The sequence below is a fragment of the Cervus canadensis genome, chromosome 16 (assembly GCF_019320065.1).
Source record: "Cervus canadensis isolate Bull #8, Minnesota chromosome 16, ASM1932006v1, whole genome shotgun sequence".
In the NCBI taxonomy this organism is placed as follows: Eukaryota; Metazoa; Chordata; class Mammalia; order Artiodactyla; family Cervidae; genus Cervus; species Cervus canadensis.
This window is the reverse complement of record NC_057401.1, coordinates 56181896-56238513: the sequence shown is the minus strand read 5'-3', so window position 1 is coordinate 56238513 and position 56618 is coordinate 56181896. Positions and strand designations below refer to the sequence as shown.

At 49.5% G+C, this 56618-nt stretch overlaps 3 protein-coding genes and 1 non-coding gene across 4 annotated transcripts; 1 reads left to right on the top strand and 3 right to left on the bottom strand.

Moving 5' to 3' along the window:
- Positions 1-4149: 4149 nt before the first annotated feature.
- SDHA (succinate dehydrogenase complex flavoprotein subunit A) lies at positions 4150-26543 on the bottom strand. The gene is made up of 15 exons (XM_043489136.1): positions 26389-26543; positions 18645-18734; positions 17517-17678; positions 15495-15638; positions 15113-15277; positions 14036-14184; positions 13326-13450; positions 11665-11833; positions 10483-10678; positions 9613-9784; positions 7885-8003; positions 6950-7061; positions 6731-6861; positions 5144-5257; positions 4150-4559 (listed from the first exon to the last, which is right to left on the bottom strand). The coding sequence occupies exons 1-15, from the start codon at positions 26449-26451 to the stop codon at positions 4473-4475; spliced, it is 1998 nt and encodes a 665-aa protein (XP_043345071.1). The 5' UTR covers positions 26452-26543; the 3' UTR covers positions 4150-4472.
- Positions 26544-26597: 54 nt separating this feature from the next.
- CCDC127 (coiled-coil domain containing 127) lies at positions 26598-41482 on the top strand. Its single transcript, XM_043489138.1, has 3 exons — positions 26598-26708; positions 27823-27953; positions 40164-41482. Exons 2-3 carry the CDS (start codon positions 27833-27835, stop codon positions 40817-40819), a joined length of 777 nt encoding a protein of 258 aa, XP_043345073.1. The 5' UTR covers positions 26598-26708; positions 27823-27832; the 3' UTR covers positions 40820-41482.
- LOC122454706 lies at positions 34556-34658 on the bottom strand. Its single transcript, XR_006273510.1, has one exon. It is a non-coding gene; the product is annotated as a U6 spliceosomal RNA (small nuclear RNA).
- A 5094-nt stretch (positions 41483-46576) lies between the features above and the next one.
- LOC122454571 (leucine-rich repeat-containing protein 14B-like) lies at positions 46577-52663 on the bottom strand. Its single transcript, XM_043489137.1, has 2 exons — positions 51514-52663; positions 46577-48027 (listed from the first exon to the last, which is right to left on the bottom strand). Exons 1-2 carry the CDS (start codon positions 52401-52403, stop codon positions 47382-47384), a joined length of 1536 nt encoding a protein of 511 aa, XP_043345072.1. The 5' UTR covers positions 52404-52663; the 3' UTR covers positions 46577-47381.
- Between the last annotated feature and the right edge of the window lie 3955 nt (positions 52664-56618).

The window sequence follows — 56618 nt, the reverse complement described above, 5'->3', positions numbered from 1 at the left end:
AATCCTAAAGGAAATAAGTCCTGAATATTCATTGGAAGGACTGATGCTGAAGCTGAAGCTCCAATAGTTTGGCCACATGATGCGAAGAGCCGACTCACTGAAAAAGACCCTGTTGCTGTGAAGACTGAAGGCAAAAGAAGAGGGTGGCAGAAGATGAGATGGTCAGGTAGCATTACCAACTTAATGGTAATGAATTTGAGCAAACTCCAAAAGAGTGAAAGATAGGGAAGCCTGGCGTGCTGTAGCCCAGGGGGCGGCAGAGTTGGACATGAATTAGCGACTGAACAACCAGATTGTCATAGCTTTCCTTCCAAGGAGCAAGCGTCTTTTAACTTCATGGCTGCAGGCACTGACTGCAGTGATTATGGAGCCCAAGAAGATAAAATCCGCCATTGTTTTCACTTTTTTCCCATCTATTTGCCATGAAGGGATGGGACCAGATGCCAAGATCTTAAGTCTTTGAATACTGAGTTTTAAGCCAGCTTTTTCACTCTCCTGTTACACCATCATTAAGAGGCTTTTTAGTTCCTCTTCACTTTTGGTCATTGGAGTGGTACCACCTGCACATCTGAGGTTGATATTTATCCTGGCAGTCTTGATTTCAGCTTGTGAATTATCCACATTTCACACAGTGTACTCTGCATATAAGTTAAATAAGTAGGGTGACAATAATATAGCCTCGGTGTACTTCTTTCCCGATCTTGAACCAGTCCATTCCATGTCCAGTTCTGACAGTTGCTTCTTGACCTGCATACAGGTTTCTCAGGAGGCAGGTCAGGTGGTCTGGTGTTCTCATCTCGTTAAGTTTTCCTGGATGGTGAAGGACAGGGAGGCCTGGTGGGCTACAGGCCATGGTCACAAAGAGTCAGACATGACTGAGCGACTGAACTGACACAAAGGCTTTTGTGTAGTCAATGATGAAGAGTTTTTTTTTTAAAATTCCCTTGCTTTTTCTATGATCCAACTGATGTTGGCAATTTGATCTCTGGTTCCTCTGCCTTTGCTAAATCCAGCTCGTATATCTGGAATTTCTCAATTCATGTACTGTTGAAGCCTGGCTTGAAGAATTTTGAGTATTACTGTACTAACATGTGAAATGAGTGCAATTGTATGGTAGTCTGAATATTCTTTGGCAATGCCTTTCTTTGGAACTGGAGTGAAAACCTTTTCCAGTCCCATGGCCAGTCTTAAAGGGGAGATTAATTTAGGAATTGAAGATTTAAATACCACTCCCTGCCCACCCAATGTATACCCCTTCATTAGTTAGTTCAGTCGCTCAGTCATGTCTGACTCTTTGTGACCCCATGAATCGCAGCACGCCCGGCCTCCCTGTCCATCACCAACTCCCGGAGTTTACTCAAACTCACGTCCATTGAGTCGGTGATGCCATCCAGCCATCTCATCCTCTGTTGCCCCCTTCTCCTCCTGCCCTCAATCCCTCCCGGCATCAGGGTCTTTTCCAATGAGTCAACTCTTCGCATGAGGTGGCCAAAGTATTGGAGTTTCAGCTTCAGCATCAGTCCTTCCAATGAACACCCAGGACTGATCTCCTTGCAGTCCAAGGGACTCTCAAGAGTCTTCTCCAACACCATAGTTCAAAAGCATCAATTTTTCGGTGCTCAGCTTTCCTCACAGTCCAACTCTCACATCCATACATGACCACTGGAAAAACCACAGCTTGACTAGACGGACCTTTGTTGGCAAAGTAATGTCTCTGCTTTTTAATATGCTATCTAGGTTGGTCATAACTTTCCGTATGTACAAATGAGTCTAGGATTCATCAGAGACTAGCCTGGCACTTTCACCTCAGCCCTGATGGCTAAGACTGCAGCTCTAGAGATAATGGGAGTGGTCCCTGGGCTGGGTTCCAGGGCAGGACTCAGCCTGCAAGTCCTAGCCAGATGGCTGCCATCCATTTGGTGGGGTGTGGGGTGGTGTCTTGTTGCCTGGAGTCCGACACCACCTTACACAGATGAACAGCAACAGTGACGACCACCCTCTGCTAACAGAAAGAGGCTGACCATCTACCCCTGGCTCTGCTGAAGAAGTACAAGTCGCTCAGTCGTATCTGACTCTTTGTGACCCCATGGACTACAAAGTCCATGGAATTCTCTGGGCCAGAAGTCATTAAAGTATTGATATGCTTGCCACTATCTCCTTGCCCATCTTGGGATTCAATTCCCTCCTAACTAGGTCTGTTCTAAGCTTTCCATTTAGATGGTGATTCTGGGTGGCGCAGAGAGATGAACTGAAAGACAACACCCCCCTAATTATTGGGCCAGTCTTTCCTTTGGTCTGATTTCTCTAATTGGAAAATGCCTGTTATCCCTATAATTTTTCTGAACATTGGTTCTAAACAGAGTGCAAGCACTAACACTTTTAAACCCAGGCCTTGTTCATCTTTGGGCACAGGAAGCCCTCAATAAACATGAAACATGTTTCACGGGCAACCAAGGCTATGCACCCTTGTCCTGTCCTTGTACACATGTGTGTGCACACCTAAGATCTTGTATCATCTACCTTACCAACTTCCCCTGGAAGCCACTCTGGCTCATTCAGTTCAGTAGCTGTCGTGTCTGACTCTCTGTGACCCTATGCATGCCAGGTTCCCCTGTCCATCATCAACTCTCGGAGTTTACTCAAACTAGTGTCCACTGAGCTGGTGGTGCCATCTATCTCGTCCTCTGTCGTCCCCTTCTCCTCCTGCCTTCTGGCTCATTACTTGTCTTTATTTGCTTATCAGGACCACTATGGCTCCTGCACACTGGAGACCCTTCCTTCTCTCTGCCTTTCCCAGCCTGGCATGGAATTCCAGGACACAGGCTTACTGTGCCTGCCCTACCCCCTTCCTTTCCAACCAGTATTCTTGCCAGAATCCAGTATGAAAGTCAGTGACCTTCCAGTTTTGTTTTTAACTCTGGCTTTTTACTGAGTAGCAGTCAATGTATTGAACAGAGGTTTAGTATAGGTTTAGATCTACACTGGTGTTGGCCCGCAGAATTTCCTGCAGTGATGGAACTGCTTTTATCTGCCATCCAGCGTGGCAGCAACTAGGCACATGTGGTCCTGGAGCACTCGAAACACACCAAGATGACTGGGGAATAAAATCTTAATTTTAGTGACCTTAAACATAAACAGTGATGTGGCTACAGCTATTGCAGGTCTGAATCTTTTATGGTATATCTTTTTTTGATCCATATTAGAAATTATCTACACCTCTCTGGGCAGTATTCTATTTTCTTGTTATCTTGACTCTTCTTTTTTCTTTTACTTCTCTGGTTTGTCAATTCGCTTAACATTTTCAGTATGAAATATTCTGTCCTGTATTTCCTTAACTAAAGGAATTTCACAGAGACTTACATTTCCAGATTACCCACTCCCCAGTGGTTTTCTTGGTCTCAGAATACTCATGAAGACAGGTTTGTTTTTGGTTCAGAATTAGTGGCAGTGACATCAAGAAACCACCCTCATCCTTTGCAACCATCAGCCTTCCTGTTACCCTCTCATGCCTCAGGGGTACCCATGCCAGCTTTAAATTCCTTGTCCTAACACTTCAATGTTACTTGATGCCCATGTTAACACTTTCACCCAGCTTACAAAATGCCCTGGCACATACTTCTTCATAGTACCCACTGGCTTGGGCAAAGTAGTCTGAGGTTGTCATGCAGTCTTTCCACACGTTCTTTCCTCCTCAAAATTAACTCCTTCATATTTGTTGGACCACATCATTCAACACAGGCGGTTTTTGAAGTGTGGTCCTTGGTCATATTAGGAATACAAATTCTCAGGCCCAATCCCAGGACCTACTGAGCCAGAAGTTCTGAGCAATCTCTAACCTAGAAGAACAATCTGAAATGAAGGAACCCGATTGCCTCGGACTGGATTCTACAGAACCCAACCCTGAGACAAGACCTTGTGGGGCGGCTCCAAGCAGCACCTGCACGGGGGGAGGAAGATCCATTTATGCCCATGTCACCTTCATGCAGTGTTTGGTCATTTAAATTATTCAGGACACATGTTCAGGTATTAAACCATTAGCCTGCTGAGATCTAGCAGGTAATGTCTGTTGTCTTCATTTGCTGTCAAGCACCAAAACTCATGCCTTACACACACACCACAGCAAAATCTCTGGACTTTGATGCAACAGAATAGAAAGGTAGTTATGTTTTATATTTCAGGTCAATAAGTATGCCTCAAGTCAAACAGTACAATATTGTGGGTGAACCTGGACATAAACACAAGTCTGTAACTTGTGTCATCTAGTTTTATTATTTCAGGAGGAGGAGGCAGGGATGAAGGCAGGCTGAACACTTCCTGGCTGGTGATCACTGGCAAGTTACTGGTCTCTGGTAGGAATTTCTATCAGATGGCCTCCTCAGTCCGTCAAGGACACAATCAAGAAGGTGGTTATGACCTGAACCCAGGCGTGAGCTATTATACATAATTACAGGAGAGGGGATGCCTCAGTCTCCTCAGTAGGAGCGGATGGCTGGGGGAACAGTAGCGCAGTCAGTCTCGTTCAAAGTTCTGTCGATTACAGGTCTGTATTCCAGGGAAACCTTAAAAAAAGAAGAGCCAGTGATGAGCAGAGAAATGTACACACGACACTCTTGTGCTTTTGAAAAATCATAAAAGCAGGTGTGCAGACACATTCAGGAACTTAAAAACAAAGGTATTTACTGGAATATTCTTCAGTAACAAACTTGAGATTATGTAAGTTCACATATGGAATACAACAATTAAAATAACACTGTATCAAATTCTCAACGCTTCAAATTCAAACTTAAACTGAAAACGCTCCAAAAGCAGGTAAAACTTTGTATACACTGTCATCACTTAATTATGTGTAAATCATGTATTTGCAGTTTTTCCTACTTTTAAGTGAAAGTTCATATGCACACGATACTTGAGGTAACTACTTCAAAATGGTAAGCAGGAGGTGGCCCTCTGAACCATCTGCCCCTGCTGGGTTCCTTTCCAGGCAGAAGCCTGACTGACAGTGTGTTTTCAGTGATGTCTCTCATCTGGCAGTAGTCAACTGAAATCCACACTGTTCCTCACAGTTCAGCGAACGCTGACCTGGCGTCACCCGAGGGCCAGGCCATGTGCCCGTGTGGACAGGTGGAACCCGTTCCCCACGCACCTTCCCAGTCTTGATGTCAACGTAGGAGAGCGTGTGCTTCCTCCAGTGCTGCTCAAACGGCTTCTTCTGCTGCCCCTGGATGGGCTTGGAGTAATCGTACTCATCAACCCTCTCCTAAGGCCACAGAAAGTAAGTTTATTTCAGAAAATGCCATCAACAAATACCCTATACAGCCCGACAACCAGAAAGCACGGCAAACTCGTCATTCCCACTGAAACTAAGTGTGCAGACCTGACCCAGAAGAGCACAGGGCAAGAACTCGCACCACACGCAGATAAAATGAACAAGATCTGGGATCCCTTGGCCAGTGGCCAGTCCTCTAGACACATCCGTGGGCCTTTACTGATAAACTGCCAACCCCTCACCTTGGGCTGGCCTGGTCAAGGACCCCTACCCGCCCCTGTCCATCCCATCCCCCCACAGCGCTGATGAGGTCAGGCCCTTGAGCCACAGGGCTGGGAGCAGGCCTGCAGCACAGCACAGCTCAGAACTCCACTTCTCCATTTTCTCTCCACAATCAGTGGATAGGTACTGGAATTTAACTGGTCTTTTATGCACTTGAGTTTATCAAATACCTTCCCTGTCTTTCTGCTCTGTACTCTTTCAGACTTCAACTTTCTCTTTCAGCCTTTTTAATTTAATGTTCTAATCTTAGCCATTTAAGTTTTCCAAAACTTTTAAAGAGAAGCTGAATGCAATTAAGGAATACCCTGCATGTGGTAACAGATAAGACGCACAAAACCTCTTCAAATAAAACCCCACACATCCACCCACTTGCAGCTTCTGCTGAGCAAGGCCAGACCTCTTGCCTGGGGCAATGGACACCTCCCTGACTGCTGCACCTGTACCCCAAGGAGGGGCGAGCCCCGCCAACCTCAACCCACTCCAGGTGAGGGGGTTCTGCCTGTCTTCGGCGACATCTCAGCCATAGGAACCAACCAGCTTCCGGGAAAGGTTTCTGTCCCAGGCACACAGGACGAGCGTGCTCACAAATGTCCTCTTCTAAGTACCTGGCAAATCTAACGCAGCTCCAACCAGTGTCTAGTGGATCAAAATAAAGTTCTTCCTGCTCAGCCTCTAGCTGAGCCATCCAAACACAAAAGACTGCCTGTCTGTCGCTCAGGTCCAGTAAATGTGCCCAATCCTAACCTGACTGCCGCCCCAAAAACCTCCTTCCAGGAAAATCTAACTACTACGTGCTGGATGCACTTTTCTGCAGAATCTGGCAGGTGAGCCTGGCGTAAAAATCAGTTCATTCAAAGAACAGTGAGCTGAGATGAGGCTCCACAGCTCTTTCCAGACCAGGGGCAGGCCGGTCACTGAGTCAGTCAGTGAGCAGCGCCGGCTGCACTCGCCTCCGCCTCGTCCAGGCCTAGAGGCAGCAGCAGACACTGAGCGGAAGGCGGAAAGCACTGGAGTACCAAAAACACGAAGACACAGGTGTGGAGGCGATCAGGAGAGTAAGGCGCCCTCCTCACAGCTTTGCGGGAAACACATGGAGACTGCCCTGGAGGGAGTGCGGGCCGCAGGGGGCTGACGGGTCACGGGGAGCCCAGCGGGCCGCGGGAGCCCGGGGAGAAGGCACACCTTGAAGTCCTCCCTGGCGTGGGCGCCACGTGACTCCTTCCGGGCCTCTGCTCCGTAGATGGTCTGCAGAGCACAAAGCATCAGGTTCTGCAGCTCCAGGGTCTCCACCAGGTCAGTGTTCCAGACCATTCCTGGGCACACAAAGCAGCCCTCAGGCAACAGGGCCCACTGAGCAAGAACTGTGCACCCTGTGACAGCGGGCGGGCGCGGCGCACTCACCCCTGTCGAACGTCTTCAGATGCTGCAGGTCTCCGTAGAGGCCGCTGATCTTCTCGCAGCCTTCCTGCAGCACACTTCCCACGCGGAACACCGCGGCATGGCTCTGCATCGACTGGGACGTGAGATACCTGTAAGCTCTTAATTCACGCGGAGAAGCCACGCCAAGAACTGTTAAACCTTCAGGTTTTCTCTTGGGCATTTTTTTTTTTAAATAAAATATTCAACAGAAAAACTAAAAAATTCAGATTGAGTTTATTACTCTGACTTTTAAAATGAAGTCTGTGAGAACTTAAAAAACCTGCTCTCTAAGCAACTCCCATGTGTACAAGAATACCAGCTAGTCAGGATGCTGCTGTACATGCCAGGGCTTACTGATTTTCATCCTGAAACTTGTACCCTGGACTTTCTCCACGCTTCTGTTCCCTCCTACCTTCCCACTCCACGAGGCCTCCCCGAAGCCCAGACTCGCGAAGAGAGAACCACAGTCCTCTGAGAATGGCCACATGCACCTCTTCCCTTTTGCTGGTGTCTGTGTGTATGGCCACAGGAACCATTCGGGCTTCTTTCCAGAAAACGCTCCCACACAGAAATTTCAAGTGGACAGAGCAAAGTCTCCTTCATGGAGCAAGATTCCCCATGTTAAAATAATTGGATTCCTAGCTGTTTTGTTTTTAATTGACCTAAATCTGTGTTACCTGAGGGATAAGCCACCAACCACAGGTACCTACATTTTAAAGTGAAATTAAAGAGAAAGCCACGTCCCAGTGCCGGGGAGCTGCTGTTTCTGCCCTGGGCTCCCCCTTCCAGCCTTCGGTATGGAAAGCACACACTTGAATCTTACGCAGACCCGAACATGCCTCTGGGAAACAGCAACCCCACGGCAGGGCTGTCGACGCAGCTGGCCTGCTCACTCCAAAGCTTTTCCAGGTTCCTACCTTCTGCATGTTGAGTCGCAGTTCCGATGTTCTTATGCTTCCATTGGCAAATCTCAATTTGTCAAGATTCATGACAGATTCTTCCCCAGCATTTGGTTTAATCGAGGGAACTTTATCTCCTTAAAAAAACAAAACAAAAACCACCCCACCAAATGTGTTATACTCTTTTCAGGGAGTTTGGAAAATGCACACATAATATTCTACCTGAACTACCCTGTCCCCGAGGAAGCATCTATTGACTTGGGGTCAAAGAGTAAACAAAAAGACTAAATTTCTGGCAAAAAGTCTGTGTCCAATAAGTAATCTTTGCACGAACAGAACAGAAACCATATCTTAAGATCAAAAATTAGATGTATGCAAATCAATCTTGCATTACTAATCTGCGAAGGAGAAACACCGCACCCTGCAGGAGAGCTGTTCTCACTCTGCCCAATTCTTCTGATTTTCAGACTTAGGGGGTGGGGGGTGGATGGGAGGACCTGGCCGGGGGTGTCTAACAGCCTCCTGCTGATCCTGGCTCTTTACCCTCTTATGTAAACCTCAAGATTTGCTGTTCTTGCCTTTCTAAAAAGATAAACACTTTTGAGGTTTTTAAGCTGTTTGAGGATGACAAATATATTTTCTGCAAAAGGTATCGCACATAGGTGTGATGTGCAGGAGACAAAGGCCTGCAGTCACTCTCTCTCCAAGGCTGAGCGCTGCCCGAGCTCCTCCAGGCGGGCGGCTTTGCTCCCTTTTGTTTCGAATGCTTTAAAAAAGTTGTTCTGTAAAACTGAGTTTTTCTCTTAGGTGCACACATCTACAGATTTCAGTAACACATACAGACTGCTGAAACTGCCATGATTTTAACATTTAGCCTAACTTAGTGTGGTTGCTGGTTCTGCGTGACCCTCGCCACAAGTAGAACCAGGCCCTTAATGACCACCCCACCATCTCCTGCCCCAGTCTCCCTACTCCAGAACCCCACACACAAAATCACATTCATGTGGCCTCTTGGGTCTGGACTGCACCACCTGACATAGACTCATCCATGTTGCTACATGTGTGGGTAGTTTGTTCCTTTTATTGCTGATTTCCAAAAGTTTTAATAGTGTAATCCTTCAGGTACAAAAGTAAATGGTATTCTTATAAAACTTCCTTCTTCTCAGGTCAAAAGAAAGGGAACCTCGAATTTTCTCCTTTGCTGAGAGACTGCTATCGGGCTCCAGCTTCAGCAAAGTGGGCACCAGAGTTGTTGTCAGACTAGCACGTGGTTATCTCTTCCTCAGCAAATTAAGTTACTTTATGTCCACAGGGGAAATCACAGGTAGAAACCCAGCCTCTCTGGAGGGGAGAGCTGTGACCCAGGCTTCTCTTGTTTGCGTCAACTCATCCTTTTCTCCCTTAAGAGATGTAGTTGTATTTTGCTCATTTATACCTACTATTTAAAACATTTCTTTGGAGATAATTCACACCAGGCAAGTAATATCTGATAAACCCCTTCAAACTAACAATTTCCCAGGAGTGACTTCTGAGCAGAACAACTGCAGAAACACCTGACTCAAGTTACTCTTCTAACTCCACCCAGCCTGTGTCTAGTCTCGGGTCTATCACCATAAAAATCTCTGAATTTCTGTTTCTTCACTTCTCTGGGATAAAACCAGGACTCCCCCCCTCCGCCCCCTCCCCACTATATGACCAAAAAGCAAAGCCTCTGCAAATAGCTAGGCTCCTGGAAGAAGCACGTACCGGGTCTGCAGGACTCCGCGATGCTCAGAGCGCACGCCCGGCCGAAGACCACCAGGTCCAGGAGTGAGTTTGCACCCAGACGGTTGGCACCATGCACTGAGGCGCAGGCGGCCTCCCCGCAAGCATACAGGCCGGGCACAACCTTGTCCTGGCCATTCACGTGCCTCAGAACCTGGGGAAAGAGACCAAGATTAGCAAGCACGGTCTGCCCAGCTCCCTTTCCCCTCAGCAAGGATAGAGAATGGAGAAGAGACTGGACAGCCCCTCCCCCCGCCCCCGAGACACTGCCCCACCCCCTCCCCGGCCACCTTTGCTGAGGTCTAAGGACGGCAATCTGATGCCCAGGAGACCCTCCCCGCACCTGACGTGCCCCCGCAGCCCCACTCCAGCTGTGGGTGTGGCACAGGGAGGGCAGCAGGCGGGAGGGCACTCAACAGGGAGGTGGAGGGCCGGAGGCGTCAGCGCAGGCCACCTCACCGGACGAGGGGCTGACAGTGACTAAAAGGCTCTCTGTGAGCTGCAAACCATCCACGAGTTAACTGTGAAGAGCTCACAAATTACTGTTGAAAGCACGCACTCATGTAGGAAAAACTGCAAACGATCTAATATATGACTAAGGAAGAATTAATCAAATGCTAACAGTTGATTAAGGCGTGAATGCAAACATTGGAGGAGCACCAAGGCCTCCCGCCCTCCAGCAGAAGCACCCGTCACACCGCACAGCACTTCTGGGAGGGGAGTCCCCTCAGCCTATCACCGGCCCAGCACCCGGAGCTCACAGCACTTCTCGGGGCGGGGGTCCCCCAGCCAATCACCTGCTCAGCACCCATCACACCACACAGCACTTCTGGGGGGTCCCCAGCTGATCACCTGCCCCTTGTAGTTGGTGGGGATGCCGCCCATGTTGTAGTGCACGGTGGGAAGCACAGGGATGGGTTCCTTGGTGACGTCCACGCCTGCAAAGATCATGGCCGTCTCTGAGATGCCGGGCAGGCGCATAGCCAGCTGCTCCGGGGGCAGGTGGTGCAGCTGCAGGTACACGTGGTCCTTCTCGGGGCCACAGCCTCTGGGGGAAGAGAACAGCAAGGCAACAGGTCAAGAACGACATCCAGAAAATGTGAGGTCACAGCATCTTCGTGGTGCGTGAGGCAACACCTGCTTTGATCCAGGAGAAAGCGCCCCCTTCACTAAGGCCACCTTTCTGGGGCATCTCTTCTCGGCAGCCAAGCACCAAAGTGGGCCCCAGGTGCTGGGATGCAGCTGTTAACACGGCGGACACCCCACCCTCACCAGGCTCACACCTGAGTGTCGGGAGGTCACAATCTGCCGTGTTCTGCTGGGTGAATGCATTAGTCCTTTCACGCCAAAGAACAACCAGCCTTCTTTCTTGTGCACACACGATGCCTCCAGAGGCCACAACCCAGGCATTTAACCAGCATCACCACGGCTGGCACGGTGTCAGGGAGACTTGGCACCTCACACCTGACACCTGAGGTCTCACCTCAGCTAAGACCTCACACTGCTTCACAAAGAACAAATCCTACTCACCTTGAGAGCCCCCAACCACCCAGGGTTAAGCAACAGGCACTGGAAGCTCACCGTTAAATTCCCCTGGTGGCTCAGACAGTAAAGAATCTGCCTGCCATGCGGGAGACCTGGGTTCAATCCCTGGGTTGGGACCATCTCCTGGAGGAGGGCATGGCAACCCACTCCAGTATTCTTGCCTGGAGAACCCCCATGGACAAAGGAGACTGGCGGGATACAGTCCATGGGGTTGCATCTGACACAACTGAGTGACTAAGCACACAAAGCCACCACACTCACACACACATGAACTGGTCCACAGATCTGAGAAGGAGTCACAGCTAACTGCTAAACTTCTCAAACTACAGGTCTCTGGAGACCATAAACTAGCAGACAACTGTCAGAGGCAACTGCATGCGGTCTCCAGGGTGAGCAGCAAGCTGACAGACACAGGAGCCCCCCAGCCCTTGCTGAAATGCAGACACGAACCGCAGCCACCAGAGGATGGGGGCGCATGACCACACAGACCTTCCCTCGCGGATTTCCAGGGTCATGGACCGGGACACGACATCCCTGGACGCCAGGTCCTTAGCGACGGGGGCATAGCGCTCCATGAACCTCTCACCCTGGCTGTTGATGAGGATGCCCCCCTCTCCGCGGCAGCCTTCCGTGATGAGACAGCCAGCGCCGTATATGCCTGCAAAGAACCAATCGACGAGACAGTTACAACCTAACAATCGCTGGGTCTATACTTCAGATGCAAATGCTTTTCCCAGGATACTCTGGGAGAAGGAAAGGGTGTGCAAACAGCACACCTCCCAGGAGAGCAGAAGATAGAGAAAAAGCCAAGGCAGGTGGCGATGCCACAGCATAAAAGTGGCACAGCCCAGCTGCACAGAAGGCCTGGCTGCAGCATCCACGCAGTTCTGCTCAATGCCCCGACCGTGACTGTGCTGCACCCTCTCAACATGGCAAAGTGTACATTTAACAGCTCAGGTTTTAACTGTTCAACACCACGGAGTTGTGTTGACTGATGAAGGTTAGGAAGCCTGGCTGGAAAGCTGGTGTCGGCAGCAACTAGATGACGGACGAGCCTGCAGATCGTGGCAGCCCTCACGGAGGCTGTGCCCACCACGGACACTCCAAGTCTCCCCGGCTTCACAGACTAGCCCGCCAACATGATGCTGGGAGGTGCAGAGCCCAGACCCAAGTCTGGCAGCAGGAGGGGGAGCTGCGCCGTATCTCGATTGTCCCTCGACTTCCCTCAAGGTGATGAGGACAAGGACGCCTGGAGCTGGATGCAGTTTGTAGTTTGAAGCCTAACACTTCGATTAGTGCTCTAAAGGGTTACCTTGCTTTTAGAACTAGATGCAAATTCCTGTCTGTCATTTTCAGACTTCCTAGTTTCAATGGCCATTTCTTCCAGTAGTTTATTTCTCATATATTGAAAAGGAAGCAAAAAAAAAGAGAAAAACCTCTAACTACAGAGGAAATCAGAAGTCTCAGATATCTTACTGGTTAAAAATAGCAATAAAACTACCACCTAATACACTGCTTTTTCTCATTCACGCCAGGGTCGGAAAGAACACACTGACAGAGTGTGTCTGGTTCTTCAGCACGGGGTGGCTCCGCGGCTGACAGGTCGTCCCTGGCCCCCTCCCCGGCCCCTCCCACGCCCATGCCCGAGTCGCCTCCCTCGGGGTGGCTCTGGCCCGCCTGCCACTCAGTCACTGCGGCAGCCCGAAGTTCATGTGTGCTGCTTCTCCACTCAAACGCCTTCCCTCCGGCCCTACCGCGTGCTGGGCGCTGTGAATGTCAGTGTTAGTTGCTCAGATGTGGCCAACTCTTTGTGACCCCGTGGACTGTAGCCTGCCATGCTCCTCTGTCCGTGGAATTCTCCAGGCAATACTAGACAGTGGTAAAGCAGCAGACCTGCTCTGGCCTCCCAGGGGAGCTAACAGCCTCGTCGAGGAGAGGGGCAGCCAACAGTCACTGCGTCGCATCGCGAGCGCGCTAAGATGAGGTGAAGCTAAGATGCTGGCTTCACCGCCCTGAGGACCCTGGGAAGAAGCTCCTCGGGGAGGCCATGATTCAGGACTGAGATCCGAGAAAGCAAGCACCTGTAACTGCAGAGAGGCCTTCCCATAGTTCCTGATCACCTGAAAGACGAGGAGCCCGACGCGTCCTACCTGTGGGGTGGAACTGCACGAACTCCAGGTCCTGGCAGGGCAGGCCAGCCCTGGTCACCATGGCGGTGCCATCGCCGGTGCTGGTGTGGGCGGACGTGCAGCTGAAGTAGGTGCGCCCATAGCCGCTGGAAAACACAGGTCGGCAGAGAGGCTACAGCACACGTGTTCCCTCGGGGCCGCGCGCTGGGCAGCACCTCTGGTGCGTCTGCACGAGCTGCCCTGGCCACAGCAACGGAGCCTAGGGACGCCTGTGCTTTAGGGCATGTCTGCGCTGTGTGATTCTCTGAAAGAATGCTCCTTTTACAGTAAAACATAAAAATGTTTATGGATTCACTTCCTGACAGTATATAAGATGGAATTTTACTCGTTTTCTTCATGTGAATAAACAGCACTTATCTATCCCAGAAACCAGTATAAACACAGCACCCACCAAAGCAGAAGAGATGTTACTCCAGAAAGCATCACATGACCCTCCAGGCCTCGGTCTCATCGAGGGTCCTCCCAGCTGGGAACTGCTGACTCTTTCTGACCATGCCTGAGGTAGGTGCTGGGGCCGCCCCTCAGGCCTGCAGCAGTACAAGCCCAGCAGGTGACCCAAAGCCTGGGCCGCACCCACCGCCCCGCGATGCCTCCATTCTCACTAGAAACAGGAAGTTCCGAAATGCAGCTCGCCTGCAGAGAAGTTGAACATGACAAAGGCAGGCTCTCACCCTGTGGCGATGACGGTGTTTCTGGCCCTGATGCGGTGGATGGACCCGTCTTCTATGCACAGAGCAATCACACCGCGGCACTCCCCGCTCTCCATCAGGAGGTCCAGGGCGAAGTACTCCACAAAGTAGCTGGTGTCATAGCGGAGAGACTGAAAGGGGGAGAAAACGGAAAAAAAAGGGATCCTGCATTTGTAGTGGCACTGTAAACCTGACCAGTTAGAGACCGCGATCTGAGGGGAGAGGGATCAGGCAGACCCGGGGGGAACAATGGATTCAAAAAGAAGCCGCAGACTTCAAGCCACAAATGCCAGCTCATTGGTACAAAGAACACAGCCCAGGAGAGGGGGCTGCACGTAGGGCTCATCTCAGCTCCAGGCAGCCCTGAGAGGCGCCAGAGGCAGCACCAAGCTCCCCCCGGCCGCCGCCAGGGCTGAGCCATGGACCATGGGGGTCCAACTTGGACCAGGCTGTGCTATGTGGGGCCTGCTGCCACGTGGCCGAGTCCAAGTAAAACGAGACGCTCAGCACATTTCCACCACAGCAGAGGGTTTATCTTGGACTGTGCAGCCCGGACTTGGGATCTGACAGCCCTGGAAAAGGATGGGGCACTTGTCAAACCACCAGCCCCCTGCGTGACACACAATTCTGACTTGAAAATCAATGATCTGTGCCCCTCTGCAAATCAAGAGTTCAAAAGCAGCACTGTTCAGAATACTGACTACTGGGCCAAAGTTGGCCCTGATTATCCAGTGACCACTGTCCCTCAAGTCATAGGTCAGACTGAACAGTTAAGTATTAAATCAATCAATTTAGGAACTCAGAGGTGGGGAAAAAGCCTCAAAATGCTTGTTCTGTTCTTGTACTTTCATGACAGAGGCCAGGGTCAAACCTGGCATGTAATGACCACCACTTACGTTTCCAAAAACAGACACTTTCAAATTAACAACTAACCAAGTAACTCTGCTGCTTAGAAAGCGACCCCTGGGCTGACAGTGACCTGGCCCAGAGCGGCCTGCTTCCCACCCTGCACACGCCTGGCCAGGCTGCCCCTCACCGCCTGTGGGCCCAGCACCTCACCCTTCCGTACAACGTGTGCAGCAGCGAGTGGCCGGTGCGGTCAGCTACGCAGCAGCAGCGGTGGGCCTGCCCACCCTTCCCGAACTTGAGGCTCTGTCCACCAAAGGCACGCTGGTAGATCTTCCCATCTTCAGTTCTGCTGAAGGGCATGCCGTAATTCTCCAGCTGAGGAACATAAAAGGAGACACCTAGAACCTTACAGGACCTGGACACTCACGGCTAACCGACACCAGAACTTCAACACCAATCTGCAGACCAGGACGAACACCCTCTATGAGAACGTCAGCCCCGGGGAGCAGCCCTCCCGTGTTGGCAGCTCACTGCCGCCCGGCCAGTTGGCCTCCGGCTGCCGCCGCCGTGCCCGCAGCCAGCAAGGACGCACCTCCACCACGGAGGCGGGGGCCTGCTCTGTCATGTAGTGGATAGCGTCCTGGTCCCCCAGCCAGTCAGAGCCCTTCACGGTGTCGTAGAAGTGCCACCGCCAGTTGTCCTCCTCCATGTTTCCCAGGGCGGCGTTGATCCCTCCCTGAAACACAGCAGCCCATGAACCACAGTAGGAGCCCAGCTGCACCGTCAGCCTACCTCCCCACCGCCCCTGACAGAACAGATGCGGATAGAGCCAGCTCCTCGAGTGCCAGTGTCTGTGAGGGATCACACCGCCTGGCAGACTCCGAAGCAGGTCTCCCCCCCCTGCAGAGACAGGGTCCGGTTTTAGAGCCCCCTAGCCTCAGGCGCCTCACCCTGGAGAAGGGCATGGGGCCTGAGCCCTCGGGGAGTTGTCTGGAGTGTCGGCTGAGGTCCCCCCGGCTGAGGCTTCTTTCCTACCAAGCCTGGCACATAAAGGGGACTCAGAGCTGTCTACTGTTTTATGACAGTGTCCCCAGAAGTGCTTGTGCGCATGGGTTAAAGGCAGGAAGTGCCCATTGCTGAGGCTCAGAGCCACACTCTCCACCCCTGCTGCCCCCTGCCCCCGCCCCCCCCACCCCACCGCCAGCCCGTCAGTCACCGAGGAGATCGCAGCACAGAGCAAACTTTAGCAGCTGGCCACCACCCCACCCCCAAACTTCAATCTGCTATCTCCTCTTCAGGTAGCGTCTTTCACACACGACACTTTCTCTAACCGTCCTCTCCCCAACTGTTACTCAAGCGTAACTTCTTCAGGAAGACTCTCCTAAGCTCCTTCCTCAGCTGGTGCTGCTCTCCCTCATCCTCCTGTGTGTTTTGCTACCAAACCGATGCTAGCATAGAGCAAGGAGCCTCGGCCAGACACACACGAGTTAATTCATTCCTTCCTCCCTCCTCCGACTCCAAACCCAAACACATTCCTGATAGAAAAAAGAAATCTTAAGTACCAGGGTAGCAGAATATAGAAAGCTGGTTTAAAAATGAAATGAAAATCAAACTGTCTTCCAAAGGGATTATATAAATTTATATTTTCCTCAGCGATGTAAAAAAATTCCTGTTTCCCCACAGACTTGCCAACAGTTTTGTCAAACTTGGAGTTTTGCTTATCTATTAAGTAAAAATTCTCAATAAATAGTGCAAAAATACATAGCCTAGTGCACACACAAATGTTATCCTTCCCCAATTAAACGTTCTTTTCTTGAGAACCAGCATTCAAGTCATGCTACCCTTTTTTCATTCCGTTTTATTAATATTGCACTCTACCTGAAAACTGTATTATTTTTGTAATACTACTTAAAATAATCTGTTTATATCTATTCTTCCTTTTAGATGATGAATTAGCCACAGAAGTTTATTACTTATTCTTCAGTTTAAAAAGCACAGTTTTTGAACAAAGTATCTGGACAGCTCGGTGGCTGAAGAACGCTGCTGCTCCAGGTGTGATGGTGACAGGAGCTTCTACTGGTTCCAGAGAGTCACCACATCCTCTGCTGTGCCAACGAGGAAATGTGCCCAAATACTAGAAAAGAGCCACGTGTGACCCTAGGATACTCACTGCATGTCAGCCGGGCACTACCTACAGTGTGCCTAGGGTGAAAAACCACAACCATAAAGTCACCTAAGTTCCCACCTCACTCACCCCCTTCCCTAAATCCAGAGCAGTACAGGTCACTGCTCTCTGCTGCACATTCGTGCCATCATCAGAGCCCGTCCCCAGCGCTGGAGGCTGGCCCTGCGTCTCCGGCAGACACAGGGCAAGCACACAGCCTGCTCGTTCACGTGGGGCGAGTGCAGGGGAGGTGGTCACACCATGATGGGGGCAGGTACGGGGGCGTGACTGGAGTGGAAACAGGAGGGACGCGTCCCCAGGGGGTGGGCAGTGACAGTGGGCAGAGAGCCCTGGGAACCGAGTGCCAGGAGCAGAGGGGGCGCGGTGCAGGGCAGGGCTCCTTGAGCGGCACCTCACAGGCACTGTGAGCACGGGAGCGCCTTCTCATACCTGGGCCGCAACAGTGTGGGACCTGGTGGGGAACAGCTTTGTGACGCAGGCTGTGTTGAAACCTGCTTCGGAGAGGCCGAACGCAGCCCGCAGGCCTGCCCCCCCTGCACCGACCACCACGGCATCAAACTCATGGTCCACGACTGGGTACTGCGCAGAAATCTGGAAAAGAAAAGTCCCCGTTAATCACTAGTTCAACTAGGCTGGACACTGAGGCTGTGGTCACGGTGAAGGACTTCAACACACAGGAGTTGCTGCCACCGCCGGAGGGCCTCCATCGTGCCGGGCTGCACACCAGCCGCGGCGACAATGGCAGACTCGGTGGGCACATCCTCAAGTCAAAAGGGTGCTCCCATCACGGCAGAGCACCGATCCACGGAGCCGGGACACCCACCATCAGCTGAAAGGCTGGAAACTCACAGCATGGGACCATAGACGGAGAGTAGGGCAACGCCACAGATCAAAACACCGGTTCCAACTATGGTTTCTCTTTACAGTTACCATTTTGTACCTTTTCTTTTTATGCTTACTCCGTATATACATGGTTAGACAAAGCTAAGCTTATAAAGTAGTATGGACCATGCTTTGCAAGTTTCTCATGAAAAGAGTGAAATGTTCATTTAGATAAGCAGAGTCCATTCACCTGGGAGACCACCGAGAACCCAAGTATGTTCCAGGTCCATACTGTATTTATGACTGAGAAGGTGCCAACTAGCACTCAGTCACCACTGTGAGCCCATGAAAAGGGCCTCAAAAGCAAATTCCGGTTTCTTCAACAGAGTGAGGAAGGGCCTTGTAGACACAGAGGAGCCCACGTTCAGCTGAGAAGGTGTCTGTCACCTCGCATTCCAGTAAACATTGTTCACCTGACATCTGTATTTTGTTATTTTGTTTACTTCACTTGACGTTTCATTTGCTTATACATACCCAAGAGCTACAAGCAAAAACATCAGTATCTATATTCATGTCTGTACTATAATTACTAACATATCAAAAATAATTTGGGTACGAATTAAAAAGAGAATTTAAGTAAAAACCTGTGTGTTACTCAAGTACATAAAAAACTGGTATAGAACACTACTCTGCTAAGTCAAGAAAATCACTTAAAACAAAGAGCCCTGAACTTACCGCATCTGAAATTCTAGCAGACGACCTCTTATTGCCATCAACGGTGAAGTGAAAACTGCGGGCTCCTGTCTGCCATGCTGCTGGCCACTTCTGAAACAAAGAGGGAGGGCTAACTGTCTTCAGAGAACCGGGGACTTCTAATTTCCTAAGTCGTGAACCTTCTCATGGACCCAGGTGCACGCTCTCACCCAGAAACCTTTCCTGGAACCCTCCTCTTAGCTCTGAAGGGTTAAGGCAGGGGCTAAGGACCCAGGCCCGGCTTGAGGAAGTGGTAACCAGCAAAGGCCCTTCCACATGAAGCTTGTTTCCAGACAGGACATTCAATGACCCAGAAAATGTAAAAGGCACACTTTCAAATTTCCTGACTTACAGTACTTAGAGGAGAATGGGAAGGACACCTGTGCTGCCTAAGTGGCAGTTCTGCAAACCACCAAGTGCTTTTCCCGGGTCCATCCCAGCCCTCTTCACACTGGCCCCCCACCCTGTACATGGGGCCTGCGGTTCACTGGAAGAGGCACTGACAGTGAGGAGGGGGCAGTGAGGCTGCAGAACAGGCTGTCCCAGGCCCGGGGCTGACCCTTCATGGACACGCGCATCCAGGCCCCGAGACGCTCCTGGTCCTGCGTCGCCCTCTCCACCCCTGCAGCGGCTCAGCCATGTCCCTGCCTGTCACACTTCGCCTCCATCCCCCTGCCTGGACACCTGTCCCTGGTCTGTCCCTGGCCAACCTGTACAACTGCAAGCCTCAGCGAAAACGTCCCTTCCTACAACCATTTACCCAAGAAAAGGGTGGCAATGAAATCACAACCCAGCAAGAGAGGCAACATTCTTCACGGACTAAGAAAGGTATGCAATTTAGGGAACAAGTCTTTTCATTCTGCTTACCACATTTTAGCAGACTCTGGTAAAAGAGACGTAGAATATTCTGAACAACAGTTTTGGGAACTAAATACATTCAGCAATGACAAAAGGGATGTCTTCAATTATTCTTCAATTGGAAGAGATGTTTCAATTTTGTGGAGAAAAGAAACTATGCTTTGGGACAAACACATGTGGATTATAGGGAGAATTTTCAAATACAAAATGAACTGCAAATATGTTGTTTGAAACCAGACAGACTTCTTTAAGATGAGGAACTCTGGCAGGGGTTGGATAACCTGGCTGACCACCAGCGAGGAACGTCAGAGGCAGAAGGTTCCCTCTAACTCAGAAACTGAGTGGTGGTTGATGCAAACATCTGAGTTTATTTTAATAGCTCTACTTAAAAATTGTAGTTTCTTGCATTTTTAAGTAGATTCGAACTGGTAAGAGTGATATTTTTGAATTTTTCATTGGTAATGTTAAGTGTATTTGTTTTTTTTTCCCAGTACATTTGTTTTTATTGACAAAACTTAAGTTTTTTTCCTTCAGATGTGAATTTAAAAGAATACTCTCCAGCTTTATTATACTTTCTTAAATGGTAAATTCATATTTTAACATAAACCAAGTCCCTGAAGGAATTTTAATACAAATGTTCTTGAAGATATCATAAAGTACTGCGACTGAACTGAACAATAAAAATATAGCTAACAGTACCAATAAGAATAGTATACTTTGTGATACCAAGTTAAAGTTAAAATAGAAACTGTGAGATTCCCTAAGTATTTATTTCTTCTTTCTGGGATGTTCACATTGAATAAAGACAGACAAACACACACACCCACATGGTTAGCTTAAAAAGCAGTAGCTACTGTAATAAAATCTGTAACAAATTATCACATTATCACCCCATGGAAAACAGTAACACTATTTTTTGTACCTAAATCAGATTTGGGGAGTGATTTTAGAATTTGGAGAGTCCAATTTAATTTTAATCCAATTTCTGTCTTTAGATAAAACTCATTTTATGCCACTTATTAATCTCACGTTTTTTGAAGACAAAAATATCAAAATATTGCAACAGAGCAACATGAAAAAGAAAGCAGAAATCTACCTAAGATATTAACAGAGTTAGCATAACAGTACAGGTCACTGAATCGGGAGAATAGAGAGAGCCACAAGTGAGAAGAGCAGAGATACTTATCTCCCCAACTGAGCAAAGTGGAGAGTCCTCATCTAGCACAGCACCCTATGAATCAGGACCAAGAAGCTACTCTGTAAGAACAGGTACAAGCTACACAATTACAGAACTACACAGTAAAGGTTCTGAAAGTGGTTGCATAATCAATGGGAAAACTGAGGATGTGGGTAGTAGGGCAAGTGAACTAAACCCTTCAGTTCAGTTCAGTTGCTCAGTCTGACTCTTTGCGATCCCATGGACTGCAGCACGCCAGGCCTCCCTGTCCATTACCAGCTCCCAGAGTTACTCAAACTGATGTCCACTGAGTCGGTGATGCCATCCAATCATCTCATCCTCTGTTGTCCCCTTCTCCTCCCACCTTCAATCTTTACCAGCATCAGGGTCTTTCCAAATGAGTCAGTTATTTGCATCAGGTGGCCAAAGTACTGGAGTTTCAGCTTCAGCATCATTCCTTCCAATGAATATTCAGGACCAATTTCCTCTAGGATGGACTGGTTGGATCTCCTTGCAGTCCAAGGGACTCTCAAGAGTCTCCTCCAACACCACAGTTCAAAAGCATCGATTTTTGGTGGTCAGCTTTCTTTATAGTCCAACTCTCACATTCATACATGACTACTGGAAAAACCATAGCTTTGACCTTTGTTGGCAAAGTAATGTCTCTGCTTTTTAATAAGCTGTCTAGGTTGATCAGCACTTCTCTTCCAAGGAGCAGGCGTCTTTTAATTTCATGGCTGCAGTCACTGCAGTGATTTTGGAGCTCAGAAAAATAAAGTCTGTCACTGTTTCCATTGCTTCCCCATCTACTTGCCATGAAGTGATGGGACCAGATGCCATGATCTTAAGTTTTCTGATTGTTGAGCTTTCAGCCAGCTTTTTTCACTCTCCTCTTTCACTTTCATCAAGAGGCTCTTTAGCTCTTCTTCACTTTCTGCCATCAGGGTGGTGTCACCTGCATATCTGAGGTTATTGATATTTCTCCTGGCAATCTTGATTCCAGCTTGTGCTTCATCCAGTCCAGCTTTTCTTATGATGTACTCTGCATATAAGTTAAATAAGCAGGGTGACAATATACAGCCTTGACGTACTCCTTTCCTGATTTGGAACCAATCTGTTGTTCCATGTCCAGTTCTAACTGTTGCTTCTTGACCTGCATACAGACTTCTAAGGAGACAGATCAGGTGGTCTGGTATTCCCATCTCTTTCAGAATTTTCCACAGTATTTTGTGATCTACACAGTCAAAGGCTTTGATGTAGTCAATAAAGCAAATATTTCTCTGGAATTCTCTTGCTTTTTCAATGATCCAACAGATGTTGACAATTTGATCTCTGGTTCCTCTCCCTTTTCTAAACCCAGCTTGAACATCTGGAAGTTCACGGTTCATGTACTATTGAAGCCTGGCTTGGAGAATTTTGAGCATTACTTTGCTAGTGTTGTGAGTTGAGTGCAATTGTGTGGTTGTTTGAGCATTCTTTGACATTGCCTTTCTTTGGGAATGGAACGAAAACTGACCTTTTCCAGTCCTGTGGCCACTGCTGAGTTTTCCAAATTTGTTGGCATACTGAGTGCAGCACTTTCACAACATCATCTTCTAGGATTTGAAATAGCTCAAGTGAAATTCCATCACCTCCAATAGCTTTGTTTGTAGTGACGCTACCTAAGGCCCACCTGACTTCACATTCCAGGATGTCTGGCTCTAGGTAAGTGATCACACCATCGTGATTATCTGGGTTATGAAGATCATTTTGCATAGTTCTTCTGTGTATTCTTTTCACCTCTTAATATTTTCTGCTTCTGTTAGGTCCATACCACTTCTGCCCTTTATTGTGCCCATCTTTGCATGAATATTCCCTTGGTACCTCTAATCTTCTTGAAGAGATCTCTAGTCTTTCCCATTTTATTGTTTTCCTCTATTTCTTTGCATTGATCACCGAGGAAGACTTTCTTATCTCTCCTTGCTATTCTCTGGAACTCTGCATTCAAATGGGTATATCTTTCCTTTTCTCCTTTGCCTTTCACTTCATTGTGGGATTCTTGCCGACAGCAGTAGATACAATGGTCATCTGAGTTAAATTCACCCATTTCAGTCCATTTTAGTTTGCTGATTTCTAAAATGTTGATGTTCACTCTTGCCATCTGCTGTTTGACCACTTCCAATTTGCCTTGATTCATGGACCTAACATTCCAGATTCCTATGCAATATTGCTCTTTACAACATTGGACTTTACTGCCATCACCAGTCACATCCATAACTGGTTGTTGTTGTTGCTTTGGCTCCGTTTCTTCATTCTTTTCTGGAGTTATTTCTCCACTGATTTCTGGTAGCATATTGGGCACCTACTGACCTGGGGAGTTTATCTTTCAGTGTCCTATCTTTTTGCCTTTTCATACTGTTTGTGGGGTTCTCAAGGCAACAATACTTGAGTGGTTTGCCATTCCCTTCTCCAGTGGACCACGTTTTGTCAGAACTCTCCACCATGACCCGTCTGTCCGTCTTGGGTGGCCCTACACAGCATGGCTCACAGTTTCATTGAGTTAGATAAGGCTGTGGTCCATGTGATCAGTTTGGTTAGTTTTCTGTGATTGTGGTTTTCAATCTGTCTGCCCTCTGATGAAGAAGGATAAGAGGCTTATGGAAACTTTCTGATGGGAGAGACTGACTTTCTGAGGGGGAAACTGGGTCTTGTTCTGATGGGTGGGGCCATGCTCAGTAAATCTTTAATTCAATTTTCTGTTGATGGGTGGGGCTGTGTTCCCTCCTTGTTATTTACCTGGGGCCAAACTATAGTGGAAGTAATGAAAATAATGGTGACCTCCTGCTACCCTCAGTGCCCCTGAGGGTAGTACCTCCAACCCTGCAGCAGGCCACAGGCAACCCACACCTCTGCCGGAGACTCCTGGACACTTGCAAGCAAGTCTGGGTCAGTCTCTTGTCGGGGGTGGGGCGGGGGGTGTCACTGCTCCTTTCTCCTGGATCCTGGTGCACACGAGGTTCTGTTTGTGCCCTCGAAGAGTCTGTTTCCCCAGTCCTGTGTAAGTTCTGGTGGCCCTATGGGGGGCTAATGGCGACTTCCTTCAAGAGGGCTTATGCTATACCCAGGTCTGCTGCACCCAAAGCCCCTGCCCCTGCGGCAGTCCATGGCTGACCCATACCTCCGCAGGAGAACTAAACCCTTATTTACCAGCAAAAATCAATGTCTAAGATGGACAAAATGCACCTGCATATTAGCTAGAGAAATGGAGGTAAACAGCAGGCATCAATACCAAAATCAGTTCAGAACTGATTCCACTAGAGAACAGGTCTGGGAAGGAGGTGGTCGTCTTTCTTTTCACTTACAAGAACTTCTGTACTCACTGACTTTTTTTTTTTTTTTTGCTACTATGTGCAATTACCTTCACTTAAAATTTAAAGGTTTTTAAAGTAAGGATGTTTAAAACATCATTCACATGATAACTGAGGATAGGCTGTGAGCTGCAGGTCCTGGCACAGAGGAACACCACACAAGTTTCACATGTTCCCTCACAGAACCCTCATTAATGCCACAGAGCAGTGGAGTCTTTCCAAGGTATTGGATCTGCCTGGCTGGCTCCAGATCCTATACTTTCCCTATGATCCAGGGATCCTTGGGAAAAAATTTCCAGGCTTCCAAACTAAGATGAATATCCAGGTACATACCAAAATCAGCCACAATTTTTCAAATGAACCAGGAAAAACAGGACATGGAATGTAGAACTGAAAGCCAGTGCCATTGTAATTATTCCAAGAAACAAAACAAAAGGTTACTAGTTACTACAGTGGCCTAAATAATGTAAATCTAGATATGCCACTAACACATATTCAGAACAATACATTAGAATAAATTGATTTATTCTTGAATAGCTTGTTGAAAATGGAAAAATATCACCTGAAGTTAAGCAACAACTATTTAAGGTTACTGGTTTTACTCTTCCTTTTGATTTAACTACTTTCAAATAGTGTGCAAATTTGTGTCAGTACATTGGGACAATTAAAAAGGAAACAAAGGCAAAATAGGTTTGATAATTTTGTAACTCAAAAGTAGCTGCAAATATGACTTGAAAACACCACAGAATTGGATAAAGATAAATCTTCTGTGGACTTTATTCAAATTATCCTTATTGAGTACAGTCCTTGAACATTTCTCAGTGGGAGATTATGAATTCCTTTCTTTTTTTGTTCTGCTAATTTGCTGCTTCTGTTCTTGCCAACCTTAAACTCCATTAAGCAGCCTGGAGACAGATTAATTTACATAGGTGGAAATAATTTTAAAAGCTACCTTCATCAAGATAAAAGACTTTAAAACTCAAGACCATCTTTGGTAGATCTAACCTGTGGTTTAATTTTGCTAACTTTCTCTCGCCATTTTGTTCACAAGCACCTGAACACAAGCCCCTGATGAAGAATCATGGAGACAGTGAAGCACAGTGCTGGCAGTTAACAGCAGATTGCACTAAGATCACTTCCAATCAAGCCAACAGAAAAGGAGAGGTTTAGGCGCCAATCTGTTGTTTGTGAAACTTTCACTTTCAGCTAAAACCTCAGAGCTGAATTCCTTCCAGCCCAGCCTGTATAAAGGACAGCAACACGTACATAAACTGTCAAAGGGCAAGTGATGGGTGAAGGGCAGGCGCAGGCTGGAGTAAGGATCATCTGGCTCCAGTCCAGGTTGACAGACCTGTCCACTCTTCCCCAGTGACCACCAGACCAAACTGCCATCTCACCTAACAAGAAGGGCCCACTCAGAAGTCTGCTTATGCTTGGTTGACTAAAACTATCCCATTGACCATGGACTTCATCATCTGCTTCTGGACCCCCTGCTACCCTTGTGTCTTAGAGCCCAAGATTTGGGGGGCTGGGGGGAACCTCTGCTCAGTAAGCATCAACAACATGGGACAACATTTAAAACACTTTCTGGGGTTGGCAGAATGTCCGACTCAACTTCCTCACATTTAGCATAACCTCTAATACCAGAATTTTAAAAAGAAAAAAATTGTGGGTATAATTACAGGCACAAATAAAGTCTACATTGTTGAAAGACTTGCTTCTCACTGCGATTTTTACTTTGTAATTAAAGCACTAACTAGGTGGCTGGGCAAGTTCACATAACGGGACCAAGTAACTAAACCCTCTAAATTCAGTGCTTCAGTAAAATTCCAGAGGATCAACTCATAAGACTTAACTGTCAGGAGTGGAAGGGACACGGTCCAGCAGCCAGGCCTCGGGAAAGCACAGCCCAGACCGACCGAGTAGGTCTCACGGGGCTCCGCAGGAAACGCTCAGGAGGACACCGGCCCCCGCGACCGCCCCGGCCGCTCTGCGGTCAGTGCCCAGGGGCCGCGCAAAGCCCCAGAAGCAAGGCCGAGTCGAGTGCCGGGGCGCTGCTCAGACCGCACCTCACGGGCCCACTGCCGTCCGGCCGCCCCGGGCACGTCCCGCCGCGTGACCTTGAGCAGCCAAATCTTCGAGCGCGCGCCCGCGGCTGGGCGAGAAGCCTCGCAGCCGCGCAGGGCTCCCGGACAGGCCCCGGGCAGCCACGGGGAAGTGACCTTCACCGCGCCGCCGCCCGGCCGGCTCCGGAACGTGTGGCGGGCCCTCCCCCGCGTTTCGCCGCGAGGCAGGGGACCCGGGACCCGGTGTCTGCCGCGCCCCGCCCGCGGCGGACACTCACCGTGCAGGTCAGCGCTAGGCGCCGGGCTCGCAGCAGGCGCGACACAGCGGCAACCCCCGACATGTCTGCCCTCCGGAGCAGTCGGTCGGTTCCCCGCAGACCGCGCCTGCGCACGTCGCCCCGCCCGGGGTCTTACGTCGCGTCGCCGCGCTCGGGGTCTTACGTCGCCGCGCTCGGGGTCTTACGTCGCCGCGCTCGGGGGGTCTTACGTCGCCGCGCCCGGGGGCGGGGGGTGGGAGACTGGGCAGCGCCGCGCCTGCGCAGAAGGGCTGGCGGGCGGGGGCGCTCAGGGCACCTGGTCGGCGAGTTCCCGGCCGGAGGTACGTTGGCGTTTTGGAGTCTTCTCGGGCTTTCCCGATTTCTCCTTATATCTAGACAATGTTGGGTTTTTCTGGAGATTACGGCAGTTTTGTGAGGCGGTACCGGGGTGCCCGTCCCGCTTTCTCTCGGGGACGGAGCGGGAGTTCCGGTATTGGGCAGTTTGATGGCGGGCCGCCCGCTTGGACTGACGTTCCGGGGTCACCTGCAGGGCGCCCGGCCGGTTCGGGATCCTCTGCGTGTCCCGTGGCGGCGGGCGCGCGGGCACCCTCTGGAGCGCGCTGTCCGAAGCGGAGCTCAGGCCCTGAAGTTTGTGGGGTCGGGGGCGGAGTACCCCTCCCAGCCCTGCGCTTTGAGGGTCGTGAGCTTCCGTACTTCAGATCTCTGACATTTTTTATTGTGCTGGCCACAAGCTCCTTCACATTAACTGCTGAGCTTTTTGTGTGTGTGCCATTTCTTTATTGCCAATTAAGATTTTATATCTTTAGGTGTTAAGCAAGTATTTATTGGAAATCGTATGAAGAGTCTTTGATGCTGAATTGAGGGTTTTTTGTTTTTTTTTTTGTCTATATTCACCTCCTCCTATTTGTATTTCAGTTTTTTGAGACACATCACGCTCCCCTACGATTTGCGAGTTGCTTTTGTCTGAGGTCTTATTTATTTCTTTTAATCTCATAAGGCTCCCTGCTGTGCAGCACCTACCTAGATCTGAACAAAGTTTTTTAAGAGAGAAAAAAAGAAAAAAGGACTCACATGGACCACATGCTGTGTTTAGTCGCTCAGTCGTGTCGGATTTTTTGTGACCCCATGGACTGTAGCTCGCCAGGCTCATCTCTCCATGGGGATTCTCCAGGCAAGAAGACTGGAGTGGGTTGTAATGCCTTCCTCCAGGGGATCTTCCAACCCAGGGATCGAACCCAGGTCTCCCGCATTGCAGGTGGATTCTTTACCGACTGAGCCATCAGGGAAGCCCAAGAATACTCGAGTGGGTACCCTATCCCTTCCCTAAGGGATCTTCAGGACCCAGGAATCAAACCAGGTCCCCTGTAGATGATACATTGTGAGCAGTGTATTTTGTTCCATTGTGTGGTTAACGATATTGTTATTTACTTCAAGGTGTATCTCCATGAATAACTTAAATGACCCCCCAAATTGGAATATCCGGCCCAATTCCAGGGCTGATGGAGGTGATGGAAGCAGATGGAATTATGCCCTGTTGGTTCCAATGCTGGGACTAGCTGCTTTTCGTAAGTCGTGATTCTCCTAACTTGTTTTCTGGGCTGAGAGTGTGGAGCCCAGAGATCTTGGGCTTTGAAACCTAACAAATGTTGACTGGGGAAAAAATGCACAGTGTGCGAGCTGTGAAGACTATAGCCCAGGATGTGTGCGTGTGTGCACTCAGTTTGTGACCCCATGGTTTGTAGCCCGCCAGGCTCCTCTGTCCATGGGATTTTCCAGGTGAGAATATTGGAGTGGGTTGTCACTTCCTTATCCAGGGGATCTTCCCAACCCAAGGATCGAACCCGTGTCTCCTGCATTGGCAGATGGATTCTTTAGCACTGAGCCACCTGGGAAGCCCTATAGCCCAGGAGAGAGCCTTTCAGATACCTGTTAGGACCTGCTCTGCAGAGGTAGAGGAGGAGCCAGGGAATACATGTGGTCAGGCTACATCTTGGTGAAAGATTACTCCTTGTCATAAAAGAAAAGCCAGGTATCTCAAGTTAATGATTTTAATACGGGAAGGTGCAAGAATCTGGGGTCATTAAAATTCTTCCATAAATATGTATCTTAACTATTGAGGGTCTCATGTATCCAAGACAGAGTGCATTCACCCTGAGTGCCTTTCAGGGTGAATGTGTAGGTCACTGACTACAGTGGCTAATGACTTAATCATAAATGGCAGGCACCAGTCTTTGTTTACACAGACAGGTACTGTGTGTCCTGGTCAAATGGGTTAACCCTCTGAGCCTCAGTTTCTCTGACATCGTAATTATCTTAGTGCAATGCGAGGGTTAAGTAAGACAAGATAGAGGTGTTTTATGTGGAGCGATTTAGTAACTGCTAGTTCTTTTCAAAGCTTCATTGCTCTGAAGGGGGCTCCCTTGCTTCAGTTGCCCTCATAAGCGCTAATGAGGAAGAATAAAGTAGGCATGAAAGAAAACCGGTTTTGGATGTCTGTGTAATGTTTAGGATATCAGTCTTTGGAACACTTCATCCCTGAAACCTCTGTTCAGGCTGACTAGAAATTCTCTCTACATTGAATCAACTTTGTACCACTTGAGGGAAATTACCAGTCACTGGTCAGTTGTAATTTTTCCAGCTCTTAGTTTTTATCCTGACTATTGGGGTGGCCAAAAAGTTTGTTTGAGTTTGAAATTTGAACGACCTTTTTGGCCAATTCAATCCCTGATGAATTTCTTGATGGTTAGGAGTTGGTTTTATGTTTTGTCATTGTTGATTGAGGAAGACACTTTACCCTTTTAGGTTTTTCTGGCTGGTCTAAGAATTAAATTGCTAAGAGTTAGATTAACAGGAGAAAATAAAACCAAAGTTCCTAACATCTACCCGTTGGAGAGAGCTGGGGTTTCCTAGGTGGCTTATTGGTAAAGACTCTGCTGTCTGCCTGTGCACAGACATGAGAGATGTGGGCTCAGTACCCGGGTTGGGAAGACCCCCTGGAGGAGGGCATGGCAACCCACTCCAGTGTTCTTGCCTGGGAAATTCCATGGACAGAGGAGCCTGGTGGGATACGGTTCATGGGGTGGCAAGGAGTTGGACACAACGGAGCACACATACAATAACAACAACATTGGATAGAGCCAGGAAAACTGAGTAACTCACCAAAATGGCATAAGCTCTCACCTTAAATACCATCCTCAGCTAAAGGCAAAAGAGGATATTGGGGGTGGGGAGAGTTAGTTATCACAGAAGAACAGGAAAAGCACAGTAATTGAGGGTAAGGTTCTTGTGCAGATTTAGGTTGTAGCCTTTAAATTTGATAACTTTCAAGCAATTTGGTTAACCTGTTCTGGTACAACCAGGGAGACACCCTTACAACTGGAGACTTCCCTTGTAAATGTAAGTGTTTCTTGTGTTGCTGTTTAGTCTCTTAAGTTGTTTCCAACTCTTTGCAGCCCCGCGGATGGTAGCCTTCCAGGCTCCTCTGTCCATGAGATTTCCCAGGTAAAAATACTCCAGTAGGTTGCCATTTCCTTCTCCAGGGGATCTTCCTGGTCCAAGGATCAAACCTGCGTCTCCTGCATTGGCAGGTGAATTCTTTACTGCTGAGCCACCAGGGAAGCCCGAGGTGTTTCTTATGAACGGGTAGCTCCTACTTGGTTTTCAAAATTTCTTCCATGTCTGCTGTTTCTTAGGAAATAACCAGTTGATATAATCCTTATGCCAAAGAGACCTTTTTTTTTTTTAATTAGTAGGAAGTGGATTTATTTAGAAAGAGACACACTCCACAGAATATGGTCCATCTCAGAAGGCAGAGACCCTGAAATGTGGGGTGGTTAGCTTTTATGGGCTGGGTAATTTCATAGGCTAATGAGTGGGAAGATTATTCTAATTATTTGGGTATGGGAGCAGGGATTTCTAGGAATGGGCCACAGCCTACTTTTTGACCTTTCATGGTTGGCTTTAGAACTGTTCTAGAGCTGGTCATTGTGTAATTTAGCATGCTGATGTCTTACAGTGAGCATATAATGAGGCTTAAGGTCCACTGGCAGTGGATCCTGCCATCTTGGACCTAATTGATTCTAACCAGTGGCAGGGAGATCAAACCAGTCAACCCTAAAAGAAATCAACCCTGAATATTCATTGGAGGGATTGGTGCTGAAGCTGAAGCTCCAGTACTTTGGCCACCTGATGGGAAGAGCCAACTCATTGGAAAAGACTCTGGTGCTGGGAAAGACTGAAGGCAAAAGGAGAAGGGGACATCACAGGATAAGATGGTTAGATAGCATCACCAACTCAGTGGACATGATTTTGAGCAAACTCTAGGAGATAGTGGAGGACAGGAGCCTGGCATGCTACAGTCCATGGGGTCGCAAAGAGTCGGACATCACTTGGTGACTGAGCAACGTGTGCATGCTAAGTTGCTTCATTCATGTTCTACTCTTACCAGTCCTATGGACTATAACCCACCAGGCTACTCTATTCATGGGATTTTCCAGGCAAGAATACTGGAGTGGGTTGCCATGCCCTCCTCCAGGGGATCTTCCTGACCCAGGGATCGAACCCATGTCACCTTCATTGGCAGGCAGGTTCATTATCACTGACACCAATGGCTATGTCATTCTTTTAAGAGTTGTGCCCTGCTGTCTTCCCTACTGTTTTATTCTCCCTTCAGATTTTAGTCCCATGTTCTTACGGAAAGCAGAGGGGTGATGCTTCAATTTCTGTGGCTTCAAGGCTGAGGAGGGGTATTGACCTTATCTGTCAGGGAGTAAAAATCTCTGGTCTAGGGCCCCAGGGGCAGGATGGCTCCTTGTTTGCAGTTGGTTTGGGCTGGAATCCTCACATAGCTGTCAGCTTGATGTGGAGCTGTTGTACAGCTTCCACAACCTTCTTGAGACTCTTCTTGATGATGAAGCACTTTTTATTATATCACACTACAAAAATAACTATCTATAAATGACAAAAGACTTGTTGACTAAAAAAAAGATGCACAAGGTGAGAGTTGAGAGTTAAGTTTTGTTTGGGGCAAAATGAGGACTGCAGCCTGGGAGGCAGCACCTCAGATAACTCAGAGAGAGCTCCACAGAGGAAGTGGAGGAAGGTTGATATATAAGATTTTGGTGAAGGGGAAGTTGAATGCAGTCAAGTACTCATTTTACAAAAGGTTTTCTGCTAGTCACAGGAGCTTATATCACCATGAACGGATTTAGTGCCTTTTTAGATATGTTGTTCAGTTGCTAAGTTGTGTCTGACTGTTTGTGATCCCATGAACTGTAATGTGCCAGGCTTCCCTGTCCTTCACCATCTTCTGGAGCTTGCTCAAACTTAAGTCCATTGAGTTGGTGGTGCCATCCAACCATCTCATCTTCTGTAGCCCCTTTCTCCTCCTGCCTTCAGTCTTTCCCAGCATCAGGGTCTTTTCCAGTGAGCTGGCTCTTCACATCAAGTGGCCAAAGTGTTGGAGCTTCAGCATCAGTCCTTCCAAAGAATATTCAGGGTTGATTTCCTTTAGGATGGACTGGTTTGATCTCCTTGCAGTCCAAGGGACTCTCAGGAGTCTTCTTGAACACCACAGTTCAAAAGCATCAATTCTTAAGTGCTCAGCCTTCTTTATTGTTCAACTCCCACATTCCTAAGTGACTACATGAAAAACCATAGCTTTGACTATATGAACATTTTGTTGACCAAATGACATCTCTGCTTTTTAATATGCTATCTAGGTTTGTCATAGCTTTCCTTCCAAGGAGCCGGTGTCCTTTAATTTCATGGCTGCAGTCCCCATCCACAGTGATTTTTGGAGCCCAAGAAAAAAAATTTGTCACTGTGTCCCCTTTTTCCCCATCTATTTGCTATGAAGTGATGGGACCAGGTGCCATGATCTTAGTTTTTTGAACATTGAGTTTTAAGCTAGCTTTTTCACTTTCCTCTTTTACCCACATCAAGAGGCTCTTTAGTTCCTCTTCACTTTCTGCCGCTAGAAAACTCATACTGTCATTAAAAGCAGCATTTCAGGAAAACTTCGAAGAAGCCGAATCCAGTCTTGCCCCAGCCTACTCCTAACAAGAGCCATTTACCCAACTAAATTTAATCCCAGTCTTAGAAAATCTTGATCATGTAGAACTTTCTTTTCCAGTATTTTCTTCTCATTCTTTACACCTTCTTTTACTGAAAACATATATTCTACTTTCAAGTTTTTTTTTCTTTTTCCACTTCAGGTTATTTTTATTGATGACAGATTTGCAACGTATAATAAGATCTTATTTGACCTTTAATAAACCTAGGTATAACAGAAATGCTGTACTTAACAGTGATGATTCTAAAGACGTGTCTGTATTAGTCAAACCTACAAACAAGTCACCTTCAATACCAGATATTAATTTAATGTTGAATATTTCCTAGATCACATGAACCCAAAATTCTTTCGGGCCAGTTTTATACTCCTGAGTACTTATACAAGCACTTGTGCTTAATCACTCAGTTATGTCTGACTCTTTGTAACCCCATGAACTGTAACCTGCCAGGCTCCTCTGTCCGTGGAATTCACCAGGCAAGAATACTGGAGCGGGTTGCCATTTCATTCTCCAGTATAAACAATTAAGTCAATTAAGCAGAGCTCTTTTATAAATTAATTTTGGTAATACCGTACATCTCCCACACGAAAACACAGAGACCTCATGGTTCTTATTTCAGATTTTCAGCCCTGAGTCAGTTTGTTGTTGTTGTTCAGCTGCTTAGCAAAAACAAGACCAGAAGCTAACTGTGGCTCAGAGTCAGGTACTACAATGTAAAACCCATCAGTTTTATGGTGGTTGTTTAGTCGCTTAGTCATGTCCAGCTCTTTGTGACCCCATGGACTGCAGCACACCAGGCTTCCCTGTCCTTCACTATCTCCCAGTATTTCCTCAAACTCATGTCCACTGAGTCGGTGATGCCATCCAATCATCTCATCCTCTGTCGCCTCCTCCTCCTGCCTTCAATATTGCCCAGCATCAAAGTCTTTCCCAGTGAGTCAGTTCTTTGCATCAGGTGGCCAAAGGATTGGAGCTTCAGCTTCAGCATCAGTACTTCCAATGAATATTCAGGACTGATATCCTTTAGAATGGACTGGTTTGGTTTTCTTGCAGTCCAAGGGATTCTCAGGAGTCTTCTCCAGCACCACAGTTTGAAGGAGTCAATTCTTCATTGCTCAGCCTTCTTTACGGTTCATCTTCTGTTTGGTCACATCCATACATGACTACTGGAAAAACCATAACTTGGACTACACAGACCTTTGTTGGTTAAGTGATGTCTCTGCTTTTAATACACTGTCTAGGTTTGTCATAGCTTTTCTTCCAAGAAACAAGCATCTTTTAATTTGATGGCTAGAGTCACTGTCCATAGTGATTTTGGAGCTCAAGAAAATACAGTCTGTCACTGTTTCCATTTTTTTCCTCCATCTGTTTGCCATGAAGTGATGGGACCAGATGCCATTATCTTAGTTTTTTGAATGTTGAGTTTTTTGTTCTAAGGCCAGAAAAAAAGTTTTTTTTCCCTCAAAGGATTGAGTAGCTATCTCAATGATATCAAATGACTGCTACACCCATTCATCTGTGTTGCAAGGTTTTTCTTTCCCTTATTTAGCTTAGGTTTATCACAGCTTTCTTCCAAGGAGCAAGTGTCTTTTCAGCTGTGACAAACCTAGACAGTGTATTGAAAACCAGGGACATCACTTTGCTGACAAAGGTCTGTTTAGTCAAAGCTATGGTTTTTAGCTTAGCTGAGAAGGCTTCTCCCATTCCTTCTCCACCACCAGTTTTTATTAGATGGCTCCAGATGTCAGCTGTGGCCTCCCATTTGGTTACTGCTATCTACGGGGATATTCCAGTCTAGGTTTTAATAATCACCCTCTGGGCGCCTTCACACTCCATAGTCCAGGGTCTACTGAGGCCTTTGCTTCAGGTCCAGATTTTGTCTGTTTCTTTACGCTTTCTGTTAGAACCTTCTCATGATGAGGGTGGTTCCCCTGACCCTCAAGAAGCAGTGGTCCGTAGCTAGTCAGGCCAGAGAGACGAGTGTGCGGTGGCACGTTGTGCTCCCTGAGTCATACCCCGTGGTTCTGGGTCTCTCTCAGGAATCTGAGAAACTGGGGAAAGCGCTGCCTGTTGTGGGGTAGGTTTTTTTTTTTTTTAATAATATGGAACACCTGGCCAATTTGCATGTCTTCCTTGCGCAGGCACCATGCTAATCTTCTCTGTGTCGTTCCAGTTTTTTTTTAGTTTTTAGTATATGAGCTGCCAAAGTGAGCAAGCATACTTTTCATGGAGTGACTTATGTGCCTGGATTTCTCAGGCCAACGGGATTGAGTAGACAAAGGGGAGGCTGACAAGTGTTGGTCCTTTAATGGACCGGAATCTTGTGGTCCGGAGAGTAAGAGAGAGAAAGAGGCTGCTATCCTCTGGTTTACACGGAAAGCCAATAGAGTGCTGTTCTTAGGGCTCGCGCTGCTGCACATAGGCACCAGGCGCCCTCTCCAGTGGGTGAAGGCACAGTGCGCCTTCTCGAGAGGGTCTTAGAAGCCTGGGCAAGAAAGTGAGCTCAGCGGGCCTCGGTGCTCCAAGGAATTAGCCAGAAATAGAGAGAAAAGAAAGAAAGACACGGGCACCAAAGCTCTGATGGAGCAAAGGTGTTTTAATGAACATGGCGTGGGCATATATACTGTCTTACAAGGTGGTTATTCTCAGCAAAGACAAAGATTAAAATTACAGACTTAAAAAACATAAGATGATCCCTATCAAAGAGAGAGTTGCAAACAATCACCCCTTACCATTTGGCTCATAAAAAGGAAGAGGGTACTTATCACTGTAATGAGAAATGCCTGGATTCCTCAGCCCCGGGAAAGGCATGCCTCTCCTCTTAATTCTTGAATATTCAGGAATCAATAAGGGCCAGAGGGTTCCTGACAGATCCAAAACAGCACACAGGAAGCCTCTTGTTAAATGCTTCCTGACAGACAAGAGTAGCATTTATCAACTTCCTTTGTCTGCCTTTACCTTTAGACTATGCTCAGGCCACTTAACACCCATCTGTTTGATATAATTTCTGAATCTTGTAATAACACTTTTTTGGAGAATAATTATAAGAATGCAGAATTAAAATATTTCTCTGATTGCATTACCTAAGCAAGATAACCAAAAAGAAGGAAATATAATATTCCTCAACCCTTCTCAGGGACAGAAAGCAGGAACTTTGAAAGTAAGGGTTACTATAAAAAGCTATAAAAGCTAGAGAAGAGTCTGAAAAAACAAATGGAAAATGAAAGTCACCATAGGGCCTTTCCCAGCCTCAAAATGAATTAATTGTAAAGCAATTATCCTTCAGTTAAAAAAGAAATTAAAAAACTAATAAAAAAACTAACTACATAGTAGCTGTAATTTTAAGCCTTCCACTTCACTCACCAAGTTCATTGCTCTAACTACAGGCAGCAGGCAGCCTTTCTGAGTGTTAAGTAAGGTTTTACAAGAGGGCAGACTAGTGAGTGTCTAAATAGCAACTCACATGACCATTGTATCTACTACTGTGGGCAAGAATCCCTTAGAAGAAATGGAGTAGCCATCATAGTCAACAGAAGAGTCTGAAATGCAGTTCTTGGGTGTGGTCTCAAAAATGACAGAATGATCTCTGTTCGTTTCCAAGACAAACAATTCAGTATCATAGTAATACAAGTCTATGTCCTGACCAGTAATGCTGAAGGAGCTGAAGTTGAACGGTTCTATGAAGACCTACAAGACCTTCTAGAGCTAACACCCTAAAAGATGTCCTCTTCAGTATAGGGGACTGGAATGCAGAAGTAGGAAGTCAAGAGATACCTGGAGTGACAGGCAAATTTGGCCTTGGAGTACAAAATGAAGTAGAGCAAAGGCTCACAGTTTTGCCAAGAGAACGTACTAGTCATGGCAAACACCCTCTTCCAACAACAAGAGAAGACCCTGTACACATGGACCAGATGGTCAATACCGAAATCAGAATGATTGTATTTATTGCTGCCAAAGATGGGGAAGCTCTATCCAGTCAGCAAAAACAAGACTGGGAGCTGACTGGGCTCAGATCATGAACTCCTTATTGCCAAATTTAGACTTAAATTGAAGAAAGTAGGGAAAACCACTAGACCATTCAGATATAACCTAAATCAAATCCCTTACAGTTATACAGTGGAAGTAACAAACAGATTCAAGGGATTAGATCTGATAGACAGAGGGCAGAAGAACTATGGACAGAGGTTTGTGACATTGTACAGGAGGCAGTGATCAAGGCCATCCCCAAGAAAAAGAAATGCAAAAAGGCAAAATGGTTGTCTGAAGAGGCCTTACAAATAGCTGAGAAAAGTAGAGAAGCTAAAGGCAAAGGAGAAAAAGATATTCCCATTTGAATGCAGAGTTTCAAAGAATAGTGAGGAGAGATTAGAAAGCCTTCCTCAGTGATCAATGCAAAGAAACAGAGGAAAACAATAGAATGGGAAAGGCCAGAGATCTCTTCAAGAAAATCAGAAATACCAAGGGAACATTTTATGCAAAGATGGGCCCAATAAAGGATAGAAATGGTATGGATTTAACAGAAGCAGAAGATATTAAGAAGAGGTAGCAAGAATATACAGAAGAACTATGTGAAGAAGATCTTAATGACCCAGATAACCACGACAGTGTGATCACTCACCTAGAGCCAGACATACTGGAATATGAAGTCAAGTGGGCCTTAGGAAGCATCACTATGAATAAAGCTAGTGGAAGTGATGGAATTCCAGTTGAACTCTTTCAAATCCTAAAAGATGATGTTATTAAGGTGCTGCTCTCAATATATCGGTGAATTTGGAAAACTTAGCAGTGGCCACAGGACTGAAAGAGGTCAGTTTTCATTCCAATCGCAAAGAATGTTCAAACTAGCACAAAGTTGCACTCATCTCACACGCTAGTAGAGTAATACTCAAAATTCTCCAAGCCAGGCTTCAATTATATGTGAACCGTGAACTTCCAGATGTTCAAGCTGGATTTAGAAAAGGCAGAGGAACCAGAGATCAAATTGCCAACATCTGCTGGATCATTGAAAAAGGAAGAGTTCCAGAAAACATCTACTTCTGCTTTATTGATTATGCCAAAGCCTTTGACTGTGTAGATCACAACAAACTGGAAAATTCTTCAAGAAATGGGAATACCAGACCACCTGACCTGTCTTCTGAGAAATCTGTATGCAGGTCGGAAAGCAACAGTTAGAACCGGACATGGAACAACAGATTGGTTCCAAGTTGGGAAAGGAGTATGTCAAGGCTGTATATATTGTCACCCTGCTTACTTAACTTATATGCAGAGTACATCATGGGAAATGCCAGGCTGGATGAAGCATAAGCTGGAATCAGGTTGCCAGGGGAAATATCAATAACCTCAGATATGCAGATGACACCACCCTTGTGGCAGAAAGTGAAGAAGACCTAAAGAGCCTCTTGATGAAAGTGAAAGAGGAGAGTGGAAAAGCTGGCTGAAAACTCAACATTCAGAAAACTCAGATCATGGCATCCAGTCCCATCACTTCATGGCAAAATGATGGAGAAAGTATGGAAACGGTGAGAGACTTTATTTTTTTGGCTCCAAAATCACTGCAGACAGTGACTGCGGTCATGAAATTAAAAGCCACTTGCTTCTTGGAAGAAAAGCTATGACCAACCTAGACAGCATGTTAAAAAACAGGGACATTACTTTGCCAACAAAAGTCCATCCAGTCAAAGCTATGGTTTTTCCAGTAGTCATGTATGGATGTGAGAGTTGGACTTATATAAAGAAAACTGAGCACCGAAGAATTGATGCTTTTGAACTGTGGTGTTGGAGAAGATTCTTGAGAGGCCCTTGGACTGCAAGGAGATCCAGTCAGTCAATCCTAAAAGAAACCAGTCCTGAATATTTATTGAAAGGACTGATGCTGAAGCTGAAGCTCCAGTAGTTTGGTGACCTGTTGCTAAGAGCTGATTCATTGGAAAAGACCCTGATGGTGGGAAGGATAGAAGGTAGGAGGAGAAGGGGACAACAGAGGATGAGATGATTGGATGGCATCACCGACTCGATGGACATGTGTTTGAGTAAACTCCGGGAGTTGGTCATGGAAGGGGAAGCCTGGTGTGCTGCAGTCCATGGGCTCACAAAGAGTCCGACACAACTGAGCAACTGAACTGAACTGAAAATCACTGCATATGGTGATTGCAGTCATAAATTAAAAGCCACTTGTTCCTTGGAAGAAAGCTACAACAAACCTAGACAGCATATTGAAAAGCAGAGACATTACTTTGCCGACAAAGGTCTGTATAGTCAATGCTGTTGTTTTTCAGTAGTCGTGTATGGATGTGAGAGTTGTATCATAAAAAAGGCTGAGCACCAAAGAACTGATGCATTTGACCGTGGTGTTGGAGAAGCCTTGTGAAAGTTACTTGGACAGCAAGGAGATCAAACCAGTCAATCCTAAGGAAATCAACCCTGATTTCAAATTCATTTGGAGGACTGATGCTGAAGCTGAAGCTCCAATCCTTTGGCCATCTGATGCGAAGAGCTGACTCATTGGAAAAGATCCCAATGATGGGAAAGATAGAAGGTAGGAGGCGAAGGGGACGACAGAGGACGAAATGGTTGGATGGCATCACCGACTCAGTGGATGTGAGTTTGAGCAAGCTCCAGAGATGGTAAAGGACAGGGAAGCCTGGTGTGCTTCAGTCCATGGGGTCAAAAAGTGTTGGACATGACTGAGTGACTCAATAACAAAAGCAGCAATTCAGAACTTGGGGCATATCCTATACCAGTGAAATCATCACACTGTCTATTGTCTTGTTATAAGAAAAGACCAAAACTCTTACTCATAGGATAGAGAAGGTCTGGTGACAGCACCCAGAACCAGGCACCAGCTGGCTACAGGCTCCATGGTCATCAGCTCTCTCTCTCACTTTGGCTTGTCAGTTTGTGGAGCAGAGCAGGGTATTACCCACCCCAGCTGCCCACATCTTATGTCTTGTATTTGTGAGGTTATGGTGGAGCTGTGTCTTGAGGCTGAAATTCTGACTTCTTGTTTGTATGACCCCCTAGCAGGATATAAGCAGCCATCTTGGGCCTTACCTGTTTACTAGTGATGACCGGGCACAGCTTTGAACACACTTTGAGCTTTTTTCAGTTCTGTACTAACCTGGCCAACATTGTGAAGCATACTCGCCCATAGTCATTTTTAAACCTTGCCAATGGTCTTTCGAGGCCCTGTGGCCAGAGTATAGGCACGTGGTGCTAGGCTAGAGGTAGGTTTTCTCAGCCCTCAAACGTTAGGAGGCTGGAAGGGGTCTCTGCAGTCTTGTTGTACTTCTCTTTGGAGAGCCCTTACCTGATTTGAAGCACTTTGCATATTGTATGTGTGCTTAGTTGCTTCAGTCTTGTCTGACTCTTTGTGACTCATGAACTATAGGCCACCAGGCTCCTCTGTCCATGGGATTATCCCTGCAAGAATACTGCAGTGGGTTGCCATTTTCTCCTTTAGGGGATCTTCCCGACCCAGGAATCAAACAAGCATCTCCTGCATTGGCAGGTGGATTCTTTACCATTTGAGCCACCTGGGAAGCCCACATAGCTTCATAGAAACTATTATCATTTTGTTTGTCTCAGGACTTAATAATTTATTGAAATGCTCTATAGCTGCTTTATGTTTCCTGTAAACAGAGATTATAGCACTTGAGCTCTGATGTTCATTATGTGTGTTTTCCTCCCCCAATTTATTTGTGTCAGGCTGGATTTGGTCTCGGGAGTCGAGAAAAGAAATAGAAAAGGAGAGAGAAGCGTACCGTCAGAGGACGGTTGCCTTCCAGCAGGACCTTGAAGCCAGGTACCATGCCACAATTGCAGAAAGCCGGCGGGCCGTGGCACACTTGTCCCTGGAACTTGAAAAGGAGCAGAACAGAACAACTAGTTACCGAGAAGCCCTCATCTCTCAGGGGCGCAAGTTGGTGGAAGAGAAGAAACTTCTGGAACAGGAGCGGGCTCAGGTCCTGCAGGAGAGGAGGCAGCCCTTGCGGAGTGCGTACCTGCGCTGCCTGGGCCAGGAGGAGGACTGGCAGCGCAGGGCCAGGCTCCTGCTGAGCGAGTTCGAGGCTGCGCTCACCGAGAGACAGAGCATCTACTGCAGCCTGGTGCTCCCGCGCCGCAGGCGGCTCGAGCTCGAGAAGAGCTTGCTGGTCCGCGCGTCCACTGACCCGGTGGCCGCAGACCTCGAGATGGCAGCTGGCCTCACTGACATATTTAAGCACGATACGCACTGTGGTGACGTCTGGAACACCAACAAGCGCCAAAACGGGAGGCTCATGTGGCTGTATCTCAGATACTGGGAACTAATCGTTGAACTGAAGAAGTTTAAGCAGGTAGAGAAAGCCATACTGGAAAAGTAAGACAGGAGTGAACGGCTCCAGGTCAGAGTCATGGGTTGTGGGTTTTCCGATGTTCGCTGCTCCTCCTGCCAGCGCTCCCTAGTTGTGACCGTGCATGCACACCGCCACCTCTTAGCAGCGGCCATTCCCGTCACCCTCTGAGGAGGACAGCAAGGCCTCTGTCCCCTGCAGCAGCTAAGGACACAGTCTCAGAAGCAGGTCAATATTTTATTAAGCAGGACAGGATAACCTCATAGCTTTAGAGTAAAATTGTTTTTAAGAATATCAAATACAGTGTTCACCCTATAAGTCATTCTGTCACTTCCTAAATAAGTTCTGTTTTCTCCTCAAATTATTTTTCTCTCTCCTAAAACTACAGTTAGAAGTTGTCAGGTAGCGGTGAGGACTGCCTCACAGATGGGAACAGACGGTGGTGACGCCAGCAAGGTTTCGTGGTCTGAATCCCATCAGTGTTTCTGCTTTCCACTTGATAACCCTTGTGGGTGTTTGGAGTTTGCTGTGCCTGTATTCAGTAAGCAGATACTGTTTATTTAGGTTGGTGCAAAGGTAATTGTGGTTTTGCATTGTTGAATTTTGCCATTTGATATTGAAATACATTCTTAAATAAATGAAGTTATGTTTTGAAAGTGCAAGTGTTAGTCACTCAGTTGTGTTTGACTCTTCGGGATCTTGTGGGCTGTAGCCCGCCAGGCTCCTCTGTCCATGGGATTCTCCAGGAAGAATACTAGAGTGGGTTGCCATTCCCTTTCTCAGGGAATTTTCCTGACCCAGGGATTGAACCCACATCTCTGCTTTGCAGGCAGATTGTTTACTGTCTGAGCCACCAGGGAAGCCCGAGGTTATGTTTTACATCATCTTAATGCACATTTCTCACTTTATGTTTTTTTGTTAATGATTTATTACTTGCTTTTATTTTAGACTAGGGAAATGATGTTAGACAAAAAGCAGATTTGAGCGACTTTCTTACTTGAGTTCAAAATAAGTCATAAATCGGCAGAGACAACTAGCAACATCAGTGACGCATTTGACCCAGGAACTGCTAACAAACGTACAGTGCAGTAGCCATTCAAGAAGTTTTGTAAAGGAGACGAGAGCCTTGACAATGAGGAGTGTGTTGGCTGGCCATCAGAAGTTGACAGTGACCAACTGAGAGCCATCATCGGAGCTGATCCTCTTACAACTACATGAGAAGTTGCCAACGAACTCAAGTGTCAACCTTTCTACAGTTGCTAAGCATTTGAAGCAGATTTGATAGGTGGTAAAGCTCGATAATGTATGAGCTGACTGCAAAAAAAAAAGCATCGTGTTTTGAAGTGTAGTCTTCACTTATGCAACAACAACAAATCATTTCTCAATCGGATTACGACGTGACAGAAAATGGATTTCATATGACAACTGGCAATGACCAGATCAGTGGCTGGTGATGACAAGAAACTTCAAAGCCCTTCCCAAAGCCAAACTTGGACCATAAAGAGGTCATGGTCACTTTTGGTGGTCTCCTGCCTGTCTAACCCACTATAGCCTTATGAATCCTAGTGAAACGATTACATCTGAGAAGTATGCTCGGCAAGTTGATGAGATGCACCAAAAATTGCCTACAGCTGGCCTTGGTCAACAGAATGGGCCAAATTCTTCTCCCTGACAATGCCCAACCACACATTGCACAACCAGCGCTTCAAAAGTTGAACAAATTGGGCCACAAAGTTTAGCCTCATCCACCATATTTACCTGAACTCTTGCCAGAAACTACCACTTCTTCAAGCATCTCAACAACTGCAGGGAGAATGCTTCCACAACCAGTAGGATGCATAAAATGCTTTCCAAGAGTTCATCGAATCCCAAGACATGGATTTTTAATGCTACAGGAATGACTAAACTTCTCATTGACAAAAATGTGTTGGTTGTAATGATTCCTGTTTTGATTAATAAAAATGTGTTTAAGCATAGTTACAATGATTTAAAGTTAGGATCCAAAACCACAGTTACTTTTTCACCAACCTAAATATTAGCAGTGGCGTATATTTAAAACACCTGCAATTTGAAAACAACAATACCACTTTTTTTTTTTTTAACAATACCACTTTTTATGTGTGTAATTCTTTACTGCTTACAAGGCTTTTTAAAACAGATTATCTCAATTTTTTTACTGCACGCTTAGGCCCACTTTCCACAGAGCTAATGTGAACTGGCCTTTGTTGTGCCCATCACTCGTGCCATCCTGACCCCAGTCCTGTGCAGTGAGCACTCTTACTATCCTTGGGGTAGGGGCTCCTGAGACCACCCCAGACTTGATGGCTTGCTGGGAGGTCTCAGGACTCAATGCATGACTGTTCTCATACTTGAGGCTCATCACATAGAAAGAGGACAAGGCAAGGTCAGCAAAGGGATAGGTACCTGGCAAAGGGGGAGACCAGACGCAGCTTCCAGCCCTGCCCCATCCCCCCCAAGGGTCACACGGTCATGTGGACGTGCCTCAGAGACAGTGTCCCGGGTTTCTGTGGAGGGCCAGTCACACAGGCAGTTTGCCTGGCACAGACCCAAATTCCAGACTCCCAGAGGAAGCAGGTGTCGGGTGCAAACTGTTGGCAGGGTTTGGGTGCAAAGAGCCACTCCTACTACTTGATGGTGGTGGGAACCCTCCCTAGTCCAGGTGCCAGCCGAGGGCCAGCCTGTCAGCAGCTTCTCAGGCCTGCAGTGAACTCTTCAATGCAGCCGTCACGTCCAAGGTCACACAGGTGATCACGGGTCCAGTTCAGACCCAGGCAGCTGGGCTTCAGAACTGCACTGTCCCAAGTGAGACCAGGTCAGTTTTGAGTGACTGGTGGGTTTGTGGGCTTATGCGAGAGGTGCTCACCTCCATCTGAGGAACCCTGACAGCAGCTGTGCTCTCGACAGGGCTCTGGTCCTGCTGGCTTAGACAGCCGGGGGGTTGACTAAGGCCACCTCATGGAACCTCAGGGTAGGGATGGGGTATGGTGGTCAGACCTCGGAGAAGAGCCAGAAATGGCTAGTGAGCGACATCTCAAACATTGGAGAAACTACCTTTTGGCCTCAGATCTCATTTTATCTTCTCTGCTGGCAAACCAGCTCTCCCTCTTCTGGCCCCAGGGTAAGAACAGCAATCAGTTCTCCCACAGTGGCCAAGTTTGGGGGCCACGGGGTTGTGTGGTGCCATGGCCTCTGAGTGGAGCAGGAGCAGAGAATCAAAGCTGGCTCAGGCAGCTTTGAAGGAGGCACACATCCTGCAGGCTCTCCAGCAAAGGAAGGATTTGCACAGACCACGGGGCTGCCGGCAGCTGCCAGGGAGGGGAAGGGGTTCCTGGGTCTAGTAGGGGGCAGCTGATGAGATAGCTGCAGGCTGAAGTCTCTGGGTCTCTGGGTACGGCCTCCGTGTGAGAGTCCGCTGGGTCTGCGGGTGTCTCCTCAGCTCTGAGTATACAATTGGAAAGAACCGTCTGGAACAAGAACTGTTAAGGTGGGACAGATGCATTGAAGCCCCTGAAGCTGCATCCCTTTCTTGCCAGGATGGTCAGCAGGAAGCAGTGCTGCATTCCTGGAGGAAGGGCAATTATCAATCCACACAAGCCAAGGGGAGGTAAAGATGGTGGTCCCCACGTGTCTAGGCTGTGGTCCCATAGGGTCCATCAGGGTCCCCATCGTCTCCCCATTCCGTTCAGCGGTCTGGCCCCTGGTAAGACCGGGTGGGTTTAGGCAGATGGTGGCACCTCAGGCTCCCCGAGCGCAGCCCAGCTGAGCCACCATGTGGCACACTGACGGTCTCCTGACCCTGCTGCTCTGTCCTCTCCCCCTGTGGAGCGTGGTTTGCACTCGTGTGGGAGCTCTGCTGTCTGCAGCACGAGAAGCACAAGGGTGGTCCTGGCCCTGATGGGTACCCACAGTCATATTCACCTCCAGCATCACTAGGCACCCTCAGGACCACCAGTCTTGGGCTGGGCTGGTGCAGGGAAAATCCACCAGGCTGCAAGCAGCATGTTCAGTGTTGGGGCTGAGCAGGACCACGGCAACAAGTGAGCTCAGTGCCCGGGGATGAGTGGGAGGTGTAGGTCCCACTCGGGCCACCTGTGGGCCTCGGAAGTGCTCCAGACGAGCCTCCCAGGCTCTTCAGTTTCACAAAAGTGGGCTATTCCTCGGGGGGGGGGGGGTGGGGGCAGTTGGGAGTGTTCTCCACCAGCAGACCCTGTGTGCCCACTCCTGCCGCAGATCTCAGGTCCTACATCGCCACAGTCTCCCCGGGCTCTTCTCTACAACAGCTGCTGGGCTCAGCCTTGCATGTGCCAGGTCCTACCTGCTGACCACCCAGAGGCCAGGTCTCATCGGAAAACTTCGAGAGATACAAACAGCAGAAGCTACTCTACTCTTCAGAATTAGAACAAAATCATTTCAAACTTTTGCCCTGTGCCTCCCAAGAGCTTCTTGGCAATAACAAAGTCCCCGTGGCTGAAATAGGTGCCAGTGAGACTTGACCAGCACATCACCTGAGGAGACGTGCAGGGGTGAGCGAAAGGGCAGAGCTGATGAGCACAGGGAGCAAGAAGCCACCACGCTGTCGCTCCGGCCCGCTCTGTGTCTTTCCTGAAGACCCAGGGGCTCTTCCTGACCCAGGGATCGAACCCACGTTTCCTGTGGCTCCTGCATTGGGAGGCAGATTCTTTACCACTGAGCCACCTGGGAAGCCCTGTGGAATACTATGTATATTTGGTTTTGTTCAGTTGCTAAGTCATGTCCGACTCTTTGCGACCCCATGGGCTGTACCACACCAGGCTTCCCTGTCCTTCACCAACTCCCAGAGCTTGCTCAAACTCATGTCCGTCTAGTTGGCAATGCCATACAACCATCTCATCTCTATCATCCCTTTTTCCTGCTTTGATCTTTCGCAGTATCAAGGTTTTTCCAATGAATCAGGTCTTCCCATCAGGTGGCTAAAGTATTGGAGCTTCGGCTTCAGCATCAGTCCTTCCAACGAATATTCAGGACTGATCTCCTTTAGGATGGACTGGTTGGATCTCCTGGCAGTCCAAGGGACTCTCAAGAGTCTTCTCCAACACCACAGTTCAAAAGCATCAATACAGCACTCAGCTTTCTTTATGGTCCAACTCTCACATCCATACATGACTACTGGAAAAACCATAACTTTGACTACATGGACCTTTGCAAAGTAATGTCTCTGCTTTTTAATATGCTGCCTAGGTTTGTCATAGCCTTCCTTCCAAGGACCAAGCATCTTTTAATTTCATGGCTGCAGTAACAGTCTGCAGTGAATCTAGAGCCCAAGAAAATAAAATCTGTCACTGCTTCCACTTTTCCCCTCTGCCATAAGATCTTGGTTTTTTGAATGTTGAGTTTTAAGCCAGCTTTTTCACTCTCCTCTTTCACTCTCATCAAGAGGCTGTTACTTTCTCTTTGCTTTTTGCCATTAGAGTGGTATCATCTGCATATCTGAGGTTGGTGATAGTTCTTCCAGCAATCTTGATTCCAGCTTGTTATTCATCCAGCCTGGCATTCCACATGATGTACTCTACATGTAAGTTAAAGAGATTAGAACATGCAAGGGTCCTGTGGGGGAAGGGGAGAAGTGGGTGAACTTTTTGTTTTTGTTTAAATAAATCATGTTAACAAAGGAATACAAATAGCCAACAAACATATGAACATGCCCAGTTTCATGAACATCTAGGAAATACAAATTAATGCAAGACATTTTTTTCACCCATTAGATTAAAAAAGAAAGAATACCATATCTGAATAAGCCACACTTGTTTTATTAGCATTAATATTTAATTACCTTAATATGCAGCACTCTGCACAAATCTGATCTTAGTAGAAACCAAGTCCAAACATTGGAATTAACCACTCCTGAAGCGCCAGGACTCAGCTGCCAGAAGGAGCCTCCTCCAACCCCAGCAGGAGCCCCCTGAGCCCAGGGTCGGTGGAGGTGGGAGTGGGGGAGGCATCAGAGCCAGAGGCCACTGGCTGCTCTGGGCTCAGCCTGGCACCAGCGGAGCCCTCGCCTCCCGCTTGCAGGCCAGAGGGCAGGGAGCGCCATTAACCAGCAAAGCCAATGTCCTCCTGGATAGGAGTTTAAATACTCACACGGGGCAGCGCGGCGGACACCTGCGCCCTGCAGCCCGGGGGCCGCTGTGCCCCTCGCTCGCTCTCTCCTCAGCTGGTCGCTTTCATCCGTGTGTCCAGAGAGATATCCTCTCTGTCCTTCCGTGCTCACACTGGCCTGTCCTCCCAGCACCCGAGTGCCGGTCCCGCCCCTGCAGCTCACTCGACCCCCTACTGCCTGGGCTGCTCCTCTGCTCCCACCGCTGGGCATCCGGCCTGCTCCCCCGCAACCCTGAGCATGGGGCTCAAGAAGACCCCCATTCTGTCTTTGCTCCCAGGGAGCCGGGCGAGCAGAGGGTCCGGCAGAGGCAGGGCCGCGCTCTGGCAGCGCCTGGATGTTTTCACCAGGCGGCGCCCAGTTGGTGGGCGGGGGGATACCCGGGGCCGGGACCCCGGAGTCCGAGCCGCGGACGCACCCGCCTCGGACGTGCGGGGCCTACTCCATCTGCTTCAGCACTCTGGAGAAGTTTTCTAGAGCAGTTTTGAAAGCTTGCAGCAAGAAAGCTCCGAGTTCATTGCTGGTTTCCTGAATGTCCGGGTCGAAACTCCCAAAGAGGGGTGTGGAGACCTGGATGTCGTCCCGGCCGGCGCGCAGCAGCACCGCGCGCAGGTCTGCCGCAATGGCGTCGTATTTCTGCTGGTCGAACTTGGACATGGCCAGCTCGTCCTGGGGGTAGGCGCTGCCCTCGGGGTAGCAGTCTCGGGGCACCGGGAACTCCACGCACCGCAGCCGGGGGAGCTCGCAGAGCGCGGCGAAGAGGCGCCGGAGCGCGCGGCCCGACAGCGGGTTCCCCAGGAAGCGCAGCTCCCGCAGCCGGCGGCAGGTGCCCAGCGCCAGGCTCAGCGCGCCCACGTGCCGGTCCTCGAGGCCGCACTCCTCCAGGGTCAGGGCCCTCAGCGTGGGGGCGGCCTGGCCCAGCAGCCGGTGGAAGGTGGCAGGGAACAGGTCCACCAGGCAGTGCCCGCTGAGGTCCAGCACCTCCAGGTGGGCTGCGTGGATGCAGTTCGCCAAGAAGGTCATGTCCTCGTGGTTCAGGGCGCAGTTGCCCACGTCCAGCACTCTCAGTGGCGTCTGGAGGGGGCTGCGGCAAGGTGGGAAATAGCGGCTGAGAGCAGGCCCTGGGGTGCTCTGGGGCCTTTGGGTGAATCCTGTCTCGGGGTGAATCCCGTCTTGGGCACAGCAGACTGCAGCTGAGGGCCGCACCCACCTGCCCGGGACTCCACTCAGCCTGAGAGCAGGACTGTGTTTTTCATTTTTAAGCAGTTGAACAAATCAAAATGAGAATATTTTGTGACATGTGAAAATGATATGAAATTCAAATTTCAGTGCCCGTGAATCAAGTATAATCTGAACAGGCAAGACCTTCCTGTACCTCCTGTCTGTGGCTGCCCCGGGGCAACAGAAGGGCTGGGTCATCAGACAGCGTGTAGCCACCTGCAGTAGAGGCTCAACTTTACCCGAAGACAGGCCTGGCCTTTGTCCTCAGCCACCAAAATCACCAATCTCTTTTGTCAACAGGGTTCTGTGTGTTCACAAGCTTGTTGTGGGGCCGTGAGGTGACTATGAATTGGCAGGAAATGAAACCCTGGCTTGGCTCTGAATGAAGCGCTGGAGCGCGCAGGCTTTTAGGGCAGGGAGGGGTCTATTCTTAGCCTGCCAGGGACCTGAAGACCCTCCTGTGCTCTGAGTAGGAGTCCTTGCCCCACCCAGGTGCTCTCCCAGACCCACACCCGCCCTGGGGATTCCTGGCCTGAGTCTGGGGTCACCTGGCTGAGCACCGAGTGCCAGGACGTGGGGGTCCACTCTCCACCCGCCCGCTGGGGCTCCTTTGCCTCCTCACCCTGCATCTGTACTCTGGGCCCGGAGCTCCTGCGGTCTTCCAGCTGCCGACACAGCAGAGAGCTTTTGTCCACCTGCCGCGGCTCTGCAGGTTGTGGCTCAGGCCCTGACCTGTGCGGAGTATTTCCACCGCCATCTCTCTCATGCCCACATCCACCCATAAGGAGCCCTCTCCCCAGCTGCCCTGCCCCAACCCTTGGCGGGGGGAGGACTCCTGTGTGGAAAAGGGTCCAAGGGCAGGCCTAACTGCCAACGTGTGTCTGGGAGCTTGGATTTGGGAAAGGCCCCCCACTCAGCCGATAAGGGGCCCCTGGCATGAGCTGTCTGTACAAGCAACGTGGTGCCTGCTGACACAGGCCTCCTTCTGGGATCTGAAATCTCCATGCATGCCAGGCCGAGGTGCCCTCCCAACAAGCCCCCAGTGAAACCCGTGGGCCTGGTTCTCCAATGTGCTCCCCATGTGTTCGGAAAGGTGGACCCCAAGCCCACACACAAACACAACTGCCGTGTGGCGGCGCCCTGGGACCCTCGGACAGTCCTGCACTTGTGGTGCCTTGGGAAGCGCATTCATAGCCAGACGACCCAGCGCAAGCCTGCAGGGCTGTCTTGTTGGCTCCGCCCTGACATCACCTCTCTTCCCGGAATCTCTGCACACTTGGGCTTCAGTCAGCTGGTCGCTGAGAGCCCATCCAAAGCCCCAGAAGGTGCAGGCGTGCCGTGTGTCAGGCCTAAGTGGGAGGGAGGCAGACAGGCATGTGCCCGTCATCACAGTCGGGGCTCCTCACCCAGGACAGGCCCTGGGTGTGTGCCCTGTCTCCCCCGAGACCCGCGCCTTCCCCGGCGAATCTGCCCGATGTCCGTCTGCTGTAATGTGACTCAGCAGCGAGTCTTCTCAGGGAGTCACCACCCTGGGAGCTGTGGGAGGCCGGCCCTGTCTGCCGGTCTTCCCGTCTCTCCACCAGGTCTGCTGTGTGGGCCAAGGGAGCCAGGGCAACCCTTGTCCTGTGGGGCTGATCACCCCAAGTCGGGCTCAGAGCCTCCAGGGCTTGACCGGGCTCTTCCCTGCCCCCGTTCCTCCTCCCTGCTCCCTTCCTCACCTGTCCTTCACCCCCCAGCCCAGGCCACCCTCTCCGTGTCCCCCAGACCTGGCCACAGCCCCAGCTCAGGCCCTTCACCTGCAGGGTTCCTGCCGGTTCACTGTCCCCGGGCCCTCCACTCAGGGGCCAGGTCTCTGCTCAAAGGTCACCTTGGAAACTGACCTCCCCTGACCACACAGCTGTCTTTTCCCTCCCACTTAGGCCTGACACACCGCACACCTGGACCTTCTGGGGCTTTGGACGACCCTCAGCGAGTGTGCAGAGCAGAGGGTCAGGGCAGACAGGTGATGTCGGGCGGAGCCAATGAGATGGCCCTGCAGGCTTGTGCCAGGTCGTCTGGCTGTGAACATGCTTCCCCAGGCATCACAAGCTCAGGACTGTCCTGAGGGTCCCAGGGCACGGCCACACGGCAGTCGTGTTTGTGTGTGGTTCAGGGCCTGCCTTTCCTGAGCTGGGCAACTACCTGGTTGAGGAGCAGGGATGGGGGACGGGGTGGGGGGCCCAGGTGCCCCGGGGAAGAGAGGCCGTGCAGGCCCTGGCCAGCCGCTGCATAAAGGAAAAATTCTTGAAAGCCAAGGGCTCCCTAAACCGGAGAAGATGTCCTCACACTCACTGGCTCAAGAAATAAGAAGTTATTTTCCATAATTTTTGTAAGTATATTCACAGCTGGTGGCTGCCAAGGTGGTGATCCGAGGTGGTGCCCTCCCCTGGCCTGGTGACCGGCCCTCACCACACCATGAGCAGCAGCATCAGCATCGGCATCGTACTCTGCAGGGAAGTTTACAGGAGCTGGGCCTCTGTCCAGAGGGCCTATGGAGGGGCCTATGATCCAAGGAGTTGAGGTCACCTATAGCTCAGATGGTAAAGAATCTGCCTGTGATGCAGGCGACCCCGGCTTGACTCCTTGTCAGGAAGATCCGCTGGAGAAGGGATAGGCTAACCACTCCAGTATTCTTGGACTTCCCTTGTGGCTCAGCTGGTAAAGAATCCACCTGAAATGCAGGAGGCCTGGCCTGGGTTGGGAAGATCCCCTGGAGAAGCGAAAGGCTAGCCACTCCAGTATTCTGGCCTGGAGAATTCCATGGACTGTAGAGTCCATGGGGTTGCAAAGAGTCGGACACTACTGAGTGACTTTTACTTTTCACTTTTTTTCACTGACAGTCATGAAAATGATCATGGAAGCGGATTATTCCACTTTCCCACTGGACAGGCCTTCAGGAGAGACCACAGCTGCCCCCACAGGGCTCCTGTCTTGCCCACATAAGCCCCAGCGCTGGGGTGATTTGTTACACCGACAGGTAATTAATACAATGTGATGGAGTTACTTCTATATTGCCTGCTTGCTAATCAGGACCCTTCTCTTTTCCTTACCAACTGGAGAGTCTCCTTTGAAGCGTGGGGCTCCCAGGTGGCCCCTAACGCCAGTCCCAGCCAGACCTCCTCCCTCCCCATGGGTCCTCTCTGGCTGCTCTGGGCTGGGCAAAACCCACAAGGAAGGGGTCTTGTGCCTTGTAAGTAACCAGGTCTGCGCACAGCCCTGGGCAGCCCTGACCTGGGCTGAGGGGCTGAGTGCAGATGTCCCCCACCCCACCCCACCCCCGCCCCCCTCCTTCCGGTCACCCCAGACTCACCCAAGCAGTGTCTGCAGCTTCCCGGTCAGCGTGGAGAAGGCCACGTGCAGCTCCGTGAGCTGCGTCATCCCGCTGAGTGCCCGGGAGATGGAGGCGAGCAGCAGCTCCTCGCCGTAGGGGGCGGGGGTGCCGGCTGGGGGTGCGTCAAAGGCCTTGGCGGGCAGGGTGAGTGAGACCAGCCGCGGGAAGCCCCCCTGGGCCAGAAGCTGCTGCACGTGGCCCGCGTGCAGACGCACGTTGTGCACCACCTCCAGACGGCGCAGCTCGCGAGGCCCTGCCAGGCGCAGCACGTGCAGCAGCTGCCCGGGGTCCAGGCTATCTGCCCGCAGCGAGAGGCAGCGCACGCGCAGAGGGCTGGGGCCCACCGGGCCCAGGGCGCGTGCCACCACCTCAAAGTTGCCCGCAGTGATGAAGACATCGGCCAGGACCTCAACGGGGCGCCGGGCGGCGCGGGGCTGTGACTGCAGCTCGCAGCAGGTCCTGGCCAGCAGCTCCGTCCGGCCCCACCTGCCCAGTGCCCGCCTGCATGGGCACCTCTGCACCTGCACGTCTCGGATGCCCGTGAGGTCGGCCACTCGCAGCCGCCGGCGGCCCCCACCCTGGAGCACATGGTCGGCCAGGCCATGCACGCAGGCCTCCAGGCAGGCCCGGCAGGCCCGGTCCCGCAGGTCCCCGGCATGGTCCGCACTCGGACCCAGCAGAGGGCCCAGCCGGAACTCCTCCAGCGGCCAGCGCTCCAGCAGAAGGCGGATCACGGCGGACTGCTCCAGCAGGTAGCTGGCTTTGAAGAGCAGCGGGTATAGATTGTGGGCCACAGCGTCCAGGCTCTGCTGGGCCCGCGGGGGGTGGGACACCAGGGCCTCCGCGGAGATGAAGCGCAGCGACTGCATGGCCCCCCTGCGGCCTGGGACAGGACCGAGCTGCCCCCTGTGCTTCTGACAAAGACCAGGCCACTTCTCGCCTATTTTTAGCTGCAGCTGCTGCAAGCAGCTTGCCTTAGACGGGGTGGGGAGCCAGCCCTCTGGTCATCTGATGGCTATTTTTGTCCTGGGTGCCCATTTGGCTCTGGCTGTGGGGGCGTCTGGCTGTGTCTGGCGTGTCCTGCAGGCACTCAGCTGGGGAAAGCTGAGCTCCTCTGATGCTTGGCTGGGGGAGGGCATGGGCCCCTGGAATTGCCGCCAGTGTCCACTTCTGGGGTGGCCTGTCCTGGGGGCACCCATCCCCTCCGGGGAGTGGATCTGCCCCAGCCCTGGGCAGGCTCCACAGCTGGAAGGACCAGCAAGCCTTTCCTTGGATCCCTGGGCCTGAGTCCCTCCCTGGCCCTGCATCCAGAGTCAGGGATGTGGCAGTGAGCACGGGTTGGCCTCTCCAATGACTGTCTCCTGATTTTAGGAGAAGATAAAGGCCCCTGAAGGGCTTAACCCTAACCCGACTTCATTGTCACTGAGGACCCAGGCTGGGAGCCATCCACCCCCATCCCACACTCGACTGCGCTCCCACTGGTCCATGTGCCCCCAGCTTCCGGGCCTCCCTGAGCAGAATCCCCTGCAGCCCTGGGACCCATGCAGTATGTGGGGCTACAGGTGAGGTGGGGACCCTGGGATCCTGACGCTCCCACAGCCTGGAGCCTGGTTCCTCACTCTGGAGGGTGGCAGAACATGTGCCCCTGAACACGCAAGAGTATTCTGAGCTAAGGGTGCTTGGATCCCCTTTCTTCCTGAACACAGGAAGGTGAGTCACCTTCCCTGAACTGGGAGGAGAGAGGCAGTCTCATCGCCAGGGAGTGTCAGGATAGTTCCTTGTTAATGTTACTGCCTTGTGTGTTGAGTTACTTTTCCACAGTCACCTCGTCTCTCAGCTTAGTCCAGAAACACTTAGGCAACTAGGGTCTTCATCTCTTTATGAGGGCTCCCATGTCATAAAAGCTTACATGAAATAAATCTATGTGCTTTTCTCTAGTGACTCTGTTCTTTGTTACAGAGCCACAGACGACAGCCCAAGATGGGCAGGGAAAAAATTCTTCCTTCCTACAGCTCCCAGCTCTGATGGGTGTTAGATCATCATCCAGTGACTTGATGGTGCACGCTCCCTCCACCCTGACTTCAGCATCTTTTAGGAGCTGATAGACTCTCCATACAATCGCTGATCTAGGGAGGGGACACGGTGGACAGAAAGAGAGACAGAAAAACAGAGAGACAGAGACACAGCAAGACAGATTAAGAGACAGAGGAGGGGAAAGGTGGAAAGGACCCTGGGAGGGGAGGGTCAGGGGCCACTGGACTGACTCCAGGAGGTGGGGTCTGGTGGGGGTGCAGGGGTGTGGGGGTGGGGTAGGAACTTGAGGGTGTGAGTGAGCATAGGGCTGGGGCTGTCATGCCTGGGGACCCACGTGGGCCGGGCCCTCCACCCCTCTGCCTGGGTCGGACCCCCCTCAGGGACAGTTCTGCCTGCTGTTTCCCTGGAGCCTCAGCAGTGCCTCCCTTGCGGGGTCATGGGGAGGTGTCATGCTCCAGGGGGGACCCCAGTATTGTCAGGCAGGCAATGTGTGTGTGGAAAGTGGTGGGGGACCTCTTCTGATGTCCCCCCTGCCCCCCTCAAGGCAAGAAACAAGGATGTGGACCAGGCAGACCCCAGGGGGCTTCTGCTGCCCAGGGCCCCATCCCCCAAAGTCACGGGGGTTGAGGTCCCTGGGGGAGGCATACTGGTGATGACCCCGATGCAACAGAACCAGTGAAAGAAGCACATGCATGTATTAGAAAACAGTCCCATTTATTTATGGTCCTAAAATTTGGAATGGGGCTTCCCAGGTGGCACTAGTGGTAAAGAACTTGCCTGCCAATGCAGGAGACGTAAGAGATGCAGGTTCAATTCCTGGATGGGGAAGATTCCCTGGAGGAGAGCATGGCAACCCACTGCAGTATTCTTGCCTGGAGAATCCCATGGACAGAGGAGCCTGGTGGGCTACAGTCCAGAGGGTCTCAAAGAATTGGACAAGACTGAAGTGACTTGGCACAGCATATAAAATTTGGCATAGCTAGCATTGAAGCAGGGTAACAAGAAACAGAATTTACAGCGGCCGGCAGAGCACAAAGGTGAGGCCCCTGCCCTTCCAGTTGCTCCTTTCCAGGGGGTGATATCTGATGCCGCCCCCCCCCCCCCGGGGGGTCTGGGGGGCCTGCAGGAGGAAGCACATTGAGGGCGTCCACTCAGGCTCTCCTGCCTGTGGTGAGGGGGCTCAGGGCCGTGTCCACACTGGCAGGACTTCTCTGCAGAGGCTGGCGTGGACCTTCAACCCCAGCTGCTGTGCCCTTTCCCCACCCCACCTGGGGTCCCCCAGGACATGGGGATGCCGTGTCCTGACTCACGGGTGGAGCCAAGTCGAGTGCTGCTGGCCCCACACAGCTTGTTCGAAGGAAAAGGAATCCGAGATCCCAGCTAGACTCAGGAAACTCCCCCTGCACCTGGGACACACCTCATGGGGGCTGTGCCTGGGGAGAAGGTGCTCTTCAGGGGTCTAGGGCCTAATCCGTAGGTGGGAGTTGTTACCATGTACTAAATTGGAAGAAACTTGGGGAGAACACCCAGATGCTCTTCTGGGATTTGGGGCCTGATCAGAAGGTGGAAGTTTGCACCATTTACTAAGAAGTGTGAGACGTGGGGAGAAGACACACTCACACTGAGATGCTGTTTAGGGGTGTGGGGTCTGATCGGTAGGTGCCGGGCCTGCCGGCTAGATGAACAGGTCAAGGACGCAATCACCAGTGCACCTGAGAAATAAAAGACTAAGAAAGATGGGGTTGAGAGGGACGGAGTCAGCTTGTGACTGATTCCGACGACTTTATTGAGGGGTAACATACATATATATACTAACAGGATTCACCAAATTTTAGATCAAAGGCTTGCATACGTGCAGAACTGCAGATACTAGTTTTAGGAGTTTTATCTTAACTCCAGCAGAGCATGGCACCAGCGTCTTACAATCAGGTAAAGACTACCTAGACATAAGCCATTCACAGGAGCCCGATAATCTTATCAAGAGTCAGGAAAATGGGCAAATGGTGGCTGCAACGATTTCCTTGAGGGAGGTGAGAAAGGCCAATTTGCACTTTAACAAATCAGGGGTGGCGGGACAGAGAGGGACCTCTTGATCTCTCTCAGGGCCGAGAAGGGGCCTGAGCAGTCAGGCCGGCTCCCCGCATCTCCCCCTTTTCTTTTGACTAATGGCCATTATATCTCCCTCGAAGGAAATGGCCGCGTTTGCAAACGGGAAAACATCAGCAATCTTTTATTTATCATCTCAGATATGCATTGACAAATGCAAGGGCCAAAACACAGCAATAACAATATGCATATAATGATGAAAATTATAGATTTCCACCAACCACTATGAAACCAGGCAGATATCTGACTCCAAATGCTGGAGTCAGAAAAATCCATAGCGGCTACTTGTTGTTTCATATCTTCTAAAGCATCAGAAACATTTGAGGAATAATCAGGAATATATACACAACACTCCATTTTTATTAAGGCACATGTTCCCCCTTGAGAGGCTGTTAGAATATCCAGAGCCATACGATTTTGTAGAATGGCTTTTCTCATCTGTTTTTGTTCTTCATTAAGAGCCTCTAAAGCTCTTCTAGTATCTGTCAAAGCTTGTTTTGTAAAATTGTTCAAAGCCTCTACCCTGAGCATAATATCAGTGGCTCCTAAAGAGGGCACAAAAATTGAGGCTAAATAATCATACCAATGAAAAACAGAGCGTGACCACCGGGCTTTAACATAAGGTAAATTAACAGGTTGACTAATTTTTTGCTTATGAATTCTCCCAGGGGCAAACACAAACCGTAGGGTACATCTCCCCACCCATCCTACAGGGAGCCAGGGCCAAAGGTTGTATCCACAAATCCATCGAGTGTTATTTGGGGTTACCCATCTTATACCAGGGCTATTTTCCCAATCTGTCCCTGGCCAAGTAACAGACTTGTTGACAATAAACGTTACATCCATTACAGTCTTACATTTGTGGGTAGGCAATAGTCCCATATGTTTCATGTGATATCCTGGAAATTCTCGGCCTCCAAATGTTGGTACATGAGTCTTTTGCT

Bases quoted from the DNA above. Each gene is read 5' to 3' on its own strand.
- LOC122454571 (XM_043489137.1), bottom strand. From the start codon at position 52,403: ATGCAGTCGCTGCGCTTCATCTCCGCGGAGGCCCTGGTGTCCCACCCC. The intron at 48,028-51,513 runs GTGAGTCTGGGG...ACCTTGCCGCAG, and splicing joins AAGCTGCAGACACTGCTTGG to CCCCCTCCAGACGCCACTGA.
- SDHA (XM_043489136.1), bottom strand. From the start codon at position 26,451: ATGTCGGGGGTTGCCGCTGTGTCGCGCCTGCTGCGAGCCCGGCGCCTA. The intron at 15,639-17,516 runs GTATGAGAAGGC...GCTGTGTTTCAG, and splicing joins CCCACACTGTTGCGGCCCAG to GGAGGGATCAACGCCGCCCT. The intron at 4,560-5,143 runs GTGCGTGGGGAA...TCTTTTTTTAAG, and splicing joins TTGACATCAAGACTGGGAAG to GTTTCCCTGGAATACAGACC.
- CCDC127 (XM_043489138.1), top strand. From the start codon at position 27,833: ATGAATAACTTAAATGACCCCCCAAATTGGAATATCCGGCCCAATTCC. The intron at 27,954-40,163 runs GTAAGTCGTGAT...TATTTGTGTCAG, and splicing joins GCTGGGACTAGCTGCTTTTC to GCTGGATTTGGTCTCGGGAG.